Genomic DNA, 53,385 nt, shown 5'->3' on the forward strand with positions numbered 1-53,385 from the left:
GACATGGCTCTACTCTTGGCCTGAGACGTCAGAGAGCAGGGCAACAGGACTCGAGCACCGAACAGACGAGAAATATAACAACTGATAAAGTTTCATGTGTAATGAAAGGGTGGGAGATGGCACTGAGCTCATCAGCTGACCTGCCAGACTTGGATTTAATGAAAGGTAATTTTTAAGTGCAGCCATCATCAACTCAAGTGTGCAGGCATAAAAGAATATAAGGGAACGTGTGATATATATTGTTTTAAAAGTAAAGGTTTGTTTATTCTTGTTGGCCAGCATTTTTCAGAGGCTCATGCTCACTAGGATACGGTAGATGAAGATAATTACACAACATTTAAAGTATTAAATTAAACAAAGCTCCACAAATTTTGTAAAGACAACAGATTATTGGGCTGGCTTACAATCATTGGTATTACTATTTACTAATAGACTCATATTACTGAATGAAGGAAAAAATCATATTCACAGACAATAACTGTAACATGTTAGTCTGCACATGTAAGTAGAGTGGCCTCCAGTGGGACAGAGTTCATAACATCTTTTACTTTTACAGGGAAATAAGATGGGGCACTGATATGGTCTGCGGACCGGCTACATTTAACCCATCACTAATCCACTAAACCCATATCACTAGACCTTTGGTATGTTAGTAGTTACTCAGTGGTGGGAAACACACGTGCAGTGGGGTACCTGTAATGCTGATGAATGTCAGTGTAGCCCTGAAACCCCTACGAGCGATGCTGCTGTCCGACGTAAACCGAAGCACCATGGTGCTGTGGTAGGAAAGGACAGGAGGAGGGATACTGCCGCCACACAGCAAGGCTAAACAAAGAAATGCAACAAGATACTGAGTGATACAGGTATAAAAAGATGAATTCTGATTTGATGTATCCATCCTACCAATCTCCTCTGTTCCTTCAACATCTTCCAGGACAGTGAGGGAATCATACAAGCATCTCTCCGACTCCTCCAGGTCAAAATCTGTAAACTCCAGCTGAAAATATAGAAATCAACCAGCTTCTAATCACACATGTCCTAATAATACCTTAAGAAGAATACCAGGTAGGTAAGTTGTGCAGCTCACCTTAACCACATGACCCAGAGGAGCATGGATTACCCAGTGGAGGACACAGTCATTACTGTAGGCTTGTGGGTGATTTGGACTGTGTATAGAAGCCTTATCGTCAACCAGAACAAGTGTTCCACATCCTGAGTGCGCACACACACACACACACACACACACACACACACATTAGACAGTTCAGTTTAAAACATTTAAAAACACTCATCTGCACACAAATGCACAAATGTGCTGTTTTTAAACCTAGAGCGTGTGTGTATTTTTTAGAGTCCTCAGTTAGCCTGTTGGTGTCTCAAGCAGCATCCACCTGCATAATTTGCTGTTTGTTACAAAAACCACAACCCACAGACACAGCAGAAGCTAAAATTGTGTATGAGCTGAGTACGCAGTGCGTGCATCACTCTGCCAGCTGTATAGTGTATAATCTGGATTGCACAATGCGCTCGTGTATGTTTGCAGTGTATGTTGTATTTCCCACCAGGATGAGAGTGTCCTTTGACCGCATGGTGCCTAATTACAAAGCCACTTCCTGCCCTGCTAACATCAGAGGAAAAGAGAAGTGTGGCATTGTGGGAATTATTTAGAAGAACTGGGCCGGGCAGCACACTTCCACAGAATATCCCTGAAACACAGAGGCACATGAAGACGTTTAGATATTTACACACACTTTTCTTGATATGTATTCCATGAACAAGATTCTCTCGTTGTCAGTGTGTGCGTTCGGGGTGTCATTCAGTGTTTTGCAAAGACTAAACCTGTGCTTACCAGCAACATTTAGCTGCATGGTCATCAAAAAAAATCCTACAGAAAATCCTAATCCTACATTCATCAATTCATGTGAAAGAAAGAATTAGATACACCGTCAAAGCTGTGGGAAGCTTCATGTTTTCAGCCAAGCTGTTTACGATAAGATATATTATGTAGGCCAACCACATCCTGACCCCGGCACAGTTTTAACTCACAGCCAAGACACAGAAAAACTGCTACCTCTTACAGCCATTTGTAAATTATTTGAACTGGCAATAGGAACATACCCTGTATATAAAAGATGGGCATAGCCTCCACAATACCAATCACTGGGTTGGTGGGCTCTGTTTGAAGCCTCATAGTGGTTTACCAACCATATTCACTTCTTTTTAAGCCACAAGTGACAACATTTGAAGCGGAGAGGGTGGAGTGCTGAGTTATCAGCTCCTACTGGCAATGGGTGCAACATCCACATCTGCTACTTAGTATTTGTAACAGGCTAACTTACCAGAACAGACGCACAATTTTCTTAGGTCTGTGCCAAATAGCAGGTCATGTTATTTGGAAGATAATTTAAAAAAAAAAAAAAAATCCAATAAGTGACTTAGTGAAACTGAAGCCCAGCAGAGAGCCATGAGCTACAGCTGCATGTGTCATCACATGTCACTCAGTGTGGCTGCGCTTCTAATTTTAAGCCTCACCTGCATCCAAATGGATGAGGTGTAAAAACAGAGTTGTTACAAAAGGGGAGACCACATTATTTTGTTCACCAACATGTTTTCTAAAGGTATTTTAACATCGCGGTTTGAGGTTGCCATTGTGGGCACTTCTGCATGAAGCCCAGACATATCAGAAATATTACTTCTCATTTCAAAGACGTGATATATAAGAATGTATTTTTAGAAATGTTTCACATGTCCTTTAACACAGCCATCCCCAGAGGTCCAGGCTGGCTCTGATGCATCTTTAGTACAGTATAAGCTGGTGTATTGGATTCCTTTCCCTTACAGTATCTGAATTCTTTCACCCATGAAGATGACATTTCACAACTCCTCCAATCGGGCTCCAAGTGGGAAAGAGTTAGGAGAGTCATTACTTCATGACCCCCATGGTTGCTCGTATTAAATGAATGAAGGTGAACTGAACAGAAGCTCAATAACTGGCTTTTTCTTTTTCAGTTGCACATATATTGATATTTTTCATTACATTACTACAATAGACTACATATAATGATAGTATTGTGAGACTCTGCGATTCCCACAACATACAAACTAGTTGTTATTGTTGAGGTTAGCCAGGAAATGATTGTGAGTCAGTGCACTGTAAGCTGAAATGAAGGTGTTTGAAACTCACCAACAGGCCGATGGCTTCCTACTGAAACAGTGAGTCGATCATACCGACAGTATGAGTCGTTCTCCAAGTCAAAAAGATCGAACTCCAGCAGAATACTATAACCTGGAGGAACGCTGATGCTCCACAAACACAACCTGTGGGAAGGCATGAACAGTTTAACCAGGGCACTGTATTTCCCTTCTTTACATCCATATAATCCTGAGCTAAAAGTCAAATGTTAGTTTTTTAGAGTTTCTCATCCTCACAGAATTATAGGAAATATTGATTGCCAGTTATCTTATTAAGCATGGCGTTAGCTCAGGCAGCTTCTGGCACATCGGCTGATCTCAGTGACTGCTCATATCAGCACATCTGATTCATTTGCTTTAGGCTGCACATCTGTAAGCCACCTCATAACCCACCTCCACCCCAGCTTGTCCATTCAGTCTGCATCGAAATCAATTGATATCGCATCTGTTGCATGGACTGGTTGTTGCTCTCTCTGCCATCTTTTAAATTTATGCACGTAAATGGCCTCAAATATAAATCACTACAGATGGATTTACAGTGTTCTCTTGACTACACTGATTCTGACTGAGCAGGCAGTTAGCACCGCCGCTTAGTTCTTCTCTGAAGTGTCACTCACTGGTTGTTGTCATAGCGATCGCCATGGAGCCTGGGATTTTTGATTACCCCGTTAATGTCAGACACAGGCCCATCTCTCACACTGCAGAGTCCTGAGACACACGCAAACATCAAAGAAGCATGAGCACATTATGAAATATAGATGAACAAGAGTTGGTGTAATGAGTGGAAAGACAACTCACTTGATGAAACCGTTGTCTGCTGCTGGTGCTCAGCTGAAAGAAGTAGAAAGATGAAAGAGAGAACATAAATATAGATGGAAGAACTTCATCTGTCATCAGAATATTTGTTTCTGGAGGAACTGTGGACAAAACCCCACAGAGTTAAACCGCAGATTAACGTAATCTAAAATGTTCTAATTAGTTCATTTATTTATTCAATACAAAATGTTTTTTCTCCTAATTTTCAGAATGACACTGCTGAGTTTAAACAATTCAAAAATGCCTACAGACGTGGTTTTTGTAACCTTTTCTTCTCATAAAAATAATAATAAAAATCTGTTCTAACCATGATGACAGCATCAGATTAAGTCCAGCATGCTTTGATAAAGCTCAGCCTCAAAAGTTGTCTTTGTTGGGATCCACAAAGTGGCCCCATATGGAGAAGCAACAGCTTTAAATTTTATCACGTTAAATATTAATAACAGCAGCAGCTGCTAAATGAACTGCAGACAATCTGCTGCTCATGTTTGTGCATCACACACTGTGTGAAAGCTAACGTCATCATACAGGGATGACACATACAAGATGCTATGCGTCTACTGTACAAAAGTCCTGAGGAAACCCTCATTTCTTCATATTCTGCTTGGAAAATAGGAATAATATGTTATTGTTTTCATAGATCCAACTACAGAAAGGCAAGAAATGAGACATTTTTGTGACAAACAGTAGTAACAAAGTATCAGATACATCTTAACTTTTGTTTATTGTTTATTTGAGTTATCTGTTGTGTTTAGACAGTGTTAAGTGGTTTTCTTCAGAGGAAAGAAGCACTGCTCTGATAAGGGTCCGATACGAGGGCCGGAATGAAAATGAGTGACAAAGAAGTCACTGTATAAAAGGAAGACTTGGAAAGGCCTTCAGAGAGCCGGGACAGCTATTAAGACTGCTCTTTAAAAACAGTTACAAGTAAGTCGGGCTCCTTGGAAGCAAAGTATAAAGAAAGGAAAGGTGACTCAATGCTTTTTCACAGTACTGTACTCACAACACTTAGAAAGCTGGGCGATTAGTTAAAGGAATGTCACAAAGGCAAGTGTGTTTGTATATTACGTCATGAAGGTCTGTTTTTTAAGAACATATTTGAATCGATTGCTGATGAGGAAACAAAGAATCTTTACCTTCATCTCCTGATATTTCAACAAACAGACATTGTTTACATTCCTGTCTGTTACATCACATTTTGATGGTCAAGCAGCACTTTAAAGGTTAGGAAAACAGGTTTCTCACCACCTTGATATGTGGGTGGAGGCATATTTACTGCAATATGTTTCTACAAGCTTTAGCTACTTTTTAAGTTTGTCCCTGACTAAACTACAAAGTGACATTCAGATGTTATCAGATGGATCTCAGGGTGTAATAGCCACTTTGTAGCAGCACTGTACTACCTCCATATATGGTTATCATGTGACACACCATGTCTATCACACTCTTTAGAAGCAAATATGCTGTATATGCTGTATCAAAACCTACCCTCTCTCAATTTACGCTTGATCCAAGGCAGCAGCAGCCTGACGTCAGTGAAAATCCCCGGAGAACCTCGTTTGGAAGGGGGGCGGCTGCTGTTGTTTCCCCAGCTCCTACCACATCCTTTACCCCAGGAAGTCACGCCCAGCGCCACCCAGCGATGACCTTCTGACCCTGCTGGACACACCAAAGGACCTCCTGAGTCTCCCTGGACAGAGGATGAAGTCGTGGGTCAAGGGATGAGTCAATTATTTAAAGCTCAGTGGGATAGAATGACTGATTTACGGCACTGAATTGTGCTGTAAATAGAGCATCTGTGAGGATGGAGAAAAAATCTGAAGTTATAGATAATGAAAAGATTTTTAATACCTGACAGGCATCCCTCCCTCCTGTCTCTGGGCCGGCACACAGAACTGTCATGCTCGGCTGAGGCCGGACGAGTCTCTGGTTCATCATAGAACCTTTAAGAGTTTGGAGGACATATTTACATTTGGCTCGGTCAACCAAATCCAAATGCACCTCTCTCAGAACCATAGGAAGACAACCCCCTAAGAAACAGTTACATAGATTGGAATAGATTAAAAAGCTCCAGTCTAATTTAACAATATTTAAAAGTCAGAAAAACGACATACGTTCCTTTATCCTCCCCCATCCAGCCGTCATGCAAGCGGTCTGAGGAAGGATATTGTCATTAGGTAAAGGCAGACATATCGGCTGGACACGAGCTCCTGTTGAAAAAGTCACATCAGGTCAAATTAAAAACCATGGTGGCCCGAAAGTACAAAACACAACAGAAACACAACATTCCTTGTTTCTGTTTTCACATCATTGCATCATGCTTGAATGTTATTCTCAGCAGTGTCCTTGTGTGACTTTTGTCATTGTTGAACCTGACAAAGAATCTGTAAGTTGTACTTGCTTGCATGTGAGCTATGTGTGTCCTGTGACGAGCTATGATGCTTCAAGCAAGCATGCAGACTGCATACACATCACTGTGCTCTGAGGATCTGAAGGAACATCTTAGAGCCATTACATGTTAAAACTGCACTGACCTTCAGTCTGCTGCTCCCTTCTTTGCAAAGGGTCACTGCAGCAAATCTGCATATCTGATTGGTTGGACGATCTTCCTCACAACTCTTGAGGAATTTGTCTCAAACAACGAGTAGTCACATGTTAAGTGAATGTGTTAACCATGCACCATGTAGCCACACCATCCCAGCATTTCAAACTTAAAAATTCAGTGCTGTCAGAAAACTTCTAATGTAACAGAGACCTCCCACCTAGATTCAGATACCCGGTTCTTGTGAAATAATCCAGAAGAAATTGGTTTGTTTTTTTTTTTAATTTGATACAAAAGATATAATTCTATTTTTATAGTTGATTTGCTCCATTTGTAGCCACATAGCTTTCTGTAATAACATTTTCTCCTTTACCATATTGATGTCTTGAAACCAGATGTGACAGATGAGGTGTGGATCTGAGAAAACATGCTGATCGACTCAATTGCAAATCATCGGCAAATGAGCGGAACTGGACTGGAATTCACACAGTAGACTTGATTTTTTACTCAATATGACCCAAAATGCAGGTTTAAGGCACTTGTTTGAGTCTCTGAGTCGAACACAGTGCTCAGTATGACACGTTATTTGATTTTGAACCAATGCGAACAGAAAACTTGCCCATCTGGATGCGTTGGTTCAGCTCTATGAGAGCTATGTCATAGTTCATCGGCAGAGCAGGGTTGTACTTTTCATGGACTGAGACAGACTTGACCAGAAAGACTTGCTCCTCCTCATCGTGTACTCTCTGGTCAAACTCTCCAACAAGGACTCTCACACCACTGAGAAACTCTCTAGAGAGAACATTCAAAGCTTATCATTTATTCCCGTTAGATAAAATGTTAATTCAATTCTGCTCAATTATAAGTCGTGTCAGCGACATAACGCTTTATACTTTGACAAAGATGTGAAGCAGTGTGCAGCAGTCATTATCCAGCAGTCACTCAAGATGGATCCTCCACAGAAATGAGAGCCCCTGTTCTGGAGGGAAACCTGAGGACAGACGATCCATAAGAAGATTAAGCAGAGCCAACAGCATGAGTCAGTTTGTCACTAAAAGAAAAGGCTGGTTTACCCTTTTCTTTGTGTTTGCTATGCCAGCCTTAAAAATGACACTTTTTTCATGCAGACCCATGAATGCAAGATTCATGTAAAATGCAGCAGATGTGTGAAGTTTAAATGTTTAAAATGATGAGCAAAGTTGCAGTCTCTCATATTGCAGGACTGCGGTGCTGAATAAGGTTTTTTTTTTTTTTTTAAATAGCAACCCTTTAAAGCCTGAAACATTAAATAATAACCAGAGAAATATATATATTTTTGAAAGTGAAGCATTTATTGAACCTTTTGATAATTAAAAAAAAAGAAACAAGTTTCAATTCGTATTTTGTTTGCTACATACTTTATATTTTTGTGTGTGTAATTTATTTACATTTTTCTAGGGGAAAAACACACGGATGATTTAGAAGTTTTAAAAAAAACTTTCAAAAGTTTGTATGTGTCAAATATGATATACTAGGCATTAAAGGGGTTAAACCGAGCAATTGAGCAACGAAGCAATTTATCCACAAAATTCCACGGAGCTGTCCTTTTTGGTTCATAGTGTAAAAGGTTACTCCCATCTCTTTGTCATTGAGTGATCCTCAGGAAATACCAGCATGAGCAACCATGTCATGTTTGTGGAGGACAGAATACGTGGTGAGCCTGCATGGCCGCTGATAACCATCAGGGGTGAACAAGAAAGGAAAGTTCAACAATAACTTTAACCACTGATATGCATCTTTAAAGATAAGCAAAATAGCAGTCAGATCATACAGCTAAGCTAAAGAAAAGAAAGAAAGAGAGAAACCTGAAAGAAGAACTAAATAACTGACCAACCACGGGTGTGATCCGTACATGGCTTCAGTTCCTCCTACCACCCTCAGAGAGGAAACCGTCGGGTTCCACACTTGAGAAATTCCACATTTCGAACCTAACAGAAAGCATCAATACTTTTGAGACCACTGACAACATTTTCCCTCAGCTCTGTGTCATTTTAAGACATGAAAGGTTGTGTGTTCCTTTTTTCAGCACCCATCCTATTACTCACCTGTTTGAGCAGCATGGATGTCAGTGTTTACCCAAAAATACAGAGAGAGCAGAGCGGCGGTGGTCCTCATCATAACCCGAGCATGGAGAAAAGGTCTCATACTGGGCAGACAAAAAGGTTTATAAGGACTAGTGTGATGTGAGGGTATACTCACAAACAAACCAGTAAAGGCTGGCCGTGATGGTGATTGGTGAGTTCAAATGTCGCAGTAAAAATTAGTTGGAGAAAAGTGGTGAAAGTGTTTATCATCTCAAGGTCAGCTGTGGTGAGGTGTGCAGAGTGTTATTGGTGCCTCAAAAACAGGGCAGCAGCTGTAAAGCCTTCAAGGGGGAGAAACAGTCATAAAACACGCACAAAAGGACAGAGAGCACACTTACTGCCGCACAGCCTGTGTGAAAAGAAGTGCTGACGTAAAAGCAGCCAGAAAGGGAGGAAAACGGGGAAAGCAGAGAAATAAAACGACAAAATCTTCCAAGTGTCAAAGCTGCAGCCTCTGTGAAGGAGTCCTCTGAATCATCTGACATTCAGAAAAATATTTACATTTTTAAAATTTCACACAAATCTCATTTTCAGAGATGTTTGCTTTATTGGATATTAGATTAACACCACTTACTGTATTGCTTGGTCAAGAAATGTGTTGTAAAAGCTTAAAAATAACAAGTCCTGATCGCATTTGTCACTTTGTGATAACAAAAACGACAACAGGCAGCTGAAAAGTTATTTTACTTACCAGAAAGCAGCACTGTGAGAACGTTTCTCTTTTTCTTAACCTGTGCTACAAAAAAAATACCTCAACATGAGAGTTTCCTCTCCCAGTTACATTTGCAAATGACTGAGAAGTGCGGAGGAGTATTCTGCTCTGAGAGGTGGAAATTAGATACACACCGAGTGTGAAAATCAGAAGAATCGAGCTTGGTTCTGAGTATACTTTTGGTGTGAGCGGCTGCATTATGAATAATCCGAAAAACATTTTTAATGCACGAAAGATTCACATGGATTTTACGTGTCCTGAAGGCCTTGAGAGTCAAAAAAGGTGGATTGTGCAGGATATCACCATCAGAATCGACCCTCACTCATCACACCAAGATGGCGACACTCATCTCAGGGTTTTTAAAACAGGAGTTCACAAACCAGTGGGTAGCGACGTCCATCTTTTGTACGGTCCATGGCCTAAATCATAAAAAGTAGCATTGCAGGCCACGGAACCACGACGACGAGCTGAAAGACGTTAAAAAGCTCCACAGATTTGAGGTGAACTGCAGATTACAAATTTCTCATATTATTACATGACAACTCAATAAATTACATGACAACAACGACAGGCACAACCATAGCCACAAGTATCCCTGCTATCAACTTTCCACATTCTCATTTCCCGGCTTTACTCAGCAATCCCACGGAGGGTTTTCCAAGTAACTCACATGAAAACACTTCCAAAAGCTTTCATAAAGTACTTATAGATTGAATCGCCATTTTGTTAACAAGTACACAAATGAGCAGCTATTGACCACGAGTGTTTAAAAGCCTGCACATCAGCATTCCCTGAATTAAAAAATGGAATAGACGTTTAGTGTGTATTTATGTGAGTGTTTTCTGCCTCGGGGCTCCCACTCTAAGCCTTATAAGCCCCCTGCTTCCTGTTTATGCAGCCCAGTGGCCCAGACCCCACAGGGTGTACATGGCTGGATGTGACTCAGTGCTTGGCATAGTTGCTTGGCCACAGTTGCCGGGGCTGCTGTTGCCAGGTGTTGCAGAGAGACGCGTAAAATACCGTGCTGTCGGTAACAATTGGCATAAACAATAAATGGAAGCGTGAAACGAGGTCAGCCTTCAACGGATCATTGTCTTCATTTCTCTTGTTTGTGTAAAGCTGGACAAGAGGAGCGATGAAAGGTTCCCTCCTCACACATAAATCCAGATCAATGTCTGAGCAATATGTAGTAGCTGTACACAATAGCATCCGATTGGTAGGAAGCAATTCAGTCTTTATAAATTCTTTATGTAAAAGAGGAAGCATTAACATGCGGGCACAGAAGGCTTAGCACTTCAGTAAACAAACTTTAACCTCAATCAGACTAATATTGTTTCCAACCTGAAATGTTGTGCTTAAAGAAGCCTGATTATACAGGTAAAGTTTACAGGTCTTGAGTACAATAAAAATTAATGTTGTGTTCCAAATATTAAGCCAATTCTTCACACAAGGATTGTACATCTACTTTCAAACCAAACTATGTTGCATGTTTACATCTGCTTTTTCCCCGAACTCACTGTGTACGTTTATCCCAGCCTTGTTAGTGGGATTCTGGATCCAGTTTCTAAGAGCATTTACTAAGTTAAAACATATAACTTTGTTCTCTTTATATCAGAATACTATATTAACTAAGTACCTGCAAATAACCAAAACTAATGTGAGCAAATGTGCAGTGTTAAAAATTCCAATCAAATTAGAAACCATGCTGGTTCTTCCACATAATGGTATGCATGTAATATTTGTTTTATTACTCTCCCAGTCAGATACTTGAAATTAAGGGTAAGACTCCCTAATTAAGGCCATGTTTGACACCGTCTACTTGAACTCACCTCCACAAATTCAAGAACCAAACCCCTCGACCACTTTGAGCTTTTGTAACCGAATTATCTGGCAAAAACATAGGAGCTGCGATGCTGTACAACCCATCCAAGAAGTTTTTTGCTACACTTTTGGTGAGAAAACTTCTAGTATTTTATAATTCTCTTGCTTAGCAGTATTTAGCTTGCAAATCAAACTTTGCAGAATTAGCTGATAACTCCATCCTCTTGCTCAGAGATCACTATTGGCTCCAAAACACCGACATTGAGGTTGGTAAAGCTGATATAACGATGGCAACATCCATCTTTAAAATACAGTTTATGGTCACAGTAGCTTGCTAATCTTTGATTGAAGTGCAGACTTTCAGTTTTAATTCAAGTGATTTAACAAAGTACACCATTAAATGTTTAGGAATTACAGCCATTTTTATACACAATGGCCCATTTTCAGAGGCTCAAACACTAATTTGACAACTATATGACAAACAGCACCTTTTCCTTTTTTATTCAAGGACAGACGAAACAGAAAAGATCTGGGATTGATCCAAGTGAATTTGGGAGCCGTTTACGGGAACTCAATATAAGGTCCAAAGAGAAGTTGATGCAAGCGAAGGAAGCCATTGTGTCATTGTCCCAAAACTTATGGATTTAGGCCAGTCCACAGATTTACAGTGCTCCAATTTTATCAATACAAAGAGTGTGACGGAACTGTGTGAACATCTGAGATCATAAATCGGAGTCAGAAAATTAGACAACTACTTATCCAAATAACTGCACTTACTCAGATCTCCAGCAATACGCCACCAGGTCTGAAATAGCGTTGATGAAAGGACATTAGTGAAGCATACACACCAACTGTGGCGCAACAAACTGCATGTTGATAAAACCTGGTAAGATGGAATCTCTTATGACTGCAGTCTTGTTGGAATGCAGACTCCAGCATCCACAACCTCTCTTCTGGAGGTGCTTTTTACTTACATTAATCATGTTACCCGCTCCTGTCCGGGCTCACACAGTGTGACTGAGCTTTCAGAACTGTGGCAAGACTGCACACTTTTAAGTCTAAAACCAAAGTAAAGGTTAACACAGTGCAGCGTCAATGATTGGCTTCTGAGCTTTATTAGAAATGCAGCCCTTCCAGTCGTGGTTTCTAGAAAATGAAAACGGCCATCAAAAATGATGACAGGCCAATCCTCTCATCCCTGAAGTATAATCCTGATCATATTGAATCTTAATGGAGCCGTCTAATAGCTTCCACTTTAATCTGGCTTCCAGATACAGCGCGTGAGGTGGAGTGCTGATCTGTAATGCACTACAGGAAACAGGAAAACAGGTCAGCTGGACAGATTGAGACTAATGCTTCAGTCATGTGATTTACAGCTGTGTGCCAGAATGACTCAACTACAAAAGAAAAACATAACTTCTGAACTAGGAGAAGATTAAACATTGTTTATTCCTTCTTTTTGGTTTACAAACAAAAGGCACCCATTGATATATTTTGAGGAGTGTCACATTAAAATGAATGACAAGAATCCCTTTCCCAACTTCTGAGAGTAGAGTGGGGCCGATATTCATCACTGCACTCAAAGTAGGAGCGATTAAACAGGCCTCCCCTCAAGAACCTCACATTTTAAAAATCAAACACTGAAACTAAATCATTTTAAATGCATTCACAACCACTGATGAAAGCTTTATTCTGCACCTTAAACGTGCCCTGCGATCAACTGATCATTTAAAAAGGCCAAATAAAACTACCGCTCCTCCTTTGATGCAGGGGATAAATACTCAGGACATAGAGTCTTTTTAAAACCCCTGAAAACACATTTTAATCTTTTTGTCCCTTCCCTCTATGAAAAGTAGGGTTCTGCTTGATTGCATTTTTTTTTCTGCCAGGTTACGAGAGCTAAAGTTGTTTCACGTAAGAGATTTTGATCTCGAGTCTGTTGGAAATAGATTGCTAGGAAAATGAAACCACAGTAGAAATGGCAATAATTGCAGTTCCTTGAATGGCCACTTGAGGCCGGCTCAACGCAATATCCAAACTTGGCATCTTATGAAGAAAATACTTTTTAAAACTGCAATCATGTTTAAAGATATGCACTTAAGTGGCCGTTCTTTTGTGTTCAGTTTTCTGCCAAGTTTTTAAGCTAGCCAAACATTAGCATAACATTTGACCTTTGGCACTTTACCAAGTTATCTAGCCATTAGTAGCAGTAGCATCACTTTTCCCGCTCAACCTTTTGTCCAAATATGGTCACATCCTGTTTCAAAGAAGTCAGTGGATGTTGGCACTGTGGGTACATCTTTTATCTACAGTCTATGGATACCTCTCAAGTCCCAAAATGTAATTTAGCTTAAAGGAAACTGGCATCACCTACTCTATCAAAACGTACAAACGTCTGTTATGCATTGTGTTACATTATTTCTTTGCCAAATTTCTGCTGCAATCAGGTTTGGCCCTGCAGAAACTACTCTGGTGGCTGGATTTCGTTTTGGACAGAGGCACACCAAACATTTTTCCCTAAGCTGCTTGTATGACATTAAATTCCTCTAACATGTACCAAAAAATAAAAAATAAAATTCTTGCAAGCAAGCTTATATCACAAAAATGTAAATGTCCCAAAGAAAAACTGGTTGTTGCAAAAATAATGCTATAACGCAATGCAATTCCTAAACTGTTCAAAGCTGTGATTTCAGAGGTTTACAATCATTTCAATGCTTGTGTGCAATGCCCCGTTTTAACAATCCACTGGTAGGATTCAGTAGTTCCTGACATCAGAAGTGAGAAAACCCTGAATTAGACATGGCGGCGCTTTATTTCCCCTCCCTCCCCCCACCACACTACACAAGAACAGTCATAATCACACCAGAGACTTCACACCCTCGCAAGGAAACAGAGTTAAGCAAGAATTCGTCACATGGTCCCTCAGCTTTTCCCATATTAAAATCACAGGCAATTACAGAATTTTTCAGAGCTCAGTCAGGGAGAATCTGGCTGAGCAATGAAGTCAGGCTGTTGAATGTTTACTACATTCCGTGATGGAAAAAGTTAAAATGTGCATGTATATACAAAGTGATATGACGAGCAACTTGTAACAGCCAAATTCAGTATTTAATCTACTGCATTTACATTTTTTTAACAGGTTAAATTCTTTTTTTTCTTTTTTTTAAAATATACAGCAGCTGAAGTTGGTTCAGTTAGCTCTTTATCAGTAAACTAGTCACAATGTTATCAGCATAAAAATACATCTGTTGTGTTATATGTCGTCTACCTAAATAGAGTTATACAGAAAATAACTAGAAAACAGATTTGATTGCTTTCTTTTCACATTATCTTGACAAAAGTTCAGGCACAATTCAGGTTTGAGTCTTGGACTTTCATACGATCTATGCAAAATGACTCATGCTGTGAGATTTGGGAGAAGGGGAGAAAAAAATAAATAAATCACACTCCTCAGTGACTCTGGCACGACAAACATGTAGGTGCTTGAAATCTCTATGGCCTAAGATGCAAGCAAACAGCACGCAGTCACACCCTGCTTCATTAAAGCTCGGGGAAAAGACAAACATAACATAGTGCGCAGATTAGCTCAGTTCCAACAATTTAAGACTTAACATGGCAACGAATGGTCCAAGAGGTTATAAACAGCAGCAATAGAATACAGTATGTCCCGCGAAGTTACTCTAACACATGCACACACAAGCACTTGCAAAGAAAAACGACTTAAACCCTTCACAATGTTGGCGAGCTACAATTAGTGCTACCTGAAAAGTAGTGTACTAAAAGAACAGTGTGGAACTCAAGATTTGTACCGGTACAAGAGCGTTTAATTTCAAAGCATTCGAGAAGAAAGAAATAACCATCTCACCCCCACCGTTTCACAGAGGTATGAGCAAGTTAGCCAAGATGCATTTTGGCAAAAGTGTAGCTTAATAACTTTCAGACGTGATTTAAAACAAAAAAGGAAACTGAAGAAGAAGCTGGATATCTGCTGATGCAAGAACCGTTGGTTTGTAGGCACTGGGTAAAGCCACTACAGTACAATCTACATTGTGCTTTGCTGTAATTAGGGAGTCTGCCACCGTAGTCCACTGGAGGAACATGCAGAGGTGCATCATTGCTGACAGTTTCTTTCTCACAAGCAGCGAGAGGGGCTAAAGGCCATTCTTTTTGTGGGACATAAAAATCAGCATAAGCAAGCCCCTCCCGTGTTTATACTTCAGTTTCCACAAGCCATCGCTGCAAATGTCACGTGTTAGCTAAAATGGCTTCGCTCTTGGTGTTAGGTCATGACAGAGTTAAACAGTGATCCCTAGGTCCGCCGGTCCCTGAATAAGCCTCTTAAAATGTCAAATCAACCAACTGTTTAAGCATCTAGCCAACGCTGCTGTCAGGTGAAAAAAAAAAACAAAAAACAAAAACACAAAACAAAACAACCCTGATTCTTACAGACTGCTTTAAAAAAAAAAAAAAAACGTTCCATAGCATAAAAATGACACAAACCACAGACAATCCAGAAGAAAAACAGCAAAACCAGTTATCTTTTCAGATGACAGATATACAACTTACACTTGCAACTTAAAACATCTGACGCGACTGAAGCCTGGACTGATTCAAAACCAGCTGGGGATTTTTGCAGCAGCATCATCCAATGCATAGCTTCGTTTTGCAGGAAGACAGCCAGGCGAGCACAAAGATGCGAGATGAGCAGGTTTAGAGAAGGTTGTTCTTGAGCAAAGCTGGCGCCGAGGAGGAGGACCGGACATGCTGGGAATAAACAGAACGAGGCTTGTTCCAACTAGTCCAAGTGCTATGAATCGGAGCTGTATGGTGCAATAAATCCATGCACTGAGTTTCTATGAAATGCCAGAGATCCAGATAGCCAACAGACCCCTGTGAACTCCAGGCTTGTCAGGTAGTTCCATCTGTATTTGAGTTGTTAAATGGTTTGGTGGTGTCAATGAAAAAGAGACCAGAGACTGATGTTTTTATTGTTTTTTTTTTCTTTTCCAAGCACTTTGAACACAAGCACCTTTCACCATCCACAGCCAGTCTTTTCTTAATTTCTTTTGTCGCTCCGCCTCGCAACCCGCCACCACGTCCCTCGGTCACTATCTCATGGTCGAAGAAGCTTGGAAGTAGGACAGGAATTTGAAGCAGAGGCTCACCACAAAGTACCAGATGTTTCTGGCCATCTGGGATCGGGCAATGAATATGCGCCAAATAAACACCACCAGGATGGTGTTGAAGGTGTAACGAATGTTCCTCAGCCTGGAAATAAAACAGATTGTGAGACATGCGATACACCACCTTAGACTGTTTCATATTGATAATGTGTCATTTCCAATGAATGCTCTCTAATAATAACCTAATTAATAAGACTCACAGGCGTTAAGACATGCTTGTAAACTGTGTATAAGCGACCAACCAAACAGTAATACCATATACATCACACTGTCCTGCAATGGTCGAGTGCAGCATGTACCAAAGTCCTGTACACTGTACACGAACTAGGACACTGGTGCATATACCCTGTGTACTCTTGTATCAGTATAATAAGAGTGAGTTGGATGTGCCAAAGTAATACTAGACAAATATTGTGTAGCCAAGTTATAACTAGTTGGCCATCTACCCCAGTGTGGGTCTTGCATAAACACCCCCTCCCCAAAGAGGAAAAACAAAAAAACAAAAAACAAACCACCCTGCATTTTTACTTTAATCAGCCAATACAGTATTTGGATTTGTGAGCAACAATTCTGCATCTTTTGTGCAAATATTTAAAAACGAAATATTAAAAAAAAATATTTAAAAATTTTTTTTTAAATATTGTCAATAAAAAGTTTTCAAACCCATTAACGAAAAGTTGCATACAGCACATTTAACTGGCGATGCAGAAAAGCATCTTTTGTGTGGTGAACTTTAAAGAGCCTGCCAGAGCCCATCACTTTGAATGCTACTACTTCCTGTGTCTCTGTGTTGGAGGAAAGGATGACAGATTTAATTTCATAGACTTCTTACTTGTTGAGGTGTTTGCGTGCAGCAGGCAGCCCCGACAGCTCTTCGTTGAGGACATATTTTTTGGTGCCCATACAGTAATTTTCCATGTACTCTGCCCAGTGCAGCTGACGCACGTCAAAGTTAAATATCTGCAGCAAGAGAAACAAGAAACACCCTCAGTATGCCTCAGCGGCAACATTTGTTTATGAGAGATGTACTCATGACAAACCTTTATCGATTCTGAATTAACAAACATTTAAATCAACTCTCAACAGGGGACGCTTTCATGGTAAGAAGGCTGCATTGTGGATCTGACAGTGTTCCAGCTTACTGTGGCAGTCCCCCCCCCCCCCAGTGGTGCCTTCTAGGAAATAATACAAGCGAGGCACTGTGTGGTCAACTGTTGGGGGACGTGGGAACAGAGTCTCTGCTTCCTCCGTCTAAGGAGCCTGTATCCTCGTTAGGCGAGACAAATGCACTAAAAAAATAAATAAAAAATAAATTCTGTGAAATTAAAAGTTTAACTTTGCTAATATAATGTAAAGCAGAGGTGTCAAACATAAGGCCCGGGGGCCAGAATCAAACCACTGGACAGCTTGGAACAAGCCCAGTATTTTTAAGTTAACTGTATTTTCATAACCGTTACAGCTTCTCCTACATAAAAACATCTCGGATGGCCATTCATGCTACACCTAAATAACAGAGTAACCCATCCACTATAGAAATTTCTGTTCTTTGCAACAGAACTGCCGTAGAAAAAGTAGTGAATTCATTTAATAATTTTCATAATTAGTCTGGGAAGTGAGCTACCAGAACTTTCTGTGAACTTGCACATTTATTTATTACTTTAAGCTCAAAGAGGCATCCCAGGAGATTTCCTTCTTTGCTACAGCAACATTAGAAAAACTGTTGAATTTGCCCTTCTTTCTTAAATTACTAAGACATCAGGGATTAAATGTGTAGCTAAAGTTCTGAGATGAAAGTATGCTGTATGTGGCCAGTGTAACATGAATTTGACGCCCCGGATTGAAAGCATCTGATTATTTTCTCGAAAAGACTCCACAAGACGTCAGTGTCGTAATGTTGAGTCCAGATTCCTCCAGACAGTTGCAACGCAGAACAATGATCCCGTTCACAACAAACTGACGTCAGCAGTGAATGAATCACGCTCTGCCTTACCAGCCGACTACTAGACATTATCACTCTGGCACTCCACTCTGCCACAGCGTGTAAACGACTGCAGCGTGGGCGGGGCAGGCACGGGTAACTGAGGCACGGAGTGTGAATGAAGCAGTGTGCGGAGCGATGATTAAACATTGTTTAATCATCGCGACCCTCCCTACCTTTTTATCCTCAGGGCTCATCTGGGCCAACAGCATGGCCATGTTGTCAGTGTTCCACACCCAGGAGTGACTGGTGAAATACTCCAGTACCATCATGGCTTTGTGGAGGCGAGTGATCGTCTTCATCATCCTATGGCAAACGGCATGTAGCGGAGGGGCAGTGTAAGGAAAAGACAGCAGTGTTGTGGATAAATAGTGTTTGCAGAGTAGGACCAGAAGGAAGATGAGGAAGAGGACAGGACAGAAAAAAAGTGGTGGGATAAAGAGGCAGGATGAGAAGGAAAGGAGAAGAGTATGCCAAAGTGTTTGGGAGCAGGGGCAGAGGTTAGACAGTCTAGAGAAATATTAGGCTATAAAAGACAGGTACCAGAGAGAGCAATGTATATATGTATGTATATAAATTAACCGTTTGCAGTCAAATTTGTTATTCCTGTATATCTCAGATCGATTTGACCTCTCCGATTACGCTATGGGCATGACTTCACTGATTTGCACATTTGATTAAGCTGATCTTGATTTAAAAAAGTGATCATTTGAGCTGTACAGTGCTATGAGATTGCATACGGTAGCCATCAGCCACAGCGTTAACGCAAATGACAGAAGAAGTGAACACTCAGTGTTACAAACCACATTCTCAAACTAGTAATACCAAAGTCCTGGTGCCAGAAACCAAAGGTACATCTCAGCTGATGTTTGCCCATGACCAGATTGGTTAGAAAACTCAAATGAAGCAATCTGAAACTATTAGGTAGGTGGAGTTAATGCTGTGGCTGATTTATTGATCTAAACTTTGAGTTTTTATTGTTCCCATCCTGTCAAAATCTTAAAAAGTGCCAAGAAAAAGTTTTAAGCTTTGTGGAAAACAGATTTGTCAGCTACTCCACATCATTTTCTTTTGCCAGCACTTTTTAAAACTTTCTTACTCCTGGAGAGAACAAAGGAAGCATGTTGTAGTTTTTCCAGACAATTTAAATTCAATCGTGTAATTAATTTTATTAAACCCCAGATTAGGACATTTGGAGGTCATACTTTTTTCACAGTTTTTGGTAAGGTTATAGCTTGCCTGAAAGATAGGAGTATTTTCCAAGCTTTTTCATAGCACTGCAAGTCAAGGTGGCAATTTCTCCCCTGCGGCAAAGTGAGTCACACAAATCAGCAAACAAATCAACTGGATTTAATCTGTTTATAGGCCAGGAGGACAGACAGTTCACTCAAATGAACCCATGACCCAGTCTAGGTCAATATTTTACCCAAAATAATTAAAAGCTCAACACAAAAATGAACTAAATCAGCTTAAGTTCCTCAGAAAATAAACTTACAGTGGAGGTGATATTGTCCTCCTGGTAACACAGATGAATCCAGTTAGGATACTTAATTTTTGTGTTAGTTTTAGTAGGAATGATTCAAGGTGATGTTGTGATCAGTGTGCAAAGAAGCAGCCAATATTGTTAGCAGGATAAAAGGGATCCGAGTCTTCAAATGCCACCTTTTTTGTCATCCAGTAAATTGTAAATGTTAACCACTTTTGGATCAAATTACTTCAGACGTTTCAATTTGTCATGAACAGAAATGGCAGGCTGCAACGCGAGGCCTGTAATGCTGTCCTTTTAAACTGCTACACTAATGAAGGCAGATTGATATGACTCAGATTCCTTCTGCGAACACAAATGATTCAAAGATGTGACAAACATGCATGGTTGATCAGCATACAGAAGCAGGGATAATCATTTCTTGTAGCTGGTGACAAAGCCAGTTAGGTTCAATACAAATTCATTCAGCCATCCATGAGTATTTCAGACAGTTAAGCACAGCAAGTTTTGTCCAATTCATTTTTCATTTATTTTTATTATTTATTTATTTATTTAGAATCAGAAACAGCACTGCTGATTTTAAAACTATAAAGGTGTCACTTTTGCCGTCTGAAATATTTGTGGCTTTAGAATTTAGACTAAGAATGAATTACCAATCAGTTTGCATGCAGTAGTGTTGTTTTCAGTGAGACACAAGATGTCCAACTGAGCACAACTTTCTCGATTGGTCAAGAAGTCTCGTGGTGCCTCAGCATTTTCCATGATTGGGTGAAGACCGGCGGATAATGGATGTCATGTTCACAGCATGGCTTGTTCACGAAAAAAAAAAAAAAAAAAAAAAAAAGGCACGTGGCATCTTCTTTGAATTGAAAACACATGCTCGGATACTGCCTACATTAACAGCTGACGTCAAGAAAAGACACTGCAAACATTGTTCCTTCTGCCCTTGTTTCCATCTTCCCAGGAAAAAAAAAAAAAAAAAAAAAAAAAAGACACATTCAGGGAGGAGTGGAGTGTGGGGAAATTGGGAGAGGCAGGGGGGCAGACTGGCAGACAGGAGAGGGTTGAGGGGCAGTTGCAACCTTACCGGGGCTTCCGGCCCATCAGCGTGAGATAGCCATCATAGAGCAGGGCTGGCAGCGTGTGGCTGACAGTGGTCCAGTACTGATTAGTAAAGGGGTTGGAGCGTAGATTGACATTGGGCCTTCTGAAAGCCTGCTCTAAGGGATTGGTCTTGAAGGACATGTTTATACAGTACTCTGTAGGAGAGAGAATCACATATGACGGAACAGGAAGGACACACAGAGGACGAGAAGAAAAGGAATGCACGTTCATTTTCTCCTCCTTTTGATACAAGGAAAGACGCAGGCCCACTGTAATCGTCTAATTAGCAGCACAACAGAACACTGGATCTAGTCTTTGGAAACAAAACAAGACAGTTTGAGTCCACTTCAGTCCATTTATGAGCTGGACTGAAGTGAACTTGGTGCCGAGGTTTTGGAAATCTAACTGAAAATACAAACATTAGAAAGACGCAAAGAGTGCAGAATCCAGCATGTTCAGGAGAACAGCTGGGTTATACATTCTTCACCTGCAAAACTGCACACAAGCATCTTTAACACAGCAGCACTGCAGCTATGACGTTAGGCTACTTCGATAAAGGAAGGGTGACAGTGTAAGCCGGCGGAAATGCGAGTGTGTGTGTGTTTGGGGTAGGGGGTTCTGTTAGAACAGCAGCGGCACGGCACATCCGAAACGGCAATGACGAGGTTACCTGGGTTCTCGTCCAATCAGCCTGAGGTACAGATCATAGAGGAAGGCCGGAGCTTTGTGGCTCACGGCGATCCAGTACTGATTGATTAGGTGATTGGATGTGAGATTAACATTGGGCCGACGGAAGGCCTGCTCAAGGGGGTTCCTCTTGAATGTGGATATTACATGGTACTCTAAGAAACAGAAGGTTGTTCAACACAAGTCATCAATGAGCAGCTTTAAGATTGCCGTTACATTGTTTTGCCTTTATGACTGGCTAGAAGGTTGAGCCATGTGGGAAAACTATACTATATGTTCTGCAGATATACAAAGCCACAAGGTTTGTACCGGAACTAGAAAAAGTTAGATTTCCTAGTTTTCAACTGCCTTAGCTGTTAGGAAACTAGCTAGACAAAAGGGTGCTAATACAATAACAAATAATGTAAGGTGAATAACATCAGGCATCTAAAAATGGCAGCATTACAGGGGATGAGGTGTGTCATAACAGCAACTGATGCAACCAAATGTGCACCTCCACCACCTGTGTGGCGATCAGCCTGCAACTGCTGCGATTGGCCTGTTCAGTCCTGTTGACTCCTCCTCTACATTTGAGCTACTCGTTACCGCTGTTGAATGGCTCAGTGTGAGAATAATCACACTTCACCTCAATATGAGAACTCAGCAACCTGTCCAAACTATCAAAATGGATGTGAATGCATGCTCCATGTGGAGAAAAAATTTGTAATTTCTTTAATTAGTCCTCAGGAACTGTTCTCCAGGGTTCTTTAAGGGCATTTAAAGCTCTTCTTTGAATTTTGGGTGCCCTTTGTTCCATTCTCTGTCGAGATGATCCTACACTTTTCCATCCAGGTTTACTGTGTGTTCAGGATCATCGTCATGCTGAAAAATGAAACTGTTGCCAAGCAGATGGTACTGCATAGTGGATCAGTCTACAGAGGCACGTTTGTGTTCACAGTTCCAATTTTGACAAGATATCCAACAACACTGGGTGAAATGTAGCCACAAACCATGAGAGAGCCTCCACCCTGCTCTATAGATGGGTGTAGACACTCACTGTGAACCTTTGACCAGCTCTGTACATACTAATGATTTGAACAATAATTTCACATTTGGATGAATCGCTCCATCAGACCTGTTGCCGCTGGTTTTTGCTCTAGTTTTTGTGCAGTGTCCCTGTCTCACTTCTTTTATTAGTGAAAAAAGCAGCTAACAAAAAAAACTTTAAAGGACCTTTAGAAAGCCTGGAGAACTGTTACTCACGGCCACCAATAATAATACTAAAGAAATCTGGCAACTTGGAAGCAAACTAATTAAATGAGGGGTGGCTCAAGACTTTTGCACAGCACTGTATGCAGCAGGAGTTGTCAAGATCTGCAAACTGAGAAATTGTGTAATATCATTTAAACCCTGAAGCGAGCCTCTACATGATCTGGATAAAGTCATTTCGTTCTCAGTTCCTATTTGAAACTGTGTCATGCTGTTATCTGTCACCTTTTTAATGCACAGTGCAACTTTAAACAAAGGGGAGTGACTCTCAAGCTCGTTCTGTCACGGTCGCTGCCACCCTAATTTTATATATGCAAGCCCTGCACCTGGCTCAGTAATTTAACTGCCAGCACACCAGAATTCAAGTTTTAGGACATAGCGGTTTTACATTTAAAAGCTTAAAACACTGCACTTAGAGCAGGAGCTACAGTTTAAACCATGAAATTTAAATGCAAAGCATTAAGAGAATTCAGCACAAATACAGGACATGATGAGATTATGAACAGTTTTCCAAAATGTGCAACTTCTATACTGGGGAAAGATGCGCTTGGGATACTTTACTGCCCTAAATCAATATCCATAAGGGACAGGTAAACAAAAGCTTCTGCTTTGGGTGTGGCAGGCCGGGAATCAAGTTACAGTGAGGGTATATCATTAGACGCCACGTTAAAGCGCATAAGCTTCCACTGTCAGGGGCTTCCCCCTCATAGGCTGCGTTTAGGTAAGAAATTGTCTTACCGACTTCTCCCCAGCGAAACGGGTTAATCCCACCAGTTGTACAATTGTACACGGGTATGCTTTTAGGCCTGCCGTAAAAAGGGAAAGATGTCAGAGGAACTAAGATGAATTAAAAAACAAATATTGACTAAAGTTGTGTTAATGTGTGGGTCTCTCACCTGTTAAGCACCTGTGATCCTGAGTACCAGCCTGCAGCCAGCGTAGTGTTGATGACCACATCTACAGGAACCAGGTCAGCCACAGCATTATTAGATGCTCTCATTGTTCGGAGGATCCCTTTACCAGCCTAAGAGGGGGTGGCGTAGAGGAAGTATTAATGCAACCGATTTGTGGAAAACACACCACAATCACAAATCACACCACAGACTTTATAACAATTAATAAACCACAACTAGCTCTTCAAAGCAAACATACGGCACAGTTGTTTATGTAACCAATCATCATGAATAACAGTAAATTACCACCAGAATCTTAAATACTTCAATACCACTCAAAGCTCTCTGATTGTGCTGTAAATACGAGCAATCATAAAACAGTTTAGGCTTCTAGACCCCACCTACAGTTATTTTTCCTGTGTACTTACTGCAATGAAAATCCCACTGGGTCCATTGAAGTTATCAATCCAGCCCTGAAAGATAGAATATTAATGTTGAAACAATGCGCTTACTCACCAAAGCTGAATGACAAAGTTTAACAAAAGCAATGAAAATATTAAAGCTGAAATATAACTTTCAGGCAGATGTTCAACTGACTTAATAAAAAAAATAAATCAATCACACTGCTGCTTAAACTTTAGGAGAATTCCCACAATTGTGCTTGGCAAAAAGGAGAGGTGAAGAAGACCAAATTTGGGGGGGAACAAATCCAAATAATATATAAAAGACACGATTATGCATTGTTCTTTACCAATTTAAGGTTCTACAGTAATAATGAAAACGCAGCGTAACACCAGCATCTGGAATTACTCACTGGGAAGGGCTCTTTCCAGCTGGCTCCAACTATGGAGGGTCTGACAATGCCTACGTTGAGGTCTCCAGCCTCCTGCTGCACCATATATTCGGCCAGAGATTTGGTGAAGGTGTAAGTGTTGGGATGTTCTCCAATTAGCTTGGGAGTCAGTGTAGATACCAGATCGTCATCCATCCAGCTGGACCGAGAGAGACAGAGAGAGATTAGCCCTGTATTTGCTTCATTTAATTTTATGACCTGCAGGGCTTTCCAGTCTGAAGTAAACAGAAATATTGCTCATTCTCCAGTACTAATCACTGTGTGGGTGACTGCCCCAACAATATTTAAACCCAGAGAATATCCAAAAAGCAATGGCACATTCCCCTCAACACTTTGCAATACGTAGGTATTGTAGGTTGTCACATCTGTCACTAGCACTACTGCTGCTGTTCAGAAAAACTCTCTTCAAGTGTTAGGAAGCCACACCTCCAGGGGAGCCTTACTCACACAAAAAAATCAAACCAGCTGTAATTACAGGACAAAAGTATAACAGCCAAAACAATATTCATGTCCTTCTTTTCACTTTATTTTCCTTTAGACTTAGAATTCACCAACTGCTTAAACCCGTTTGTGTAAAATGTCATCGTCTCTCCCACGCTGCACCACGCTCTCATTACACACAACATTTCACTAACAAACACACCAGGGGAAAGGGCAAACAAGTAGTAATGAGCTACATTAAGCTCAAATTAAAGCCAAACCAACAGCGTTCACTCATCAAAGATTACTCTAAAACTACAATGAACAAAGAAGGGATTTTGGGACGGCCGTCAACACCAAAAACATCCAAAAATCTCTACAATGTGGAATTCAGAAAGTTGTAGGCATCTCAAAATGGCAACTTCCATATTTTTGCTTTTTTTAATAAAAAAATAAATAAATAAATGGACATGTATACATATCCATTTTTTATATACAGTCTATAGATAATGCGTGTAAAGAGAATAACTGCTGTTTGATGCACAAGTTCATTAAATGGACCAAAATACCTCATTTCATTACCAGTGCCCACAGTTTTATTAATTTATTCAGTCTGCAGAAAGTCTGCTAAGCAATACGATTTGCTCTTTTGGACTGTTCTCAAGCGTGAGAGAAAAAGAAAAGGAAAAAAGTCTCCAACAGACCAGGTGGGAAAAGAGTTTAACCCTCTCTTCCATGCAAACCACATGTGATTACACTCCTAAAAATGTGCTCAGAACAAAGAAATGCAAACACGAACAACACAGTTGTCATGATTACATAACTGGAACAAGGTAAAAAGAGAAACCTGAAGAGCGAATTACGTGTGCCAACAATGCCCATCTGCTCCACCTTCCATATAAAATCCAGAGTTGGGCAAAAGGAAAAATTATATTCCAGCTCATTAGGTCGTTTCACTCATCACTATTCAACCGCTACACAACAACCTCGAGCAACTCTGCCCATCCAGAAGATCAGTGTGTACTGTACACAACAAACTCTGCATGCTGTCTCTTTGCACACGCACTCAAACGTTCACTGAACAGCTCTGTACATAAAATCCCCCAGAATCATAGCACTAATCTCTACTCCACAGACTTTACTAATCTATCTTGAGCCATTTACTGTAAAGCCAGAGTTAAGCTGAAGTGCTTCGCTTTATTTCACTGGCATTAATCTTGAAATGCACTTCCTACTTGCTTTTAAATCCATCAAAGTCTGGAAAAAAAAAAAAAAAAAAACTATTAAACTTAATGCTGCCATTTAGCAATGACTGCTACGTCCTCATATCTGCACACGTGAAGCAGACGTTTGGTGTCAGTGCTGTTTGATCACATTCCAGATCAGCTTACTCCAGAGTATCGATGAGTTTTCGGTAGTCTACGGAGGGAGAGTAGACAACTTCCTCGATGAGCTCTCGGTTACAGTTGGCATAGGCTGTGGAGATGTGAATAAAAACCTCCAGGTGCTTCATCCTGTGAGCCAGGGCCAGCATCATCTGAGTGGCCAGGACATTCAGCTGCACTGCATCCCTGAGTGAAAGAGGGTAAAAGACAGGATAGTACATGTCAGGAAAGCAAGACGTGATTGCAGCTCCACCTAAAAATGCTTACTTCCGTTTTGATTACATAAGGTTCACATATCTGTCGTCGCAAAACACAGAAGTATCATTTAAGTTTCCACAAACAAAAGTTCCTTATCAAATGTTTACCTGACTCCTAGTCTGACTCAAAATCTACACTACACTGATGTGCACAATTTCCTGCTTGCACACTGCCCGAAAACTTTGAACAAGAACACAAATGTCCACAATACTAATTATAAACAACATCCAATTCCACCCATTTAGCACAAATAATTTCCTCCAAGCATAATGTACCATCTCCAAAAGGCTGCAAGAGTTAAATCTCAAAGCAGCTCCAGGCGTGCCCTTTGCATGCCGGGTCAGGTGTCATCAGTCTGTGTGGTTCAAAACAACAGTGGGCAGTCCGTCAACATTGCTGTTTTTTTTCCTCGTGCCGCACCAAGCAAACACTGACTCCATCACCATTCATTTGAATAAATAACAGCTATTTTTAAAAAAGGCAGTAGATCGCACACACTAAGGTGCTGCCCTTTACCAGGCTCACAGAATTTAATAAGAAGAAACTAAGCTTTTAGGAGAAGCTAAAAGCAGCAAGTTTTAGGCAAAGAACGAAGGAAGGTGCAAGGTCAGAATATAAATGAGCAAAGCTACAATCAGGAGCCCCAAACATAAGACCATACAGCTTAAAACTAATATAGAAATTTAACCCTTTAAGACCTACCATAGAACCAAGTCCGCCAGAGCTTATATTATATTTTTACATGCTGTAGTGCCATTTTTGGGAGCATTTCAAGTTGCTATACATCAATACAACCATTATAGCCCAAATTTTAATAATATGGATGCATTAAGTGCATAGCAATTACATAAATTGCAAAAAAGTGCAATAAACTACAAAAGAAATTGAAAATCGTTTGTTTTTTTTAACATATATTTCTAGTTAGAGAAATTTAAGAGGTTTATCCCTCAAAATTGTAACTACAAAAAAGTTAAAAATAGTTTCCCACCACAGGAAATTTATTTTGAGTGTCTTCACAGTTTTATTTTTGAAATACACAAATTTTTATATACTGCAGGAAAAACGAAAATAAATATTATAATGCAAATATGCAAAAAAGCAGCATATGCATCAAAATAAACTATTTCCAGCAGTGCAATATGAGTCCTAAGCATCCCAGAAACGACACAGAAAGTCATAAAGTCAAACATAACTTTTAAAAACACCAGTACAGGCTCATGAGGCCCTGATGGTAAAAAACTACATTTCCGCGAAAATTACGTCACTTCCGGTTTCAGGCAGGTAATAGCGGACATGCGAAAGTTCGCTCTGACGTCTATTCCAACGTAGGAAGTGTTATGAACAGCTGATCGGATCGGCAAAGCGTGTTTCTGGAATATTATGTTTTTGTTCCTGCAAGCGCTTTTTATGCAGTTTTTGCAAAGCTTTATGTGGAAGGAAACCGTGACCTAGGACAAGCTGATGGCACAAGATGTAAGTACAACTTCTCCGGTTTCATATGCAAAAAAAAATTATTGCGCTAGCTTACGTGGTTGCAGTGCTACCGGGATTTAAAAATAGTTATGCAAAACAGAGCGTGCCCGCTCCGACCAGTTTTAAAGGGTTAAAAAGAGGAAAAAAATAACTCACTTGAGTGGCTCACTAAAGCGGACAGTGGCAGCACAGTGGAAGACGATGTCAATGTTTTCAGCAAGGATGCTCTGGTCCGCTTTACTCAGATTCAGCTCCGGTTGTGTGAGGTCAGAGTTCACTGCAATGATCTTCTCTGCAAAGTCCGGCTGATCTTGTTGCAATTTTTCAAACAGCTAAAATAGTGAAAAAAGTAAAGTCAGTACGACATGGAAATTACAGAAGACCATAACCAAATACAGATGACTGTCATGCTGTAGAAGACCCCTTTTTTTTGACCTAGTCACAATTTAGGATGAAGAGTCGTCACTTCTCAGACCAGCCTGTTTTTCCTTGTTTTTAAACATTGCATTTGGCATCAAACTGGAAAACTGTTCCCAAAGAATGTGGTAGTATCACGGTGTGGGGGGTTTCTGCACAATCTTTATCAGAAGCTGCTTCACCAACATGTTGCTGCTTGTCACTCTGCAAAATTGGCTGAAACTAAAATAATGACACTGCGATCCCAGAGCCTGATCTGAACCCCACTGAGACTCTGAAGATGACCGAGGACAAATTTTGGCACACGCAAGCCACTACAGTCTCCAAACTGTGGAAGTGATGAAGTAAGAGGGGAGAAAAAGACCAAACTAGAGCAAAATGAGAAACTGCTGGACTTTGCAAAAGTGCAAAGGCAGTCCATCCAGAGGGTGTTTGTTGTCAATGTGGCAAAAATATGCAGTATAACATTTCTGTGCGCCATTTTTGTTCCATCTGCCAGCTACAGAAGAGCCTCAAAACCATTCATCACATCACACCATCCTCTCTTTGCCCATTACTCACCTTGCTGTTGACGATTTCGGAGATGCGGGCTTTAGGGCTTTGACCAGCTTTCGATCTGACCAGCACATAGACTGATCTGACTTCTGGACAGGACCTCAGCAGCTTCTCCAGCAGCACCTTCAATAACAAGCAAGCAAAATGACTCAGTTTGGACTGAGATTGTTACAACTGGTCAGTCCTGCTAAATCTTCACAAAAGACAAACTGATACAGAACAAAAAAGTTTTTTTAGCTTCTCTCTTGTTTCAAAGAGGTTGCATATTTTATTAGGCAAAGATTTTGCACAAGAGTCCTCCTTATACAACTCCCACTTATGTGCGCTTGGTACTGGCACAAGGAGTACACTAGCTTGTGAACACAGTGAGGCTGACTTCGTGTCCCATCCCCATCTCAAACTGGGGTCTGTCACATGCAAGTTGAATGTGTTAACCACTACATGGTGGTTGACTAAGAGGCCTTCTGACTCTCCTCTAACAGCTTAAGTAAAGTGGAAGTAAGAAATTCAGGACATGACTCTTATCATCACCATGACTGCTATACAGTCACAAACCAAAAGCAGCTTAGAAATTGAATCCAATAAGCCCTAACAAACCAAAAAACTCAAACACTGTATATCATTCCAAACATATATATACACTACTAATGTGCAACATTTTTATTAACCATATAAAAACACAGTGATAATAAAAAGATCACATTCGAAAACGCTGAAAGATGTTTGAAGTTGGAACTTGAGATTTGCAATGCATTATGGGTTGAGTAATCATTTTCCTCTTGCCAAAAATTAGTTCTGTACACATTCTTGCACTTTTGCCTTCTTCCGGTTCCCTTTATTTTGAGGACCCAAATCAAATATTTTTGACTCACAGCTGCTCGGCTTGGTTTGACGCTTAAATCTTTTATATAAAAGTTGCGATGCGTCACTGGAGGAAATTAATGAGAAACTCACTTCTGGAACCAGAGCCTTTTAAAATGAGTGGTCACTGCTGAGCTCTATATTGCAAAATAGTAGCTGACAATAGAATTCGATGTGTTTGCATCATCACAAAACTGCAACACTGCAGTTCACTGGATGGCTGCAGTTGTGCAGAGACGTTCCAGCTGATGGAGAGTCATCGTGTGTGCCACTTCACTTTAACATACAACTCAAGTCAAGTGTGTGTAACATGCTTCAGACTGGAAACTCTCCAGATAGCCACTTTAAAGATTACCAAAGTTCATATTGCTGGGCTCAGTCCTGCTGGCTGCTAGATGATGAAAACCACAACTGTACCTTGCCCATGAAGCCGGTCGCTCCGGAGATCAGCACGTTTTTTCCTGCATAGTATTCTGGGATGTTCACCATGATGTCTGCAGTCTCTCAATAATACCACACGACCTGCACAGACAAGATAAGAAAAAGATGAGTAAAATAAAATAAAGCTGTGTTACAAGGACAGTGAAGTCCTACACAGACTCACATTTGAGGAACTTCAAGGTTGCCAAACCTGTTTTGTGCAAAATTTTAAATCAGCCTGTAACATCCGCTTCATTCTGAAAACACACCATACCAGGAAATGCTGCAAACATGAAAGTGATTCTGCACTTTAAAATCTAACTTCATTTTAAAGTCTCCAACATAGCAATGTGTAAAGTTTTTAAACATGCCTGTGCTTTTCTAAACTGGTTTGAAGTAGGTTTAGCTGGAGAACGGCAGCTGTAACTGAACCAGTCTGTATCCACAGCTTGACTGGGAGGGTTTCCCAGTTATTTTAGTATGTTTTGATTATTTAATGCTAAAAATAAGAACATGGTGGCTTCATCAATTATACAACTCTTTAAAGTAGAGACCAATTAAATGGTTTTCTTACTATAAATCAAAAGGAAGTAGTTGGACCTGGACAATTTTATATATTAGGAAAACAAAAGTCCAAAGCGCACAACTTTGCTGTCCTTGAAAGACCTCCAAATATGCAAATATAACTTTAACAAGCTGAATAATTTCCATGAAGTATAGGAACAGTATTGTTTATTTTTAGAATAGTGCTGTAATACACTAACAAGGATTTCCCCAAGAACATAATGGTTCACAGTGAGTTTCTGACAAAATAATGAATTGATAACTGCATGTTATTTTATGTATTTACTCATTTTTTAAATGCACCAAATTATTAAATGATAATCCAAATATGAAACAAGTGTTCTGTGGCCTGGCTTATAAAACACAAACGCACACAAAATCAAATCAGCTGTCGATTGCAGCTCTAAACCCAAGTCTGCAAACACTGCAGTAGACAAAGCACTTTGATGTGTGTCAACTTTATCAGTCGCATTATTGGCTTTTATGAAGAATGACACCGTCCAGCTGATAACTGGCCACTAGGATAGATATTTCACATAATCATTAACGCAGGTGGTTTTCTCCCGTCGGCTGACTGGAGCCGATTATTGTACGGCACCGTTACAGAAATCCAAATCCTTCTCCAGTTTTACTATTAGGGTGTTGTACTGCTAGAACTTTATACCGTGCAGCGTGTCTGAAAGTGGCTTTCAGAACAAACTGCATTATTGTGAATATAATTCATATGATTTTATTTATTATGAAGCATTTTTAGTTGTGTGCATCGGTCTGCCTGTGTGATAACACACAGTAGCTGGCTTTAAATGAGATCAGAAGGTCAACACCGCAAGCTTCCCTAATTTCCACTGGGAAAATGATATATTTAGAGTGATGATAGGTCCATTCAACCAATAAACACACAAAATATAAGAAACTAATGTTTGGAAAGCTATTACAATTTTCTATTAGACTTATGTATACTCTAAGCCATTCATCCATCCTTACAGGAACAACAACCATGCAAATCGTTATCATGGTCTGCTCGTACTGACTTTATCTTTTATCCTTTCCTCTGAGCAGTTTCCGCCAGATCCAGAGTTATTTCTTTGCATTAAATGGCTTTCTAAAATTATTACAAAAATACACATAGCTGCAAATATAAAAACTGCAGGTTTCAGATTATCTCAGGTTGTTTAACCACTGTAGATTAAAGTGTATAAAGTTTTAAAAAAAAGGGGGTAAACTAAGATTCCATGTTAGCTATCCAGCTCTTTTGTTCACATTGACAGTGCTAAAGGGCGATTCCGTGGTCATTCATGTTTGCATTTTGGCGCTATCGCCACTAGGGATGGCTATCGTTTAGGTTTTATCCGATACCAGTACCAAACTGGTACTTTTGAAACGGTGCTGGTGCTTAAACGGTGCTCGAACCGGTGCTTAAAGAATGGAGAACACAAAATTGGTCCAAAAACCATGTCCAGCTGTTTTTAGTAAAAAGATAACGATGTTAGACTTTTCTGCAGCTATGGGGCATATATGGTATCACTCTTGGCTGGAAGCAGTGCTTAATCAATGGAAAAAACAAACTTTGTCCAAAAACCTCTCATGTTTAGCTGTTTTCCACTTTTTCTTTGGTCATTTTAGCCTTTTTGGCCAGGATGAAGGGAGTATCTGCCATCAAACAAGAAGACAGCCGCATGTAACTACGACGGTGTTTGCTAGTTCACCTTACATGCATTAATTTAATAACGTGGTTAGCCTACTCAACGTAAATTACACACGAACAACATTAAGCTACTCGCCCAGAGAAGAACGGCTGCTGCCATCATCATCCGTCATCATTTCTGCTACACTGGCAGGGCTAGGGGCCAGGACTCTACTCTTCGGGTTCTTGGGGGATGTTGCTAACTCCGGGTCCGATAACAGGCAACCCACCCGCAGTAGATGTGCACGGTGTGAGGTCTCGCAGCAAGCTATCAAATACGGCGCATTTCTCGGCTTTTAACAAAATGCTATACGTCGCCATATGTTTAATCAGATTCGAGGGGTTACCTCCTTTGCACAGTATCACAGTATCACCTTAAAGCACTTGTTGCAGGCTGCTGAGTTTGCATATTTTGCTGTGAAGTACAGCCAGACTTTGACCGCTTCGGGCATTTTTAATCTGTAGCTCTGCTCTAAAAGAACATACATACCTGGGCCCGCCTACTACGCTCACAAAGGTAAAATGATTGGCTGGAATCCAAATTGTATGACATCTAAGGGAAAATTTTTTTAAAAAGCACCGAAATGTGCGCTGCTTTTCGGTCTGGTTACTACCGTTTACCCATCCCTAATCTACTGGTACCCATCCCTAATCGCCACACACGTAGTTACAGTTAAACTGGTTATTCAGGTTTGCACTGTCAGACTAGGACGGGGGTGGGCAACATCCTCCTCTATCTCGGTGTTGCCCGAGGAGAAATTGTAGCTCTACACTCTCCTATCTTAGTTTCCTTTCAGTTGTTATATAAAAGGTTTAAATTATACTCCAAGCATCTGGTAAACATTACAGATCGCTTTACAGGAGTCTCATTTCTAAACCAGATGGCTGGTTGCTTGAGAAAACAGCACATCACGACATGCAGCATAAACTGATTTATTACTTGAAAACTAGACACCAAGTCAAGGGCTACATTGACACCTTATTTTCATTGTCAGCTGGTGGAAAAATCCTGGTGGGCACAACGCTCACTGAATGCAAAGAGCCACTGCCACCAGCCTGAAGACTTAAACTGTCAGTGAATTCTGCTGCGATGCAGAGTAATAGCTCATACACAGCAGATGATTAAAAATATCAAACAAACATTAACTCTGGACACTGATTGCATAACTTTTGCTAACACGGTACTGCAGCTGCTGGGCTCTGGAGCTCATATGGACTGATGTGAGGAACAACTCCCCAGGTCCCACTGCTGTAGACGCTCTGTGGATCCCTGGCCAGTGCTGCAGATGCACAGTTTGCTGCATCACATCTTGTGCCAAGTGCCAAGCTCCAGCTGTACATCTGTCTGATCCCTGCTGCAACTAGGACCAAGTTTCACTGTGTGAGCGCAAAACAGCACTCACACCAGAAAGAGATTATAAAAGATCTTTATTATAAATATCTATATTATAAAAACAGATATTTTAGTCTGATATAGCTTGTGGGTTATACTGGGCCTGAGACTGACCTTATTAAAAACATCACACAATGCCCATAATGTGACTGGCCTCCAAACTCAACTGAAAGGGGAGGGAAAGACTAGCTTAGACTAAACGCTGACAGGAAGCATGGTTCAAAAACTAGTTCTGTCAGGACCAATTTGGTCAAAAGTATTGTTACTGCATCTGCAATCATTTCTATAGCATGGTATTGCTCTGACCCCAAGTGATAAGTGGAAAGCTGAAAGGGGCATTCACACCATGTAACGTCCATGAAATTCAGCAGCTTGAAGCAATAACAGGGAAAATACGTTTTAATAACAGTAAAATACAAAAAAAACCAAACTAGGATTTAAACATGCAAGAATAAGAAATTTATTCCTTACTAATACGTTATTAGTAAGGAAAACTGTACAGAATATTAAAAATGCCACATTGAAAGGCCCACTAATGGGAGTAAATGACAACACTATTTGACATGAACCGAGCTTGATTATCTATTGTAGTGACCAACTGTCAGGGTAAGGCAAGCGGGAGCACATTAAGTCAGAAATAGCATGAAATGGAGAAGCTGGGGAAATTTGCCAACGGGATACACAAAAGGGTCTCAGCTGAGCCATCAGCTGATGTTACAATCAGCCTATCAGGACTGCGTGAACTCCATGAACTTTCAGAACCAAGGTTAAATTAAATTTTCGGTTTCAATATGGAAAATTGAAGCCGCTTGTCTCTTATCTTCTATTCAGCAAACCCAAACATCAGGTGTAGTTTATTAAACCTTTAGTCTGCACTCTAGACTATTATTCTCCCACCGTCTCAAACTCTACGTAAGATTTTATTGATAAGGTTATCCGATCATTCCCACGATGAATCTTACGATACGGAAAACACAAGCAGAAGAGGCACCGTCGCTTTGTGTGCATTTCTGTCATTTATCTACTTTTAGGATCCGTCTTCTTTCTGAGCTGATCCACAAGGTTCCAAATATGCAAGTGGGCTGTGCTCTTGCTGAGCAGTTTAACAATTTGCACAAACTTCAGTTTACACATTAATATTAAGAAAAAAAAATTAGCTTAAACATGTTTCAAGGAAGAAAACCAAAACAAAAAACACCCACAAAAGCTGTCAATGCATGAGGTCATTTGGGGAGGAAGTTGGACTCGAGAGGCTGGAGCGTGTGCACGATGTCCGTGACACACCTAAACCCACTGGCAGTAAAAGTGGATGACACAAATGTGAAGCTATTTGACCGGCCAGCTACTGTTGTCATCTTTCACTTGTTGCTGACAGTAGTTGGCTTACCCCACAAAGCTAAGTCTGCCTTTTGAAGAAAACGAGCACCAGAATGTCAAGTTATTTAAAATGGTCACAGAACAGCCAACTGCTGGCTTCCTACGCCAGATTTCTTTTTTCTGTTTTGGAGAGGGTCAAAGTATCAAGTATCTGCATCAAGTTAAGAACACACATATCTGTGAGAGGATTATTTTGGATCAAAAGAGCAGAGGTAATGGGGACAACATAACTGCAGGTGTCCAGCAGAACAAACTCTTCAAACTCACACTGCAGAGCAACTTCGAAAACAGCAGTGTCACAGCTAAACTAAGGAGGACGTACATATGCTTAAACTGGATTATCATATGAATTAAAGTGTGTGGAAAATGTATTACATAACACTAAGATGGGTCAAACCAGTGGCCAGAAAAACAAAGTACCAGCTAAAGAACAGGAGCCAACAGGATCAGTATTCAATCATGCAAAGGTTATACAGGCCACAGAGTTTAGAAAGTCAGGAGGTGTGTCAGCCTACTCATCCTGGCATTTAAACCGCAAACATGCAAGACAATTATTCACATCACGCTGCTGTGTTATGGTGCTTTAATAACCAAGACTAGAACAACAAGCCAGCTGTATTAAACCCCCAGGTGCCTTCTGCAAGCATTTATTAATTCTGCTGTAGCTGTAGATTTGCCCCTTGTTTGTGTCTGTGTGCGAATAACCATCCTTCTAGTTTTTCTTGCTTTGTGTTTAGGGCCCTTGAAGGATCTGCAACATAAAAACTAAAGAGTGTTTAAGTGCCTGAGTAAAACCAAGTGATTTTACAAACCAGTAAATGTGGGCTATTCCACATTTAACTGTAAATGGTCAATGCAAAGCACCTCCTGAAAGATGAACACAAATGACCATGCTGATCATTGAATCGATCACTCATGTAGTGCAATCTGCAGCTAGTTACTGCACTCACTGATTCACTACATGCCTAAATTATCATTTGAATTTAGCAGTATATCCAGCAGCCAGTTTTTGTATACATTTTGCATGGTAGCCGACAGTTTGTAGGAGGGGGGGGGGGATTAAAAAATTTTTATGTCGAAGTCTGACCTTCAAAGCACCTTCAAACTCTAAAGTCAACCAGCACAGACTAACCACTCAAAGCAGCAGTTGGCAAAGAAGTCGATTGTTGAGTGTGGTGGAGTGTAGCTTCACTTCCTCGTGAAACATAACCTGACAGCCGGTAAAACAGGTCATTGTTGTGTGGAGTTCTCTCACCAATGCTGGTGACGCCAACACTTTGAAGAGTTTCATATTACAAAGTCAGGTGACTGTTGTTTTGGTGCTATACAAATAAAACTACATAGAACATGTTCTATATGCCACATAAATATAAAACAATGATTCTTGTAAGTGGCTTAAGTCCTTGCTGCTACTAATAGGTCCTGTCTGCTTGGGGGCATGCCTGCCACCGTCCACTGCAAGTAAAGGGCAAACCACACGGGCCTAGGCACTGCTCAGTGACCACCTGCCAGTGGTTGTCTCATATTCTGGTTTGCTTTGCACTTTTGTAAGTGTTTTCAGAAGAGTCAGAATCAACAATCACAAGGTTTATGGTGCTCTTTGTGAGCGATTCCACCTAGCATTAGACACCAACCTCCAGCAACCACTCCCCAAGTGGTTGAGGAGTAATTGAGGTGTAATTTTACAGTCACTTTTTGGCATCCAACCTGTTGGTTTCTCAAAAATAAAGACGCAAATCCCCATCCACTATACTAAAACTGTCATTTTTTTTTTAAATTTTATTTCTTTTTTAGTTCACCCAGCTCTATTGAAAAAAACATTATCAAAGTGGCAGTATAGAATGATAGACCAAAATATAGACAAATACCAGCATGTGCCCACTTATAAATGGTATTTATAAGGATAAAAACCCCACCAGAGCCTACCTGGAAGCACTGCATGCCTCTTTTGGCCAATATATCCAGGGTTGGAGGAGGACAAACTTTTTTGGCTAATAGCAACAATTGCTGTGAAGCTGCTTCACAGGCAGGAATCTAGTAATGCTCATGTTTCCTTGTGGTGCCTGGTCTATGATTATAGAGATGAGATAATTGAGAAAAACAAACAAGATGTGATTGTGAAGAAAAACGGGAGTGCAGGGGAGAGAGGGGAGGCATGTCTCTTAGCCTGACCAAAAAACAAACAAACAAAAAAGGATCATGCATGCATTAACCCCTTTAAAGCTGCAGAGAAAGTGTGCACATCACAGGAAAAAAAAAAGAAAAAAAAAAAAAAAGACCCTGGAACAAAAGACTGTAAAAGCTTTCTCTCCCCGAACATATCTAGCATCCCACATACAGCTGCCCTTGAAAACTCATCAGCGTACACTGAAATACTCCCTCAAATCGTGTGTCTTCATGTGAATGAACAGAAAGCTCTGTCCCTGGATGTAGCCTTGCAGGGCCTGCTAAGGCGTTTGATCAAATGTTTGTGAAAGAGCTACTGAAGCCTACAGGCAGGCAGGCAGACAGCAAGTTGATCCCTGATGCTTCACTCTAAATAATTGATCAAATGCATTATAATGCCCCAACTGGGCACCTGTGGCTGAGGTTTAATTGTTTACAGACAGAGGAAGTCTAAGCTTTTGACAAATGCTCTCAGAGGAACAATCCACACCTGACTGATGTGAAACCCCACCTAATGCCAAACAAGTGGGAGAGCGATAGATCTTTGAATTAAATGATAAAGCGTTACAGACACTAAAATGTATATATTCACAACACTAATCTAACCAAACTCAAAGATATTAGAGATGATAATAATAAAAATGTCATGATATGAAATGGTAATTCACTTTATTCATGCTTGAATCCTTAAAGATCCTTGCTTTAAATTTAATGAGAAAATCCTTTAGCGTTGCGATGGGTAGCCAACAAACGCTATAGTTTAATACATGTTTCACACGTTTGATCATGCTTTTATTGAAAGTGTGTTGACTGTATTATCTTTGGGTTTGTAACAGCCTCTGAGGCACAGAAAAAGGCAATTAAAAAGATGGTAACAATAGCTGGTAGGTTGTTGGGAATTGGATTACCAAGCTTAAAAAGCATTTATAAAGCAGCAAGGCAAATAATATTGTGATTGATGGGAGGCTTAATCCTCAGGCCATCAAATTTCTTAACAAATGAAACACGTAATTTGTCCAATTGGTTCTGGTTAAAATTATCCATGCGATGCAATGATAGTCAAAGTATTTGTATATTGTGTGCTTTCTGTCTTATGTTGATGTGATGCAATCAAATATCCAGACGAGGACAGATCTACCTACATTACACTGGGCTTAAGTTATTGAGTTTTGCTTTAGGATGCTGTAATGCAAGTCTGTGGCAACTACAAAACTTAACTGGTACAAAGAGAAGACAACACTTCGCTCCCGTTTAAGCTCAGCTGCACTGGTAAAGTTAAAAATTGCATTTTCAACGCTCTCTGTGCATCAGACTATATAGCACTTATATTACAAGTCTGTTAACTTTGTATTATGACTAAAGGTCACTGAGGTAATCACCCAAAGAGTCCTTTGTGTGTCTTTTCTCTCTTATTCTCCATTTGTGGAATTTTTCATATATTTGTTCTCCTTTTGTAATGTTAACATTTTCTTTGTAATTTATTCATTTAATTCTGATTAGAGATTCTCTTTTTCCATTTCAGTTGCACTTGATTTCCCTGTAACTGTTCTATTTACCACATTTTATGTAGATTTTGCGGTTCAATTTTGTGTCACACGCTTAAACGTTAATACATTTGTTTCAAACGGAAAGTACTTTCAGTTAGCTCTCATTTTTGAATGTGCTAAATAAAATTTAGAGTAATACATTTAAATTAATTCAATTGAATTCATTTATATAACACCAAATAACAGCAAGAGTTGCCTCAAGGCACTTTATATTGTAAGGTAGTTCCAACAATAATACAGAGAAAACCCCAACCATCACAGGATCACCTATGAGCACGCACTTGGCAACAGGGGGAAGGAAGAATTCCCCTTTAACAGGAAAAAACCTCCAGCAGAACCAGGCTCAGGGGGTGGGGTGGGGCATCTATTGTGACTGGTTAGTGGTGAGGGGAGGAAGACAGAACAAAAGTCACACTGTAGAAGAGAGCCAGAGAATAATAACTAATGATTAAATGCAGTGTGGTGTATAAACACTGTGAGCAAAAAGATGCAAATTAAAGAAAAGAAAGTGCATCATGGGAAGCCCCCAGAGGCCTAAGCCTTCTGCAACTTATCTAAGGGACGGTCATCTGATCCAGCCCTATGATCTTTATCAAAAAAGGAAAGTTAAAAAGCTAATCTTAAAAACAGAGGGTTTCTGAATGGCCTGAAAGCTGATGCTCCCTCTTCTTGAAAGTAGTAATGAGTGAAGACTTAAGATTTAAGTAGGATACTTCCCCACACTAAAGACAGAATCATAAACTGATGCAAAAAGTAACAAAACAAACACACATCTCATGTGCAAAACATCTTCGGTGAGGACCCCCCCCCCCATTCCCCGGAGTCTCCAGGCTTAAGCGAAACCTGGACACATGCAATTCATAGCCTGGTGTTTGCAGAAGACAACTGAAATAAAAACAATATCTCAGGCCAGTGTGACGACAACTTTAATCCTGTGCGTACATTTTTTAAAGCCCTTTACAACATCTTGAAAGCACCAGTTTAACGTCCAGTCTTCCGATTAGTTAACTGGTTTATGTGTTTGCATTTCTGACTGCATGTTTTTACACTTGAAGATGGACAACTGGGGTTAACATCGTTTTATTACATGGACAACATTTCTGGTGCTCCTTGGCAGTGCATTTTTCCTTAGCTAGCCAACAAATGAGCAACCACAAACAAACAAACAAACAAAAAAAAACAAAAAAAGGAAAGAGGATAGCTGGCTTCCCCTTTTGAAAAAGAGAAGTAAAACAAAGGCAAGTAAAGATTTAGCAGAAGTTTGTTTGCTAACAAACATACTTGATTTTATGATGTTGCACAAGTTATCTTGCAAGAGGGTGAGACTGCAGAGATGCTGAATGAAGCTTAACTGATAGAAACCCATTTTGTTTTTTCCATCTGACTTTTTGATTGTGTAGTAGCATCAATATCTCCAACTGACACCATCCTGGTCCCGTTTTTAAATGAAGATTCTACTAAATGTGCTTAATTGCAACTTTCAGTGATTTATACTGAACACAGATGTTGCGATAAAGAGGTTTGCCTTGCCATTTTGTTGCTGCTAGGCAGGTTTTTTAAGAATGTGTTCGTAGAGGTAGTGCAACTACCGGGGGGGGGGGAATCATGAATCACTTGCTCGCTCTCTGGGGAGGCCAACAAGCATGCGTTGACTTAAAGTCCTGCAGGTGCAAATGCCAACAATGTGCTTATTCCAGTCAAAATCAACTTCCTGCCTGTAATTGTTGACAAAGCACAGCCATCTATGTACTAGCATTGCAGGTTAACTTAGTTTCAAACTAAGTATGCCAACCAAGTGGGAACAGAGCCAAATCCTAGAGCACTTAATAAACATTTTACACATGTGTGTGTTAATCATTGAGAGACAAACCTCTTCTGAAAGTTTATATTTGTAGGAGACCTCAGAAATATCTCTGAGGGGAAAAATTCAATAAACCCTCTGATGATTGCAACAATTCCATTTTCTTTCAGTCAGCATGTCACCATAATCATCGTGATGAAGTAATTCTTTGAGATTTTACCTAAGCCAGTGTGTGTAATTAGAAAAAGCGTGAAAGAGGAGGGGGAATGAAAAAAGGCAGACTCCATTAGGTAGAGTGAGCAGTGGAGCCCGTGATTCTCATTACACACAGCTGCCTCAAATCATTATCACGGTCACCACTCACTCTCCATTTGCACAGTAGGCGACGATTAAACCGACCACGCAGACTAATGTTTGGCTGTGACTGCCTTTAATGTGATTAGTAGCAGAATCTGCGAGGAAATTAGAAGGTGTGCGCCTCAGCTAGAGCCTCGCCACAAATTAAGAGTCTCCTGTGCTGCTGAAGTAGTTCCCCCTTCCTCGTTTAAGTAGTAAAAACGAGGAAGAGTGGCCACCCCACAAGAAATGCTGCACGAGTTTCGCGGTGGCTGGCTGCCACGTTTGTGCGCGATGTGCGAGAAATGCCAGCAGAGTCGCAGCTGGTCCTCATATCTGCGTAATTTGTTGGAGTTGCGCTACAGAAGCCTCGAGCCACCCCTCTCTTCTCTGTGTCGCATCTCTGCCTACACGTTGACAGCCTGTCGCACGGGCACTTGAAGCTCTGAAACCCCGCTTACAGTTACAGGAGCACGAGCATACACGGACAGAGACGCACACAGGGGCGCGCGCGTGTCTCCACAAGGCGATTTGAAGCGTGTACGTACCAGAAATGTCGGCGCTTTTCCTCCCGGCGTGAAAACTTAGGAGAGAGTGTTGAAGTGAGGCGGGAAGCGAAAAGTAGCGAGTACCGCTACGAAAGACTGAGTGGAGCCCCAGCAGGAAGCCAGCGGAATAAATGAACCCCGTGACGTCAGGGACAGCGGTCTCGCGCACAGATAGGAAGAAGATGAGGTCTCACTCCTACCTGTTTCAACTACTCGGCCTACGGAGACACGAAAAGACTTTCGACTGAAACTTTTCTCCTAATTATGACTTACTATCGTTTAATTATGAGACAGAGGTCATTATTACCTGAGGCAAAACCTGCAAGGCTTTCTAAGCCTTAAATCATCAATTTATTAGGACATCACGTTCACAGTAACACTTTCGTAGAAACTGGAAGTATCCTCGTGGTACGTTAGATGAAGAAAAATGGCAGTAGCTAGGACTAAATAAGGTTTCTGTGCAAAACCTTTTGTTGTTTCAGCACCGTAGGTGTGAAACCACTTCATCAAATTTGCATCTTTAACATAGCAAAAGTGGGCGGAGTAAGCATCAAACAGTTCACCCTGAAAAGCATGGGCTGAGGAAAAGGAGACACAATCAGGTCATAACATTTTTGTAACTAGCGCATTTCTCAGGCGTGGGCAGTTAATTTCCCCAAGGGGCCTCGTGAGAAACTGGGACTGTTGTGGAGGGCTGCATCAAAACACAGAGCCCAGTTCAGCTCATATTAATGTTATCCTCCTTACTGTATGAGCTCATTGCTGAGGCCCTCCACAGCAGTCCTATTTCTCATCTGGCCCCTTGGGAAAATTAGTTCCTTGATAGAAACTGAAATATGATGTACTGCTGCAACAAAAACGGCAAAAGTGTGCAATCATATTTCTATTTTTGGAAATGGGTTTAATTGGTCCCATTCACTGAACCAGTGATGAGGTGGATAGGATGGTTTTAAAAGGATTAGATAATAAAATAAAAAAAAAGTGGCATGTAGATGGGTGGTTCCCAGACTGCAAACACTATACTAGCTACATGTAGTTACATGTCTCCACTCTGGGTCACATGGCACACCTAACAAAGGCAGGTACTTTGAAATTCCTCACCCTGCCCAGTGAGGAAGGAAGCAGGGCCATTAAAAAGCCATGGAAGTTGTTCTAAAAGTGAGGAAAAGTAACATTATGCTGTCGTAGGCTGTCGATTTCATCGAGCCTCTTATTCCTAATGTAAATGCAAAACTCACACCAGTGTATAAGTACACTGCTCAGAAAATTAAAAGAATGCTCTGAAAACACATCAGATCGCAACTGGATAAAGAAAAAAAAATTATTCTGCGTATCTATACTGATATGTAGTGGGTAATGTGATATGAATGAAAGGATACCACATCGTTTGATGGAAAAGAAAATGATCAGCCTATAAAGGGCTGAAATCAAAGAGAAAAAATGATGTGGCAGGCTAATCCATTTTGCCAAAATTTTATAGTAGCAGCTAAAAATGGTACTCAATAGATTGTATGTCCCCCAGGTGTTTGTATGCATGTGTGACAATGTCAGGGCATGCTTCTAATGAGACGATAGATGATGTCCTGGGGATCCTCTCCCAGATCTGGACCAGCATCACTGAACTCTTGGACAGTCTGAGGTGCGACCTGGTGGGGTTGGATACTACGAAACATATTGTTCCAGAGTGTTCTGTTGGATTTAGGACAGGCGTCTGAGGGCCACTCAGTGGTAGTAATTCCTTCATCCTCCAGGACTTGTGTGTATACTCTGGACTGGACGGTGGTCTGTCTGATGTGCAGTGCAGGAGTCTGTACTGTCTCCATTCCTGTTCACCCTGTAAACCTCAGACTTTCAGTACAACGCCTGGTCATGCCAACTAACGAGATAATATGACAAAGTGTTGGAGTGCTTGGAAGTATTAGTGATGAGCATAAGAAAGAATACAGAGCATTAGTAGGTAATTTGTGGAGTGGCCTGAAAGGAATCATCTGGTTATGTGTGTGAATAAGAACAGAAACGATGACTGACTTCAACAGGAAGAGGACAGCTCTATGACCCGTGTCTATCCTGACACAGGATGCTGATGTAATGTTTGAGTACAAGCACTGGGGCCTCCACATTAACAACTGACTGAACTGCAACACCAACACAGATACTGTGTATTTCCTATGAAGCTGAGAGTCTTGTGTGTGTGCAGTAAAATTGAGATTTTCCATTAGTCATGTATGCAGAGTGCAGTGTGCTGGAGCTGGTGACACTGTGGACTCTCATCTCTCTCCCTCTTTTCTCCTCTTAAAGCAGACAGTGTTCTGAAACTTTTAAAGCTCTGCAGAAAGACTTGAGAACTGTTGCGCAGCACCACTTAAAAAAATTACTCCTTGGAAGCACAATATGAAAAAAAGAGGGATGTCTTGAGACATTTGGACACTAACCTCTGTCATATGTGGTCATTGTTAAATAATACACCAATCATCAGATAGCTTTATATTTCTAAATATAAAAATTTGGTGAATCTGATCAAACAGATTTTAAGTAAAAGAGAAATGCAAACAAGTTTCGCAACTTTTCCCTAAACAAAATGTACAAAAATGGGCTGATATCAGACAGAGTAGCCATCTGAATACACTTTGACTTTTATACTTCGACCAAGGAAACAAGAAAGGAGGACGAAACAGTAAAATATGCCACTGTGTTACCTGATTTTTGTGTTTTTCTTTTACATAAATAAATGTGCACTGTAAATGATTGCAGAGAAGGCACAAATCAGTGCACAAGGAAAACAAATATCATCAGAATTCAGGAAATGAAGTGTTTGAAGGTCAAAGTTTCCTGGGGAACATCCAAAAGCTACGCTCATTCTTCCCTATTCTGCCTGCACGCTGCAGAGAAAACAGGTTAGCTTAGTTGTATCTACTGAAACCCAGAGCTAAACTAGCACTCTTACGCTGAAATAATACAAAATGGCCCCATGTTAAGTTAACAAGGACATAATAGTAGATCATCAGAAGCAAGAGACTGTGCTTTTGTTTAGCTGGGTGGACAAACTAGTTTAACAGAGACTTGTTTCATTCTGGATGAATACTGAAAGAGTAGTGTTCCAGCTCCAATATTACTCATAGACTACATTATTAAAGATATACCTTGTATACTTATAGTACAAAAATTAGAAGCTAAATGTACAGAATCACAGGCAGCAGGCTCCAGATGCAAGAGCAGGGCATGAGCAGTCCTAACGAAAGAGAAGGATCTGAAATTTTTTTCCATACTTTACACAATATAAGCCAAGAGTTTACAGAAAGGCTTACATCTGCAATATCCATATTCATGAAAGAATCAAAATCTAAGTAGAACATATGGGAGTCTGGTGTGTATGTGTGGAGAGGTTTGGAGATATCACATTTATTTGTGGAAAAACACGGGCTCTTAATGTGGAAATCAAAGAAAGAAAAAAAATCAGCATCAGTCCACGGTATGATCATGTGGGGATCAGCCTCTTAGCATTTTCCCAGTGTGGGTGGTTTGGTGGGTGCATGTGTGTGAAAGAGTGTTATGTGCTGCCAAACACAAAGCAGGCAACATTTCGCCCTCTAGTGTTCACGGCTGTGTTTGGACTTGATTCCAACGTGCAAATAACTGAGTGCTGCTCAATGAAAAGTACATAGATAGATGAGAAAAGGTCACAAAGTATTAAGGTACTTGTGATTTTTTGGGATTTTTTAAACTTAAATATTTGGATTCTCTTTGTATTACATAGTGTTATAGTGTAAACATATACAAAACATATAGCATAAATGCATGCATGTGCAATAAAACTAGCAGACCTAAAACCCCTGATTATTTTAACAAACATATAACCATTTACTTGTTTGATATCACTAAACAATATGTATACTTCACGCTTATTTACATATCTGAACGTGTATATCAAACACACAGTTGTTGTATTCACATTTCGGCATGGTGATGCTGCTAATCCATTTTTATGCCACTGTCATTGCACAAAACAGGTGTTTCTCTGTTCTTTTGTGTTACACTGGTATCTCTCTTTTGAATACAATTACACAGTGCTTTATATTTGAATTTGCAACCCATGTAGATGAGCTAAAGTTAGAGGGCGGGACAACAATTGGATCAAAGCAGGTATATCTTTAGTATCATATGTAGCAGTTTTTACTCTTTCTCTGTTATGACAAAAATCTGTAATCATAGAGCCAGTTTCATGTATGAGGGGACAGGGTTCAAGATGTGCTTGAAAATCATGTTCAGATCTTTTTAAATTACTGACTTCATACACTTAATTACTTTTGGATCAAATGGTGATTCCCCCTTGGAACTGTAGCTAATAAATCTTGAACAACAGTTACTTTTACTGGAAGTTAAAAACTAGGATGAAGCGATGACTTCAGAATTGAGCTATACGTGGCGCCGACTCTTAGCTCAATTACTTTAGATTCATAGAGATATTATCTTATCGTTAACTGTATTACTGTGCCAACACAGTATATTGCTGCCAAACAGACCTATCAGATCTGCTGAGGTACGTGTCCCTGTAGCATGAAGCTACATTTCTGAGAAAGTGTATGCTAGGCTGAGGCTTCCATGGGTGGGCAATTCATTCTCCAAAGGGGCCACATGAGACACTAGGACTGTTGTGGAGGGCTGCACCAATACGCTGAACTTAGTTCTGCTCATTATTGCTTAGGCTATGCTGTAGTGTATAGAGTTAAGATGAAGCTTTCTATTTCTACGCAGTGTTACTGAGCCATGACTTCATGTTGTAGCTATGAACTGTCACCAGGGGACAGTATCAGACAATATTTCCAGCCACCTGTTTCTGTTTTTATTGGCTCTAGCTTAGCTCTTGCCCCAGAGAAAACAGAAGTCGTAGCATATGTAATACTCTGATAAATATCAGTGGTATTTATTTTGTTTTCATGAGAATAAGTTAAAGAGAAAATAATTGTTCATGGTGAGGTTAAGAGTGGTATAAATATGTGATATAAATGTTTGTATTAAAATGCATAAATCGTGTGTGAAAAAATCAGTTATGTTAAAAAAACATAATTTCATGGAATGTGAATGTCTGTTAAAAGAGAGGAGGTGTAACTTGTCTTATATGCTACGTCACGAGAGGTCATGACTTGCAGATGACTTCCGGGGGAAAGAGACTCGGGAGGAAGAGAGGAGAAAAAGGAGGATTACTAAAATGGCATAGACGAAGCACGGACTTCGGGACTGCTTATGTCACCAAAGTTGTTCGGCAACAACATATCACCCGTCTGCGGACTTCCCGGTAATCATTCGGAGCGTTTGAGCCGGGCTTCCCGTATCTTTTGTGCTTGGCTAAGCACGAGGCACGTTTGGCTACGTTGGCTAGCTGGAGCTAGGCTAACGCCACGGTCCTGGCTAACGGAGATTCCGCCGGAGCGAAGAGACGGAGTTTGAGAGTTGTCTCGGGAGAGAGTTGCTAACCGTGGATGATTTGCTGCTATCTAAGGAACCGGAGATTCGTTGCTCGCTGCCGCGAGTGGAGACGGTTGCTACCACAACGAGCGAGTTATTCATCGGAGGAGGTGGAGACATCACGGATACTCGGAGGTATTGTTGTTATTATTAAGAGCTCCAACTAAAGCGCGCCAACAACAAAAATAAACTAAGAGTGCACTCTGGGGAAAGAATAACATTGGACAGGTTAAGGGAAAAAATACTAAAATCTATCCCCCGGGGGTTTATTGTATGTTTTGTATATGTGTTTTTTTCATGAAGAAAAAAAGGGTTGGATGTGAATTTCCTGCAATTGTTTAATACATTTTCTAACCCTGAGATCCTGTGTTGGGTTTATTGCATGGTGTCTTATCATTTGAGTATTCACATGTATTAGCCTTAATCGGTTAAGTGTATTTCCTTAGCCTCCGCTTGTCTGTGTAGACACGAGAATCATATGAACCTTAGACTGATATTTATTTTTCGAGATGTATCTTTTATCACAGAATGTTTAAGTAGAGTCAAGACTGCACCCGAGGGCATAAGGGGGGAGTCTTGTCACACGAGCCAGTGGTAAAAGTGTTACATTTTTGGGGGCTCGTCCGGGATCGCCGCCTGCTACAAACATACTGGGATCTACTGCAGAGTCTATGTTGAGATTGCTGAAGGCTGCAGAAGGGCCGCCGATATCTGACAGGGCTCTTCTGGCGGGGGCAGGAGGGACCACTGGTCTGGGAAAGTCATACTCGTAAACATCCTCCACACTGGCCTCCTCCTTTTTGTCCTGCGGAACAGCTGAATGCTGAGGATGGTAGCTCAGAGTTCTGCGTCGTCTCCGACGAGCCGGCCTGGGCCTGGATGTTACACATGGATTCGTAATCCTGGGGGTCCTCAGAGTCTCTGTCCCCCACCTCACTGCCGGAAGGTCTGAGCATGTTTGTTGATCTGCCGGTATTTCTAACAACCCAAGATCTATATTTTTCCCTTAAAGACAGCGCCATATAGCCCTGTTGTGGTGGGGCCTTCGTTGCAGGGCGTGGCACCATGTAGTTTGCTGCCCAGGCTGGCTGGTCCAGGGTGGAGGAGAGGGGTCTCCTTTTGAGTCTGGATTCCTGGCCGACCAGGGAGGGGCGCTCCGGTGGGGGAGGAGGGGGAGGCTCTCTCAGTGCTGGAGGCAGAGGTAGAGGCTTGTCCCTGTGAGTGGCTACCATTTTGACTGTGGCTCCCTGACTCAGTGCACTATGGGAGGTGGAGGACCTCTGCTGTAAGAGGTCCAGTCGCAGAGGCACCGGAGGCAGCTGAGACACTGGAGACGGAGGGCGCTCCACTTTGGTGCAGGCCAGCCTGATCATGACAAGTTGCTGGTCTTCCAGCCGATCATCCTTTTCCTCTTCCTTGCCTGCGGCTTCTGCTCTGCTCGACCCCTGGAAACCAGCAAAGGAAGCCCCAGTGGCCTTCGGGTGAAAGGGGTCCACTACAATAGGCTCTGTGCCTTTAATCTCACATCGGCTAAACGGGCAGCCCTGACCCTCCGATTCCTGAGTAACTTTGATGTGGTCCTGTGGAGACGGTTCACACAACCCTGTAAGGTCTGGGTTCCGTACACGGCCATCTGGGAAAAGATAGAATCCCTCTCTGTATCCATCAATGAGTGCTTGGAAGAGTGGTTTGTTATGCGGGATGGTCTGCAGGATGTTCCCATCATCTGTCACATAGCCAATTACCCACTGGCCCAGCCGAGTGCAGCTCAGCCTGAAGATATAGCTGCCAGGTATGCGGATGAACCTGTGCAGTCGAGCCTTCATCTCATCATAGGTTAAGAAGGCTATATAACCAGGGTGTGTAACAGCCAGGCTGTTCCAGTTCCTTAGAAGAGATGACCATGGCTGAAAGAGCCTTGTAAAGATGTCAAACTCGAAGACGGAGATGTAGTCGTTACAGGTGAGGTCGATAGTGGATTTGAGCGCCATGGCCTCCAGACCTGAGCTAATAGGGTGAAACTCATGAAGAGCCTGCCGAAATGTCCTCCATGGCACTATGGTCTTGTCCCCGAATGACCTTCTCCAGAATTCAGCAGCATCAGCTTTGGTAATCCTGAAGTTGTCGCCCTGAAATAGGCCATTGGGGAAGATGGCTTTTAACTCCGCTAGCATGTGACTGAAGATCAGAGATAGCTTGGTAAGGTTTTGCCTGGGCTGGGAGTTCTCCTCGTACATCCTCTTCTTGGCCTCCTTAAAAAGACTCATGGTCTGCTTCGTCTTGTTCGTCAAGTTGTCGATGACCACGCGGAAATACTCGTTCTCGCCGAGGATCTCTATTTTGCCCTCATACCTGGACAGAATGGTGCGTAAATGCTGGTAGGTATTCGGCAAAAGATCCGGGATGTAGGGCAGATTGCTCTTCAACGCCACCTTGGGGTTCTCGCACAGATGCACCACCTTATCCATGAGTTTCCAGCATTTTTCCACCATTTTCTTGTCAACCACTGCGGGCTGGTGAGGCTGGAGAGCTTGCTGGTGAGGCTGAAAGGCGTCCTTCATCAAGCCGATGAGACCGGCGCCCCTTCTCGGATTTCCGGCCATTAATTCGGTTGGTGACAGGGGGTTAGCCCGGGGCTCTTCTGGGGGTGGGTGGCTGACAACCTGACAAAACTGACATTTATCCAGTGACAGCTTCAGTCCTTCGTCCTTTAGACGGTCAAGCACCTTCAGCAACCGGATCTCATGCTCCTCAAGCGTGGCTCCAAACACAATGAGATCGTCGAGATAGACCAACACCTCAAGCAAGTTCATGTCTCCAACAGTTTGTTCCATTACCCGCTGAAATGTAGCGGGAGCCCCTGTCACTCCCTGTGGCATTCTTTCAAATTGGAAGAATCCAGCCGGGCAAATGAAAGCTGTCTTTTCCTTGTCGGAGTCTGCCATGGGCACTTGATAGTATCCACTCCGAAGGTCAAGCACACTGAACCACTTGCTTCCACTGAGACATGCCAAAGCATCTTCAATTCTTGGCACCGTGTATTGGTCGGGAGTGGTGCGGCGGTTTAGGGTCCGAAAATCCACACACATCCTTATTTTCCCATTCTTCTTTCTCACGACCACAATGGGTGAGGCATAAGGACTGCGTGACTCTGTAATAACACCAGCAGTTTTTAGCTGCGCTAGATGCTGTCTCAATGCCTCTATGTCAGCAGGTGGCAACCGACGAGACCTCTCCCGAAATGGTTTGTCCTCTGTGGTTTTAATAGTGTGCTGGGTGCTCTTACTGCATCCGACATCAAACTCATGCAGAGAGAAAACTTCACTCGTTATGCTCAAGCTTTTCCAACAAAAGACCAGAGAGCCTCTACGGTTGCAAAGGTGTTGCTGGAGAAGTATTTCGTTCATTACGGACTGCCACGGAGGATGCACAGTGATCAGGGCAGAGATTTTGAAAGTCGTCTTGTTCATGAAGTGTTGAGTTCGCTTGGAGTTGAAAAGTCAAGAACGACGCCCTATCATCCTCAAGGAGACCCTCAACCCGAGAGATTTAATAGGACGTTGTTGGACATGTTGGGGACCCTGGAACCGAACAGAAAGAAAAAATGGAGTCAGCACGTCGTTCATTTGGTTCATGCTTATAATTGCACTCCAAATGAAGCTACAGGTTTCTCTCCTTATTTCCTTATGTTTGGGCGTGAAGCTAGGTTACCTGTGGATTTGTGTTTCGAGACTTCTAGTGATGGCACACCACAGAAAACTTACCTCAAGTACGTTTCTGACCTGAGGAAGGAGTTGAAGGCTGCCTATGAACTAGCAGAGTCCGTCGCGGCCAAACAGAATGAGAACAATAAGCAGCGGTATGACAAAAGAATCAGGTTCGCACAGTTGTTACCTGGAGACAGAGTCTTGCTACGAAACCTCGGGTTACAGGGGAAGCATAAACTGGCCGATCGCTGGGCGTCAAAACCATATGTTGTGGAAAGCAAGATGCCGAACCTACCAGTGTTCCGGTTGAAACCTGAAGATGGTGATGGACCAATCAAGATCCTCCATCGAAATCACTTACTGCCTCTTGGGGAGAGGATATGTCTAGACTCTGCATCCCATACGGATCTCACCCCTACAAGGAGAGTCTTGCGATGGAGGAAACAGAAAGAATGCACAGACAAGCCTGGAAAGGAAAAGACACTATCGCAGAGAACGGCAGATAAAGACTCTGAAAGGGAAGGAGTCACACCCAGTGATAAAGATGAGAAAGAGTACACTGACTCCGAAGATGAGGATTTTGGCCTTTGGTGTGATCTGACTGTTGAACCTCTCAGGTGCAACATGGATAGTGATACTCTGGAACCATTCAGTCTGGATTTGGGTATTTCCTTAAGCGACGTAGCTGAACAACCAAAAACAGTTGGGCTGGGAGTAACACAGAAATGTGTAGAGGAACCTGAGACGGACAGTGTAAATGAATCTGAGTCTGTTGAGATCACCGAAGCCGAATCACCTGATACTTGCGAGAATCCTGAGGAGGCAGGGAAAGAGAAAACACTGAATGCAGACCTTATTTCGCAAGAAGAAGATACTGGATTTAACTCTGAGACTAATCCTGACTTTGACATTAAGACCAGACCTCAGAGGTTAAAGAGGGCTCCTTTGAGGTTAACTTATAATGAACCAGGTCATCCCAGTGTGGTAGCCGCCACTACAGTGAAATATGTCTCTTGTTTTTATAAGTGGATAGGTACATCCATCTTTGCTTAGTTGTGTGTTTTACTCACCTGTTGTGCCATAATGGTTTATGTTTTCAAGGTACAAAGTCATGAGGGCATGCTTTTCTTTGGTGGGGGGAGAGTGTAATACTCTGATAAATATCAGTGGTATTTATTTTGTTTTCATGAGAATAAGTTAAAGAGAAAATAATTGTTCATGGTGAGGTTAAGAGTGGTATAAATATGTGATATAAATGTTTGTATTAAAATGCATAAATCGTGTGTGAAAAAATCAGTTATGTTAAAAAAACATAATTTCATGGAATGTGAATGTCTGTTAAAAGAGAGGAGGTGTAACTTGTCTTATATGCTACGTCACGAGAGGTCATGACTTGCAGATGACTTCCGGGGGAAAGAGACTCGGGAGGAAGAGAGGAGAAAAAGGAGGATTACTAAAATGGCATAGACGAAGCACGGACTTCGGGACTGCTTATGTCACCAAAGTTGTTCGGCAACAACTTATCACCCGTCTGCGGACTTCCCGGTAATCATTCGGAGCGTTTGAGCCGGGCTTCCCGTATCTTTTGTGCTTGGCTAAGCACGAGGCACGTTTGGCTACGTTGGCTAGCTGGAGCTAGGCTAACGCCACGGTCCTGGCTAACGGAGATTCCGCCGGAGCGAAGAGACGGAGTTTGAGAGTTGTCTCGGGAGAGAGTCGCTAACCGTGGATGATTTGCTGCTATCTAAGGAACCGGAGATTCGTTGCTCGCTGCCGCGAGTGGAGACGGTTGCTACCACAACGAGCGAGTTATTCATCGGAGGAGGTGGAGACATCACGGATACTCGGAGGTATTGTTGTTATTATTAAGAGCTCCAACTAAAGCGCGCCAACAACAAAAATAAACTAAGAGTGCACTCTGGGGAAAGAATAACATTGGACAGGTTAAGGGAAAAAATACTAAAATCTATCCCCCGGGGGTTTATTGTATGTTTTGTATATGTGTTTTTTTCATGAAGAAAAAAAGGGTTGGATGTGAATTTCCTGCAATTGTTTAATACATTTTCTAACCCTGAGATCCTGTGTTGGGTTTATTGCATGGTGTCTTATCATTTGAGTATTCACATGTATTAGCCTTAATCGGTTAAGTGTATTTCCTTAGCCTCCGCTTGTCTGTGTAGACACGAGAATCATATGAACCTTAGACTGATATTTATTTTTCGAGATGTATCTTTTATCACAGAATGTTTAAGTAGAGTCAAGACTGCACCCGAGGGCATAAGGGGGGAGTCTTGTCACACGAGCCGGTGGTAAAAGTGTTACACATACAAAGAACTTTATGAAAGAGTGAAGCTTGCAGTAAACTTTAAAAT

At 41.3% G+C, this 53,385-nt stretch overlaps 2 protein-coding genes and 1 pseudogene across 6 annotated transcripts in view; all 3 read right to left on the reverse strand.

Moving 5' to 3' along the window:
* The window catches only part of LOC101468625 (ovochymase-2), an 18,813-nt gene extending 6,299 nt beyond the window's left edge, over nucleotides 1–12,514 (reverse strand). For 2 of the 4 annotated variants that reach the window (XM_076886883.1, XM_076886881.1), the window contains exons 1-15: nucleotides 9,365–12,514; nucleotides 8,635–8,735; nucleotides 8,420–8,517; nucleotides 7,444–7,541; nucleotides 7,170–7,342; nucleotides 6,123–6,218; nucleotides 5,860–6,038; nucleotides 5,497–5,698; nucleotides 3,991–4,023; nucleotides 3,810–3,900; nucleotides 3,185–3,318; nucleotides 1,563–1,706; nucleotides 1,088–1,212; nucleotides 904–997; nucleotides 694–825 (exon numbers count right to left, since the gene is read on the reverse strand). In XM_076886883.1, coding sequence (XP_076742998.1) covers nucleotides 694–825; nucleotides 904–997; nucleotides 1,088–1,212; nucleotides 1,563–1,706; nucleotides 3,185–3,318; nucleotides 3,810–3,900; nucleotides 3,991–4,023; nucleotides 5,497–5,698; nucleotides 5,860–6,038; nucleotides 6,123–6,218; nucleotides 7,170–7,342; nucleotides 7,444–7,541; nucleotides 8,420–8,517; nucleotides 8,635–8,734 — 1,699 coding nt within the window. In that variant the 5' untranslated portion in view covers nucleotide 8,735; nucleotides 9,365–12,514. Of the gene's footprint in view, nucleotides 1–693; nucleotides 826–903; nucleotides 998–1,087; nucleotides 1,213–1,562; nucleotides 1,707–3,184; nucleotides 3,319–3,809; nucleotides 3,901–3,990; nucleotides 4,024–5,496; nucleotides 5,699–5,859; nucleotides 6,039–6,122; nucleotides 6,219–7,169; nucleotides 7,343–7,443; nucleotides 7,542–8,419; nucleotides 8,518–8,634 lie in introns of all 4 variants that reach the window. The other 2 variants (XM_014409341.3, XM_076886882.1) reach the window with 2 other exon arrangements.
* A 3,656-nt stretch (nucleotides 12,515–16,170) lies between these two features.
* On the reverse strand, nucleotides 16,171–41,995 carry far1 (fatty acyl CoA reductase 1). Of its 2 annotated transcripts, none has more exons than XM_004566085.6 (13): nucleotides 41,844–41,995; nucleotides 30,425–30,529; nucleotides 29,153–29,269; nucleotides 28,331–28,506; nucleotides 26,450–26,629; nucleotides 24,600–24,777; nucleotides 24,214–24,258; nucleotides 23,789–23,916; nucleotides 23,631–23,698; nucleotides 20,941–21,112; nucleotides 18,544–18,673; nucleotides 17,222–17,349; nucleotides 16,171–16,474 (listed from the first exon to the last, which is right to left on the reverse strand). In XM_004566085.6, exons 2-13 carry the CDS (start codon nucleotides 30,494–30,496, stop codon nucleotides 16,315–16,317), a joined length of 1,554 nt encoding a protein of 517 aa, XP_004566142.1. In that variant the 5' UTR covers nucleotides 30,497–30,529; nucleotides 41,844–41,995; the 3' UTR covers nucleotides 16,171–16,314. The 2 variants fall into 2 exon arrangements, with proteins under 2 accessions (XP_004566142.1, XP_004566143.1); XM_004566086.5 differs by lacking the exon at nucleotides 20,941–21,112 and adding an exon at nucleotides 21,628–21,799.
* Nucleotides 41,996–47,933: 5,938 nt separating this feature from the next.
* LOC101468920 (E3 ubiquitin-protein ligase CBL pseudogene) lies at nucleotides 47,934–49,909 on the reverse strand (annotated as a pseudogene).
* Nucleotides 49,910–53,385: the final 3,476 nt, after the last annotated feature.

This window comes from Maylandia zebra, linkage group LG7 (genome assembly GCF_041146795.1).
Source record: "Maylandia zebra isolate NMK-2024a linkage group LG7, Mzebra_GT3a, whole genome shotgun sequence".
NCBI lineage: Eukaryota > Metazoa > Chordata > Actinopteri > Cichliformes > Cichlidae > Maylandia > Maylandia zebra.

Excerpts from the sequence above, each read along its gene's own strand:
- far1 (XM_004566085.6), bottom strand. The coding sequence starts at position 30,496 with ATGGTGAACATCCCAGAATACTATGCAGGAAAAAACGTGCTGATCTCC. Across the intron at positions 23,917-24,213 it reads CCAGTGGGATTTTCATTGCA|GCTGGTAAAGGGATCCTCCG; the intron begins GTAAGTACACAG and ends ACCCCCTCTTAG. Across the intron at positions 17,350-18,543 it reads TGAGCCCTGAGGATAAAAAG|ATATTTAACTTTGACGTGCG; the intron begins GTAGGGAGGGTC and ends CTCTTGCTGCAG.